Source organism: Lagopus leucura, unplaced genomic scaffold (assembly GCF_019238085.1).
Source record: "Lagopus leucura isolate 7727_CA_CO unplaced genomic scaffold, USGS_WTPT01 Super-Scaffold_100004, whole genome shotgun sequence".
Taxonomy (NCBI): Eukaryota; Metazoa; Chordata; class Aves; order Galliformes; family Phasianidae; genus Lagopus; species Lagopus leucura.
Genome location: NW_024962264.1, coordinates 37,487,483 through 37,559,571, shown reverse-complemented (window position 1 = coordinate 37,559,571; position 72,089 = coordinate 37,487,483). Strand labels below are relative to the sequence as shown.

The 72,089-nt window shown below is 39.6% G+C and overlaps 1 protein-coding gene across 1 annotated transcript; it reads left to right on the top strand.

The window, feature by feature from the left end:
- The first annotated feature begins 30,452 nt into the window (after positions 1–30,452).
- Positions 30,453–62,724, top strand: LOC122179984 (glutamyl aminopeptidase). Its single transcript, XM_042871345.1, has 20 exons — positions 30,453–31,325; positions 36,020–36,161; positions 38,685–38,816; positions 41,179–41,299; positions 43,522–43,676; positions 44,303–44,416; positions 46,182–46,316; positions 49,619–49,684; positions 51,576–51,641; positions 52,747–52,898; positions 55,912–55,991; positions 56,348–56,475; positions 56,608–56,663; positions 57,471–57,621; positions 58,385–58,458; positions 58,555–58,656; positions 58,751–58,921; positions 60,364–60,504; positions 61,482–61,560; positions 61,806–62,724. Exons 1-20 carry the CDS (start codon positions 30,709–30,711, stop codon positions 61,941–61,943), a joined length of 2,820 nt encoding a protein of 939 aa, XP_042727279.1. The 5' UTR covers positions 30,453–30,708; the 3' UTR covers positions 61,944–62,724.
- The last annotated feature ends 9,365 nt before the right edge of the window (positions 62,725–72,089 follow it).

The following is a 72,089-nucleotide window of genomic DNA, read 5'->3' as shown; positions in this document are numbered from 1 at the left end:
ATAAACTCTGAAGCACACAGTGCCTACAAACTCTTCCTGAATGGGAAGTCCATGCAGCACGCTGTGCTTGGAGCACAACTTTGTCTGATTCTGCATCATCTCAGTAGTCTCAGTGTCAGAAGGGACCCAAGATTTTACAACTTTCTGTCATCTTTTGTGCTGAAGCAGCACCTCCTGGGGCAAAGCAACATACAGGCATGACTGATATCCTAACTCTTTTCTCCTAAACAAGTGTTTCCAGGGTAATACCAGCAGCAAAGCTAATTAGTGCTATTTAGCAGAAACAAGGACAGGATAATTTGACACTGCAGCCTGAAAAACAGCTGAGTATCCAAACTGTTTTCTTTCCTTATGTCATGTGTCAATCTGCCTCTTTGAAAATACCGTCATGTAGCTGATAACCCCCATGCATTTGGTCAGCTGAAGTAACTGGGTGAAGCACGCAGGCATATCACCACTCACTGCAGTTGAGTTCAGCAGCAAAGCACTCATGGAGTCAGACTGCAGGCTGCAGCTGAGAGCTGACCTCTTCTGAAATATATCCCATTGTGTTCGTAGAATCATAGAATCACTCAGGTTGGAAAAAACCTTAAGAATCATCGAGTCCAACCATGACCTAACCAAACTACCCCATCAACCCTCTACTAAATCATGTCCCTGAGCACCACATCCAAACGCTTTTTAAACACATCCAGGGATGGTGAGTCAATCACCTCACTGGGGAGCCTATTTCAGTGCTTTCTATACCCTTTCTATAAAAAAGTTTTTCCTGATATCCAACCTGAACTTATCCTCGTGCAACTTGAGGCCATTTCTTCTCATCCTGTCACCTGTCACCAGTGAGAAGAGACCAACCCCGCTCTCGCTGTAAGCACCTTTCAGGTATTGGAAGAGAACAACAAGGTCTCACCTCAGCCTCCTTTTTCCCGGACTAAACAGCCCCAGTTCCTTCAGTCTCTCCTTGTAGGACATATTCTCCAAGCCTTTCACAAGCCTTGTTGCCCTTCTTTGCATCTGCCCCAACACCTCAATGTCCTTTCTTTACTGAGGTGCCCAAAACCAAACACATTACTCAAGGTGAGGCCAGGGGCAGGATTACTTCCTAGTCCTGCTCACCACACAATTCCTGATACAAGCCAGGATGACATTGGCCTTCTTGGCCACCTAAGCACACTTCTGGCTCATATTCAGCCGACTGTCCATCAGCACACCAAGGTCCCTTTCCATCAGGCAGCTTTCCAGACACTCCTCCCCAAGCCTGTAGGGTTGCCTGGAGTTGTTGTGAACAAAACGCAGGACCTGACACTTGGCCCTATTGAAACTCATGCAGTTTGCCTTGGCCCATCAATCCAGTCTATCCAGGTTCCTTTGTAGTGCCCTTCTCCCCTCAAGCAGATCAACACTCCCTCCCAGCTTGGTGTCATCTGCAAACTTACTGAGGGTACCCAATCCCTCATCAAGATTGTTAATAAAGATATTAAATAGAAGCAGCCCCAGTACCGAGCCCTGGGGGACACCGCCCATGACTGGCCACCAACAGGATTTAACTCTATTGACCACAATTCTTTTGGCCTGGCCATCCAGCCAGTGTTTCACCCAGAGGAGCATACGCCCATCCAAACCACGGGCAGTCAGCTTCTCCACAAGAATGTTGTCCGGGGCAATGTCAGTAGTGATACAGAAATGCAAGCATGGGCTGTGCCTGTTTAGGAGCACAGACAGGATCCTCTGTATTTGTTTACATTGTCACTTGCAGGGTGAGGAAGTGATGGTTCTAAGTTCATGAAAAGAAAGCAAAAGTCAGAGAAAAATACGTCAGCGCACACAGACCTGACAGCAGGTATGTGCATACAGTACACTGGACTGGAATCTGTTTCATCTATTCCTGGCTATAAAAACTGGCCAAACAGCAAACACTTTTCCTTTTTTTTTATTGTCCTTCCATATTTGTATGTCAGAACATACAGCTTTTTAAAGGCAGGAGATCCATGAGCTCTAAAGCCTTTAAAGCAGGCTTTTCCACTTCCCATGTTAAACACAGCACTTCATTCCTGCCTCAAAAACTTGCTAGCACAGCTGAGAAAAAATGTTTGATAGAAAGGCATAAGCTCTAAAGATGGGATCAGCACAAAGCATATGGGACAGAATTAAGAAAAAAAAAGCTTCTAAAAATATTTAAGGGAGACTCTTTTTCACTTTTCTATAAATGCCAGTTACGAGCCTTCTTTTTTTTCTTGTTTATTTTGTTTGCATTGCTTTCATTAATTACATCTTTCCATCATTTAAATGGCTGCTATGTTCCACATTATTTGAGCACCTTTTCCTCTTTCTATCCACCTAATTTTTCTTATTTCATTTCCACAGTGTCCTTGCATTTTCAGATGTCCTTAAGACTCCTTAGGACTGCTCACACCCTGAAATGTGCCTGCCAGCCTCCTGCCCTGGAGGAATGGGGGGCGGAGGAGGGGGGATGGATTTCCTTCTCTCCTCCCAGCTTCCCAACAGATGCAGACAGTGGTGGGTGAATCCTTCCTCATTTCCTTCTCCCCATTATTTGGTCATTGCTCACATGCCATTTACTGGTAAAAGCACCCTCACTTTGGCACTGACAGTATGGACACTTCCACTCACAGATGGTGAGAGAAAAAAGCCAAGCCACAGAGGGATTAGAAGTACTGTTTCTTACATAATTATTTTGAGATTTGAGCAGTTGGTGCAGCAAGAAATCAGCCACATGACCCCTTGCCTGTTGTTTTCCAAAGGGGCTTCTGCCTGGGTGCTGAGCACAACAACCTTATCTTCAAGCAGGAGCCTGGATTGTCAAGTTTCAGTGGGAAAAAATAAATATCTACCTTCTGTGTCCTTGACTGTAAAATAACAGTGTTTTGCAGGGCTAGGTGCAGAAACAGGCAGCCACTGAGTGGCTCTGTTTGTGGGACAACAGACAGCTTTTCCAGACACTCAGACCCTCTCAGCACATGCAGAAATACTTATAGGCTAGCATCACTCTCAGTGACATACAGCAAATGCCTTTACACAGCAAGTGTTGAACAGCGTGTTATGCAATGTGACATCGGGCACATGCCTGGTAGAAGGGGTGAAAGCAAAAACAATGTTGCAGCTGGGGCTTGTTTCAGCTGAAGTGGCAGAGAAGTGTGATTGGCAGTTCTCCCTGATGTGGCTGGGCAGGGACTGCTTGTCATTCTTACAGCTGGTGAGATGAACTCCTGTGACACCTCTTACTGAGGGACAGGTACCACACCTCAAGTAACATGCAGCTCTCCCTCTGATCAGATATTGTTATCATATTATGTAGATATGGATGTATCAGGCTGGACCAGGCTCTGAGCAACCTAATCTAGCTGGGAGGGAGGGAGTTGGACTAGATGATCTTCAAATGTCCCTTCCAGTTCAAACAGGGTTGGTTGATTCTCAGCTGAACATGAGCCAGTAGAGTTCCCAGGTGGCTAAGAAGGCCAATGGCATCCGAGCTTGTATCAGAAATAGTGCAGTCAGCAGGACTATGCAGATGGTTGTCCTTCTGTATGCAGCACTGGTGAGGCCACACCTTGAGTACTGTGTTCAGTTTTGCACCCTTCTCTACAAGAAAGACATTGAGGCCCTGGAGTGTTCAGGGTTCTGAGATTTTTCAGTCTGTAGAAGAGGAGGCCCAGAGGGAACCTTATCACTCTCTACCATGACCTGAAGAGAGGTGGTAGAGAGGTGGGTTCAGCATCTTCTCCCAGGTAGCAGTGATAGGACAAGAGGGAACATCCTCAAGTTGTGAGAACTTCAAGGGGAGGTTCAGCTTGGATTTTTGAAAGAATTTATTCTCAAAAAGAGTGGTGAGGTACTGGAACAGGCTGTCCACAGATGTTGTGGAATCTCCATTCCTGGAAGCATTTAAGAAAAAGAATGGGTTTAGTACTTAGGGACATGGTTTAGCAGGCAATACTGATGGTAGGTGGACAGCTGGACTAGAGGAATCTTAGAGGTCTCTTTCAACCGTAATGATTCTATGGTTCTCACCCATCTTTCCGTCAGCTTAATTTCCCCACTGGTATCACCTGGGGACTTCTTCCTCACAGAGGCATATATCTTAGATCTGGAAGAAGTCTTAAAGTTAAAATTTTGTTATGTATGCACTGTAGAGGTGGGGTTGAAATAAAAGTAGTCAGCCCAGAAGTCCTACATGCTATCTTAACCCACACTTTCCAGTTAGTAGGAAGCAGCACTGTACATTATTGTAACAGTAAAAGGATAGGAAAACTTCAGAGTGGAAGAAAAGCTCAGGAAACAGGCCAGCAAACAGATTCTTCTTTTAAAGTTGTTCCGAGGTGTGCATACTGGGCTATATAATATTTGGTATAGCATCATGCAATGGGGTGTGCACTGAACTCCTTCCAGGCTGTGCTAGCACTCCATTACTAGCAGGTTTTACATGTTGATAAAGACAAATATACCCTACAGTGATGACCTCTTGAACTAAGCAGTGTTCAGTGTGCAGGACTGCGTTGGCACAAGGCAATTGTCAAAATGTTTCTCTGTCCTCAGCTGTCTAATTGCACTCAGGGAACTGACAAAAAGAACAACTCTCATCAGCTGCTTTCTACCTAGCACAGAGCAGGCCTTCTCTCACCTGATAATTCTTGGTCTGTCTGGGGAAAATTAATTACATGAAATAATTACAATTCTACAAATCTCACCATTCAGAGTTGTCTCTGCTGCGCTAGAACTCTAGAGTACCAGGCTTTGGGCAAATGCTGCACAGGAGAGGAACTGTCATCATGCCAAGCGAAGAATGTGCTTTATACCATCTCCAAAACTGAGAGTCATAAAACCAGCAGGAGACAAAGACTCACAGTGTTAAAATTATGGCATTTACACATGCTTTGAAGTTCAGATGCACATTTGAAAAACTTAAGAACCCCTAAGTTCATCAGTTCCTTCTTCATCCTTAATTCCTATTACATATGGAATATTGTTTGGCTTTTTTTTTTGAAAGCTCTCTACTTTGTAAACACAGATAAATCCGAAGTTACCCCACAGAAACTCCATTAGCATCCAAACACTTTTGAATCTCAGAAATTTCCAGTTGTACCACTTCATCTTTGTCTCTACAACTCATTAAAACCTGTCTTTATTTTCCTGAGAGTCAGGTTGATTTCCTTTCTCCTGTGAGTTACATACCAACAACCAGATTTGAGAGAAAGACTGAATTGTGGTCAGAATCTGCCTGGGACTCTGGAAATCAGCATTTCTGTTCTGCTTTACTAAAGGTGAGCTTTGTGATGTTGGGCAGATCATTTACTATTTCTCTGACCCATTTTCCTTCTCAAACCTGATGAAAATAATATTTCCATGCTTCACAGAAGAGTTATAAGCATAAATTAATTCATATTTATGAGGTACTAAAGGAATTCTGATGAGTACCATAAAAACGCTGACTTACAAATAAAGACCTCTCTGTGTTCTGGCTGTCCACTGATATAGCTGTTTTTCTCCACTTCTTAAAGTAAGGACTTCTTTTCCCAGAGTAATATTTTTCACTTGTGACACTTCTTGATTTTACCTCAGAACAATGAGTACTTGTACACTGCAGTTGCAGTGATTATTTTTATGCATGATGTGCTATATATGAAGTTTCGGTGTCCTTTATAGCCAAATAGAACAGAAGAGTTTCTTTTTAAGATTTATTTTTAAAGCCTGTGAAAAAGCAGCAGACTTACAGCTGACAAGGGCGAAGCATGGCACCTTAATACAAAAAAGCAGAGGGAGGATGGGAAACAGAAAAGAGCACTGCTTATGATTGCCATTCAATCCTAGGGAGACTCCCATGATCCAGGATGTATAAAGTGCCCCTTCTTACTGTATCTGGAAGGCAGGTCTTTAGTGGGCTTCTATAGTCCTTTACCAACTTTGTTGGTGACAACAACAAATAAATAAACCAGAGTGAGGAAGCAGAGAAAAGCAGTCTTACATTCTTTCCCTTTCATAGATGAACTTGAACCCCGTTGTTGGCACACAAGGTAGGAAATCTTTAGCAGAATCTACAGTGCATACATTGCACCGTAGTGCTTCCAGTAATTGGTGCAGTCCTACCTGAAGAAGGGCTGTTCCTATGGGGAATGAGCAGCAGTGCTGTCACAGCCTCCTCAAACCTGTGCAGTGCTTGGATCAATCTCTTTTTCCATGCCTTGCCACAGGGCAAAGAGCAACGTCTGCTTATTGCTATGAAATCTGACTAAGGCCTATTGCAGTCGTGTCGAGTCAACAGAAAGGCTTGGGAAGGCTTACAGTAATGCAAAAAGTTTATCTTTCACTCTCTCAAAAAACAGAACAAAATAACAGTTTTATCATCAGCTTTCCAAAGGATATCACATATGCAAATTAAGATTTTTGTTGCTTGAATGCACTTATTTCTCAGTGTATATTTATGTTAACATTCAAGTACTGTATAGCTATACCATGCTATTTTGAAGTCTGCATGGCTAAAAGGAAGTCAGTATATGCGGGGAAGGAAGTTTCCCATTGTGCAAAGCAGCTTTAAAATGTCTTGAAAAAAGAAAGTGATTGAAAATCCTTCTTCCTATGCTTGAGCAGCATTAGGAATAATAGGAAGCTGTGGGGCATCATTCAGAAAAGAAGACTGTTGTGTAAGTAAGACCCTGGTAACAGGATTCAGGCAGCCCTTTGAGTATTCTTGCCTTTGAATGTCCTCAAGCTGGACGAGAGGAAGAAGACAGCATTTTAAGCCATATACTGCCACTTGCAGGTCAAACTAAGTTCACGTCAGTTACACATGGCACAGATAGAAGCCCATAAATGCATATACATGTAGTTCAGGCTTTCAGAGAGGGATTTGACAGATGCACTAGAATTTGACATCCTCTCCAGACAGTAAATTTGAATGAAGCTTGCTTTTGCACCTGTGAGGAAGCCTTTAGCGGCAAACATCTCAGTAAGTTGGATTGCATGCATGAGTTACTGGCGGAGAAGCAGAATCCCTAGATTTTCACAACACTGACATTAATGCATGTTGAGAAAATGCTCTTGAACAGCCAAACCAATTGATATTATTACATGCAGCCAGTTCAGGACTGCATCAGTGTGAGTCCTGGTCTGGGGAAAAGCACTCGTGCTTTCACACCATCTCTGCCTCACGTCAGAGCACTTCTTGCACTTGGTGCACACCCATGCTGCCATTGGAAAGCTCTGCACTGCTCCAAGCAGCTACTTTTCTGAAAGAAACAACTGTGAGGCTACCTGTGCCAAGGGCTTGGCCAGAGGAGATGCAGCAGTTCAGGCTGTGGGCATTATCCAGGCACTGTTCATGTAGCAAGCACTGGATAGTGAGCAATCAGAGGGGAAGGAGGGCAGCAGACCTGTCACTCCCAGAGTATCATGCTGCTAAGAGATTTCAAAGCTGGCAGAAGGACCCAGGACAGAGCCAGAGTGACCCTAGTTCAGTATGTCCCAGTTGGCACGGACCCCAGGCTGAGGTTCAGAAGTGTCACCTCGAACGGCACTTTAAAGCCACTGGCTGAATTTGAAGGATGGAGGATTGGTGCTCTTCAAGGCCTAAGAAACAAAACACAGCAATGCTTGCCTCAAAGTCTTCAAGCCAATGTACATTTGAAGAGAATTCAAAGAGTTGGACCTAAGTGATCTTTGAGGTCCCTTCCAAACAAAGCCATCCTATGATTCTAAGGTTTTCGAGGGAGTCACAGAGAAAATTAGGTTCAATGCAATGTATGTAAGAGGTGGCCCCCATCTCGGAGTAGAGGTGCATTCCTGTTGGTATTTTAAATTTGTAATTCATCAGCAGAGCCTAAATTACCCTGTAAAGATCATATTACCGCATAGCCATATTATGCCCGCATGACTTCATCACAATAACATCCCAGTCATAATTTGGGCTGCTGTAAAAAGTAAAAAAGTGTGAGATTATGAAAACATTAATTGCTTTTCAGGCAGCAGAGTGACCAAGCTCTGCACTCTTGACAATATGGGATCTGTTCTCTTGTTAGTGCACTGCTGTACTCTTACATGCTCCAACAGTTGGGAAAGAATTCTGTTAACCTGTGAAAGGGTGACTGAACCTGCTCATCTTTGGATTTGGAGTACACAGACAGCTTATATAGGGAAGAAATAGATATGTCTGCTGTTCCCACTAAGCAGTTTGAACAGCTGAAAAGCAAGGAAGCTTAAATAGCTGCACTCAGCAAATTAAGCGGCAGTGAGAAAACTGCTCTGGAATTAATTGGTTGTGGTAACTGAACATGCTCCTTGATGTAAAACTTAATTGCTCCACTTTCAATAGATTATATGCATTTCACTGGACTTAAACTCAAAGTCATTACTCCTTTCTTTCAGATCATTTCATTCTTGCATTTTTGTAATTAGGGATTTTGTCTGAAGCATCTTAAAGTAGTTAAAACTTGTTTACATTTGTATAGGCTGCTCCCTGACAAGTTTTAGTAAAAGGTTTTGCTAATTTGTACCACAGGTTAGGGGGAAAAAAAAAGCATCTGTTTTTCCTAGGAAAAAGACAAAAACAAAACAACATAGAAAAAAACTCATCTGTGAAAGTATATGAATAGAAGTGTGTTATATGCATACAAATACGTAGGTCACTCTGAAAGTTATGCCTCATTTATTTCCATGTAAAATGCAACAGATACAAAGAGCACAATAACACTATTGGATGGTGTAAATTCTCAGCTACAAAACACTGTTTTTTAAGCCTCTGCCCTTAGCTATGCATTTTTGCCAGCAATGAAGGAGAGCCTCTATGTCACACATGTAAAAATCTGCACCAGCAGAGGTGAACCATCGTTGCTGTCATCACTGCTGAACCCTCCCCCCCCCCCCACCTCACTGTGCTCACACCCAGTGTTTTGTGTGAGCATTCGGCAAGCTTTGATGAATGTCAGTGGGCACCATTTCGTCAGCATGAGGAATTTGGTAACACAATTCCACATCAGACATTAATCTGTCAGACTGCCCCTCTGCTGCCATCTGTCGCACAGTAACAATATGCAACGAAACAGTGTTGGGAAGGTTCAACTGCTGCTGCTGGACCAACAACATCCACCTCTGATGTCTTGGGCCAACATAATAAAGCAAGGGGCATTAGTTTCTCAGCAGCTCTCATACATTTTATTCATTTAATGTGATTGTAGTATAGTATTCATATTTCTAAGTGTTTTGGCAAACTTATATTAGCAGAAGAATTAGCAGAATTAGCATTACAGCATCTAAACCTAAATAGTAGCATTAGTAACCTAAGCTTGGGTTCTTGATTTTCTACATTTAGTTCTTCTACAAATATATATATATATATCCTTGGAATCTAGTGGGGCAAATGTATTAAGCTGTTTAAAAAAATGAACAAACAAAAAACCCACAACATTTTAAGAGCACAGGAAAAGGATATTTGAATTTAAAAGCTTATGTATTTTTAATCTAGACCTTACAGTCTATTTATTCCTTCAAGTCTGTCAGCCCCTCAAAGGTTGAAACATCTGTAACTCAATCAACTAAGGGAAAGACTGGAGCATCCTCATTGTAACTCATTGTAACAAAAAGTGCTGTATGCAGTATCTCTGATTAAGAGGGACACAAATTATGTAACCATAGTTGCTCAGCACACCACAAAGTTCCATTAGTGAGCTTTGGTTGCTTTTAGGAATCTCAGATCATGTCTGGTTTGATGTCACAGGTAGTGGAACAGAGTCTGATTTCCATGACCAAAGGAAAATGACAACAGGGTTAATTAAACCAAATCTTGCTCTGTAACCTGAGGATAAGTTTGCTTCCTGGTGCATGACTGAAGAATTTATTTCTCTAGAACCTGAAATTTCTGAAACTGTTTTTTACTTTTCTCCTCTTAAAACTTATTTTTTCTCAATCTGTTATTTCAGAGTCTAATACTGGGTGGCATTAATGAAGCAAAAGGAAAAATTTGTAAGACAGAAACTGAAGGATTTTGAATCTTACAGTGATATGCGATTGAGGAAGTTTTAGGATCATATGAGGAGCCCTGAACACCTGGAAATCTTCTTTAATGTCCTTTGGTTGCTTATATAAATCAGGCATAACCAATCAGAAGAGGTTTATTTCTAAGGTTCCAGTAGAACAGACTCATTTTTGAAAGATACACTGTGTGCACCTCAGTCTGTCACCTACCATATTTCATCTGACCTCAGGTCCTGTTCAGCTCCCCACCCTTAGCACAGAGTCAACTGTTAACCTTCAAGGACACATCAGAGTTTGCAAGAACTCATAATTACAAGCTTCGGTTTTTGTGCCATTCATTCTCTCATCTCTAGCTTCAGACACTGCACAGAAAATACTCTACCTCAGTAGCCCTGTAACCTTGGAGCCATATATTTCTGTGAAGTTAAATTTCACAGGATTTTTGTGCCATGGAAGGAGGGGCTGCCACTGACTAGAGAATCTGTAGCACTTGCACGCAGGACAAAATAACGTGTTGAACAGATTTTTGACAGAGGCTTTCCCTCAAAACAGACAGACAGACAAACAAACAAACAAAGGAACACCCAGGTATATGCTCCCATTTGTTACATAGATAAGTAAAATACAACACTTTTTTATAAAGTGGAAGAAATGCAGAGATTTAACATCAGAGTTCCCATTTGAACTACAGAGGCCACAAATCAAAACACTGGATTCACCCTTAAAATTTTCTTAAATTCAGACCAAGATTATAAATATCAATCTGATCTAACATGCTCAAATTACATAAATGAAGGCTAGTGCCAAATAAAGATGCAAATAGGACATGCATTAAGAAAAAAATGTTTCTGAAGGAAAGTTTTAAAATTTCAATAAAATAGGCTACTTGGGTGAATATGCCCACAAAGGAGAAATGTCTTAGCCTCAGGAAAATGTTTCAGAGGCAATTCTTATGGATAATACATAATTTCATGGGCACTGTTTAAAAGTAATTTAAAAAAACTGCGTAGCATGCAAGTGACATGAGAACTTAAAACCCTGGTTACCTGAGACTAGGAAAAACTATGGAACTCTTCCTAGATAGGTTAGGAGAAATATAATTCGTTCCTGTACAGAAAAGATCTAATGATTCCCTCTAGTTTTCAGTGGCTATAATAAGGTATCTGCATTTGTTGAAGGGAAGAGCCACAAAAGGTAGGAACATGTTTGGGTCAAGGAACAGTTTCATCCTTCTCTGCTCAATACAAAGACATTCTCACAGTTTGGTTACTCATTTCTTGGACATTTTAAGTTAGTTGTTTTACATCAGTTGTTACTTTGAAGACCAGTGTTCGGAACAATTAAAGAATTCTGTTTTTCACAAGCAGTTCAATGGCAAAGAAGCATTCACAGATGATACCTATCACACCTCCTGTGTTAGTAGGGCAAGGCTTTTTGATAAATATCTTCGACTTTCCAGTCAAAAATTTCATTAGTGTATCAAGACAAAAGAGTAGAAAAAGTATTCCAGGACTGAGCAGGGTCATCAGTTGTTATGCATGCGGTGCTGGTCTTACTTCAAGGCTCACAAATGTGCTAGTGTACCAGCTCTTGCTAACAGGAATGTCAAGTTCAGTTGTAGTTTTTCTTGTTCAAGGGACATGTCTGGAATTTCATGTGCATACAGAAGTGTCTAAAGATGAAGAGAACATATCTTAAAATACTCAACTTTTTTGTGCAGTTTGGAACCTGACCCCTGGTATTTGAATGTTTTATTCTTCTGGATAATTTATGTAATTCATCTTCCTTGTAAGATTCTTCTGCAATGTTCAGAGGGCTTCCTGTACCCAGCAGAACAACAAAGCTGAGTTCAGGCAACATCTACTTGGAGAAGGGAAGAGCCAACTCCTCTGGATTCTCCTCTTTTCAGTGAACATAAACACAGAGCAAAGACAAAGATATCTAATCACTCTGCACACTGAACCACGCTGAACCCAGCTGGATCTGTGTTGGCTTCTGAAGAGCCCATTAGGTACAACTCCACCACATCACTCTGGGTTTGCAATTACAGTCTCTAAGTCTGCTTTGGACCAATGTATCTTCATTCAGTAGCTGATAAGGATCAACTAGTTCCAACCTCTGCCTGGGCAAGATTGTCAGCCACCAGATGAGGCTACCTAGGATCCCATCCAACCTGGCCTTGAATGCCACCAGGGATGGGACAGACACAACCTCTCTAGGCAGCCTTTTCCAGCATCTCACTACCCTCTGTGTAAAAAAATTTCTTCCTAACATCTAACCTAAACCTCTCCTCTTTTAGTTTAAACCCATTACTCCTTGTCCTACCACTATCAGATCATGTAAAAAGTCACCCCCCCTATTGCCTGTAAGCTCCTTTCAAGTACTAGAAGGCAGCAATGAGGTTTCCCTGGAGTCTTCTCTAAGTTGAACAAGTCCAGTTCTTTCAACTTTTCTTCATAGGAGAGGTGCTCCAGCCCTTTGATTACCTTTGTGGCCTCCTCTGGACCCACTTCAACAGCTCCAGATCGTCCCTGTATGGGCAGCCCCAGACTTGGACAAAGTACTCCAGATGGGATCTCAGAAGAGTAGACTAGAGGGGGGCAATCACCTTCTTCTCCCTGCTGCCACCCCTCTTTTGGTGCATCCCAGGATACTGTTGGTCTTCCAGGAAACATTTCCCAATAACACGTTCTCACAGTTAACTGAAATTCCAGGGGTAAAAGGAGTGTATCCACATATTAATGACATATAGGAAATGCCACCTCTGCCTCTGACAAATATCCTTTAGCCGGATGTATAATTTTTCTCATTAGCAAACTGAGAAAGTATGTTTTTCTGTTACAAATGCAAATGTAACATTTGCGTGGATCAGTAAATATTTTTCCACTGCAATGTACACAGACCTGACAGTTTGAATCTGACAGGAATTGCAGTGATAATTATGCAAATGCCATACAATACCAAAGGAAAGTAGTTTCTTAAATACTAATGTGGGAATTTTTATGTTACAATTATTATAGCAAGATGCATAAGATTAGAAGTGTACTGACCATAAAATGTCTCTGACCAATCTATTCTGCATGTGTGGTAAGGAAAAACTCAGCACCTTCTTTTGTAATTATGGCCACAGTATTTATTATAAATTATTCTTATTAATCTGCCTCCAGGTATACAGCTATGCAGTCCATCCATGAGAGCTCCCACGGTTCTGTAATGCCCTGCAGACTGCAAATTGCCAGGATACATCACTCTCGTCTGCCACTATCACTGCACACCACACAGGGTTACTTGAGGCCGTTCTCGCTGTCAGTCTGAAGGAAAACATGTTATCTATAACAAGAGCACTGTGGTTTTTCTGTGCCATTTAAAGTGCTCAGGAAAATTTTTTATCACATTTGTATGGCTGCAGATTAAAAAGGCTTCAAGTGCATTTCGTATCTAACAGTCAGTTCACCATAGAGTACAATGAACTCCACACCACGAATGTTAAAAACATAACAGTTCTATTATTGCAATAATAGACCATTTAGAAACTGATCTCTTGCGTGGCTGTCAGCTGCAGCTTGGTGCTGAGCACAGCATTAACTGCTTCTTCCTCAGTTCCATTAGAAACTCAGTTTCTTGTCTGCTCCTCAATGTTTAGAAGACCTGGCAAGTCACAGCAGTGCTTGTTTCAACATTCATTACATCCGGGATACCTACTGAAGACGTGCAAACTGAGCATCCATTAATAATCCCTTTGAAGATAAAGTGAACGTTTTTTACTGAGGACCCTAGAAACACAAACAAGAATGTTTACTCATGATTTGTTCTCTGACCCTATCATGCTACTATGATTAGGTTTCCAGCATTTTAGACCACAACTGACAGTAAGAGTTGTCACACTGTCAGGCCATTGCAGTGTGGAAGGCATCATATACTACACCATAAGTGGTGTGAAAGGTGCAAACGTGAGTTCTGCCTCAGGCTGTAAAACTCAGAGACAAGGATGAGAGCAGATTGACAAAGAAACTGACCCATGCTTCAACACTTCATGTAATCTTGCTGTTATCTAAATTGTCCTTCATCAAGGAAAACTGGCTAAAGGTTGTCATGACAAAGGAACAATAAAATAAATAAATCAATCATGTAGATGTTATTATCTTTACTGCATTCATTCTGTTAATAATTATCTCCCTGCCAGTTGATGTCAGCAGCAAGTTACAGAACATGGGCAGATTTTTCATCTAAATCCTACTATTCTATTTATATTTCTTGATCACTCTTCCTGAACCATCCTACAAGCAAGATTTTATGGTTATCTTTAAGTTTTTAAGGCTAACCTGCACTGGCAATAAAAGTGATCCTTAATACAAAAGTATCTACGAGGGAGCAGGACATACTCTAAATTAAACTTTATAGCTTCCTTTAAATCTACACTACAGTTCTTAGAAGTACGAGACAATTTAATAGAACTTTCTGGTAAAAGTTCATACAGTATGAATATTACCTGGGTTATACAGTACAGAAAAATTGATTTGACAAGTAAGATCATCCTTCTTTGCATCATGTAGGAAATATCTTCTGGCATGTTCAAGGTGAAAGTTTTCTTTCACCTTTTACAAAGGAGTGTGCTAGCCCTCAGCAATTTTCAGCAGGGAGTATACAGCCTGTGCACGACTCTGGCATTCACCTCTGCTCAGCTGTCTTCCTCCCCTTTGGATATCAATCCCCTACAGCAACGTCTGCTGTAGCCCCACAAGCAAATGGCACCCAGCGCTCATCACCTGTCCAAAGCACAAGTTTCCTGTGCTGCAGCTGGAAATTATCATCCCATCATTATTATGTCCTACTCCAGCCAGAGGAAAGCTGAATGGAGAGAGACGATATTTGCCAGTTCTCTTTGCAAGCCAGGACACAATATGGCACTTCAGAAGTGAGAGAAGGAAGATACTGCAGTTAAGTGATCTACTAGAAATGTATAATATAAAGAACAACACATGAAAATAGGTACTGTAAATACCCAGATATCTACTTAGGTACTTCCCATCTCAAAATCCAATAAAATGCAGTAGCCTCACTTATTTGCTGTCAAAAGGAGTACAGAATCATAGAATCACCCAGGTTTGGAAAAGACCTACTTGTCATCCAGTCCAGCCACCCAGCTAGCAAAAATAGTTGTCACTAAATCAAGTCCCTCAACACATCTAAATGTTTCCTGAACACATCCAGGGTTGGTGACTCCGCCGCCTCCCTGGGCAGCCCATTGCAGCATCTGACCACTCTTTCAGAAAAGTAGTATTTCCTAACATCCAGTCTGAATCTGCTCAGGCACAGCTTGAGGCTGTTGCCTCTAGTCCTATAACTGGTTACATGAGAGAAGAGGCCAAAGATGCAATAATAAGTGATAGCCTGCCATATTAGCCTGATTACTGCTATTTAAGAAACACATCTACGATAAAGAAAAGGATCACATTACTTATGTTAATAAAGGGAGGTACTTGCCTAGTTTCTCAATGTGTGTTAGTCTGACAGATTTCTATGTAAACATTACATGTTGCTGAAATCCTGAAAATTGATGTTTTCTGCAATTTTTTCAAGCTCAAATGGGATCTGCAACTGAGCAGCTCATAACTGAGACATTTTTCTGAGTTCACTTATCTCTTTAACTTTGAGACTGGACAATGATTTTCCATCTGATTTTCCCAGTCACTTGAGTTCAACAGTAAAAGAAAGCAATTAAATGTTAAGCTGTGTAGGGACCTTGAGGTCATGAAGGTATTGTCATTCATTGAATAGAGATAGAATAATGTTGTTTGAATACAGGTGTGCCTAATAGAGCGGTGCTGTAACAAATTCTTCACTGCAGCATCAAAGCAAGATAGCAGTCATGAGATTTGTCTGATTATGTAACTCCTTTTCAGAACACCCGAACTGACAAACGTGCTCCCAGGCACCTTGGAGCAAACTCAGCAATATTAGCATACAAGAACTGTTGCCTCCACACAGCCAATAACAAATAAACATTTCTATTGCTTTTAACAACTTGCAGACAGGTGAAGATCCCATTGATTCACAGCATTAAATCATACCAGTTTCTGTGAAGAACCTACATCTCTTTTTTTGAATAGAAAATTGATTCTAGCTTTTTACTCCTTGACAGAACTGCACTTCAACAGGAACTTTATGTTTATTGTTCGATGTTCTTGGCGTCTCAAGTGATGCAACTTGTGACAGCACCTGACCTGCTTTTATCGCAACCATGAGGCAAAAAATGCTCTTTGAGACATCATCTGCACTTCATTCAGGTGCCTTTTGATCGAAAGAATCTGAATTGTTAGATTTTATGGTATATGATGAATTTTTTTAGTGCTGCTGTACTTTAGAAGAATGGGAATTACTCTTAGGGATGATTGTTAAAATCTTGAAATAAACTAATTAAGTAGAAGAAAACATATGCAAGGTCAGAACAAAACATAGAAGGTAGAAGATGAGAGCTTCTGTTTACGCTGTAAGAAAAGTAATTTGTCACCAGAAATAGATGGCAGGCGTCTCCTGATGCCAGATCTTTCAGAATACCAAATCCTGCTCTTGCTGATAAGAACCCCACTGTTTAGATATTTTTGCTCAGAAACCGTGGAACCAAACCAAGGCATCAGCATTTGACCTTCCAGTGCATCTCTGCCCCTTCAGTAGTGAAGGTACAGATACTGAAACATTTGCAAACTCAGCAAAACTAGGCTTGAATTTTCCAGCTCATAAAATAATTCTGACTAGGAAAGAAAAAAAGCAGGAAATACGTGAGAATGAACAACAGTAACTTTAATAGAAGGGAATTTGTTTGCACAGATTGAGTATAACCCAAAACACACTTCAGAGGCTTGGAGTCCAGAACTGGAACAAGGGAAATTTTAGTGACAGAAATAATAAAACAGGATGCTAGAGCCTGAAGAATAGTAAAACTCAAGGAAGTCTGCTGTCTTTGGAAACTATTGCATTTAGTTCATTTCTAGTGGTGGGAAAGAGCAAGGTAAGTAGTTAGACTCTTTTGGAAAAGCTAGCCAACAATGGAAAATATATCCAACCTTCTTGTTAAGGCTAAAGCTGGTCTAACTTTTATTCACACTCACTATAATCTCTAGTTACAATACTTTATGTCTATTAAGTAGTTGGCTGGTAATAAAGGCCAAGCTACTCCCACCTGCCACGTGAATGAGCAAGTGAGGATTAGGACAAGTCTTCCATTCTGTGCTACTTCTATTTAAGTAGTCCCAACACTGAACTCTAAGAAGAGACAGCCCTACAGATAAGATGGACATGAAGCAAGCACCTAATTGACCTCTTCAAATCCACATTAAAAAAAAAAAAGTGCCTCACTGCTCTATCAGAAATATCTCTTTTAAGGGGAAAGACTTTCCTCCAAGGGACGCTGAGATTTTGGTGCTATTCAAGAGGACTGTGGACTCATTTCTTTTTCAGGAAAGACAGCTCTTCCTTACATCAAAAGCAAGCTACTCCTGAGTTCAAAATGAAAACAAATAAAATAATTGGTGTCTGAAGAAAGTGCTACTTCTGAAACTGTAACTATTTTGTGGCTGAGCACAATTTTGTAATCCTTCTATTGGAGATGAAAGGCAAAGAGAATTTCAGTCTTAAATCTAAGATGTCTCCAAGTTGAAAAAACGTTTTCAACAATGACTACCTGAAATCAAACTCCAAGGCTATGCTCTTATAATTCATTTTATTGTACAATAAAACATTTTATTATTTTAATTCAGTTAACGCTAAACCTAGAGGTGTTGGTTTGTTTTTAAATACCTTGCATAAAAATGTCTCATCTCAGCAGAATCCTGGTGAACTGCAGGCCACCAGCAATAAGTGCTACATCTCATGAAGCTGCTGCAAATGTTGTGGAAAGAAGTATTAATTTGAAAGTCATGTCTTTGTACCAATTTTACAAGGGACTCAGAGAATACTCACTCCTCCTTTTATGATGTTAATGGGAGTGAGCTCTGGTTTGCTTCTCTGCAACAAGAAATTTGGCAGTGAAGGGGTTGGACAGAAGTTAAATACCATTCCAGAAACTTCCTGGCCATGGAAATTGAAGAATTGAAGTCTTGCATCGTGTCTTGAACCCAAACATTGTAATGACAGAAGAATATTTTGGAAGCACTGGATTTGATTTTTAAGAGTAACATCTTAACCTGTATTCACGTCTCCTGAATTGTCAGTATTCTCTTAATCAATATTCTCACAATAAGCTGATTTCTTCTCTTTGTACTAAAGCCAGTACATTTCAAAATGTACTGATGAGTTCTGAGCAAACAGTTAACCTCTTGCTACCATAGCACAGAAAGAACAAGTTTCCATTTAAGCAACAGCTGTGGCTCAAAATGTTGTAGATCTATTAACAGTAAAGAAACTGGACAGTGCCTTGACACCATCTGTGTGATCAGGCATATTCACTCAGGTTCCTGCACTGCCACCTTAACACAGATGCAACAACAACAACAACAAAATCCCACCACATCTGTTTTATACTTATGAGCGCTAGGGAGAATAGGAGTATTGAATCCAGATGTTCTCGGGGCAGCATGGGAGGAGCATGCCCACTCCAGGTCTTCCACTCCAACCTGAGTGGCTGGGCAGCAGGGAAGTGGATTATTCTCACAGAGAAGCTAGTGAAAGGGAAGTGAAACAACATTAAATCAGGAGGAAATAATTTCACTCTCCACACCTGTTCTTCATTTTTGTGAGTGAAACATCTATTCCTGCTTATGAATGAGCAATGAGATTGCCACAGAATGAGACAATGGAAGCCTGTAGTCCTGAGAAACTTTTCTGAGATAGGTAGCAGAGGGAAGCTGCATGGGTTTCTACTTGCTGGAACTGGGAAGTAAATCAAACTCTGATAATAAAAAAACATCGCTCAAACCCACATTTCCATTGCTTTTTGGTCCCTTAGATTAAGTCTGTTGAAATTCAATTCCAAAAGCATAGAAATAACCCCAGATCTTTGGGAGCCAGCATAAACACAGGCCTGGTCCTGGCTGCTCTTAGACTGATGGGAGATGGACAGGAGGTACTGCGCGTGTAATGCCAGAATCAGGGAAGAAAACCTGAAGCGTTACACATCTGTCATTGAGTTACAAGATAATAAACTAGCCTCACTGACTGTCTGTTCAGGGTAGATTTCTCCATATGTGTATCAATCCCTGACAGCAACTATACAGAAATCTCACTGGATCATGAGGCTGCATGTCAGAAAGCAAGCTCCTTTCACCACCACTTCCTTTGGCCACTCTCTTGCAGCCTGCTTTAATGCAGAGCACGTGAGGCAGTTTCCTCTGCTTCCTGGTCATTGCCTGGCTTCACCCCTCACTTTCTGGGTGAGTCCAGTAAATCCCAGCAGATCAGGGGATTTGGAGTTGCATTTAAGAGACCAGTTCATCAAGTCCCTGGAGGGAAGGCAGCTTTAGTGATTTGTTGCATAAAAGCACTTTCTTTCCCCTGTGACAGTAATTTCTGACACTCCTAAAGCTGCAAACATGTTCTGGTATTCATTCAAGTAACTGATTTTTAGAATTTTCCACTGGAAAAGGCATCAACGGGTAGGGATCTTTACCAAGCACAGAAGAACTCAAAAAGTTTGAGGAGATGTATTTTGCACTGCAGAAATGAATCAGGTACAGTAGAAGCGATGTTCTGCCTGAATGGAGCTAACTCATGGCTGGCAGGCTGTTAGGACACTGTCCCACTTGACTGCTCAAAGAGACTATGATTCAGGGCTGGACTCAGGACACTTACAGCACAGGGGAATCACTCTGATCCCCTTGCCAGGAGGCCTGCCCTGGGCTAGGCTGCAGGCTGAGCACCGCACTTACAGTCAGATATGAAGCACCAGCAGGTCATAGAAAGAATTTGCTGGGACATAAGTGTTTGTCACATACATCACCTGAAGCAACATAGAAGCTTTCCTCTCTGCAGCACTGCTTTAGTGTACTGCAGAAGACGAAGTCTTGATTGCTGCTGTACTTCAGGGCACGGCTAACATGATGTGAGCACAGACACCCAGCTCAGTGTGGAAATGGCAATAATCCAAGTGATCAGACAAGCATAACCAGAACTCATCTCTTTATTAAGATGAGGCTGTATTTTTGTCTGCAAGTACAGGTATAGTATAGATAAATTATAACTCTTTAGTAGGTCCCCAAAAGCCCAGAGTTGTACCATGTACATATAAGCCTTCACCTTGGAAAGCAGATACTGAAAATGTTCTACTTAACTTTAAAAAAAACCTGTTCTTCTTCACAAAGCTATTAAGTTTAAATTTATTTTTTTTCCCAAAGACTCAGAGCTAGATTAAGTGTTTAAGTTCACAAGCAAGCACTTGTAAAACTGGGCCACTTGCTGAAATGCTTCATGTGAATCTGAGAATCTCAGCTGAGTGTATGCCAAAACATTGCCACAGAACAATAGGGAACAGCCTGTGCAGCATGTTAAACTGTAGCAAGTCTTCTGGAAAGCAAGACTGTGAACATTCTCTCCAGCACTAAACGTACAGTTATTCCCTGTAGGAAGATATGACTTAGGAACACAATACTCCATCTCAGTAAAGCAGAAAAAGCTACTTCTATTGCTGCATCAAGAATATTTTGGTTTTCACTTGGTATTGTTAAGACAACACTATTGAAATGTTCCACATAGCATTCTAGACAAAAAAAGCCCAGAATGTCAACAATTTGGGTTGTCGGTCCTGGTCCAGGATTATGGCCAACTAGAATAAGCAGAAATAACTGGTGGATGGAAATAGGTTTTGGCATCTCTGTGTTGACAAGCAGCTATAGTGACAATACTGATATGAGTCTCTCTGATTTGAGATCATCTTTCACACCTTCTCCATTTTTTCCTTTCCTGCAGGCCATGTCTGAATATTTGAACATCTGTGTCAATAGCAGATATATTACAGACCAAGCTAGATGGAAGGAGGCTGCATAGCTTATGAAAAACACATACTGAATCTCCAACTGTAGTGAGGTGACTCAGACTTCAGAACTTGTGCAGAGATACCCTTCCATGATAGTTAATTTGATATACAATTTTTATATAAACTTAACTAAGTAATATATCAGAGTTTTTTTTATTCCTGTGCATCACTATAGCAGTGTATCTTCCTTAAAAAAATGTTATTCCCATTCAAAAAAGTGATATGGGGCTTAAAGTTGCAGAAGAAAATTAAACAGATTGAACTTTACCTTATTGCTTTATTCATATACGTAATAAACAACTGGTTTTTTTTGAAAAAAATTAGGTAAGGTCACTGTAAAACTATGCCAAGCAACTTGCCCTTTGTTGTTTTTGATCTTGGGACTGACTCTGCAGATATAAAGAATGCTGTTGATTGCACCATAGGTATGAGTTCTGATTATTCAACTGGATATTGCTCTGAGAGTTCAGTATGTGCTCTTCTCAGATAAGAAGATATTTCAATAGAGTTATTTTAACTCTTTTTTAAGTGTCATTTGAAGGTTTCTCACCAACAGAATAAAAGCCTGCTATGCAATAAGAATTGCATATTATATGAGCTATGTGTTAGATTACAACCAACTAAGAAAAATAGTGCGTATCTATCTGCCTATACAGCTATGCTGATACAACTGTTCTATCACATCAAAGCATTCTCCCTTTTCATTTGTTAGTGCCCTACTTTTTTGTCATGTGTAATACCAACAAATTTACTCTCTCAGTAAGGACCAAATTTCTATCCTAAAACCATTAGGCTGCTTTTGAATGCAAGTATATAAATAGAAAAACATTCTGTAGGAAGAAGTGTCAATCACCCTGTGTCTAAATCTTCCCTTAAGACTTGGCAATAAACATAAGCCTGAAATGTCTTAGTTCTTGGTCTCTCTGAAGAGAATGGAAACATTATTGACTTCAGAAGTAGGCTGAAAACAGCATATACGAATATTACTATGTGTTCCTAAAAGACATAGTTCCTAAAGGACATAGGCTGAGAAGTTGTCTTTAATATCCATTTTCTTCTATCATGCTTGTTGGTATTTTTGTGGCTTATATTGTCAGAACTTCTAGGATAGGAAAACTCCTTCTAGAGGTAAAACAAACAAACAAAAGAAAAACTGCAAAACCCACACCCCAATGTCAGAGGGGAAGAGTGAATTAAAATGAGAAAGGAAAAAAAGGCTTTGCAGGAAATACTTGGCTGTACAACAATATTCCATCCTATAAAACACTGATAGTTCAGCTCCTCCAGGAAAAGTGGAGACAGAAATCTTATAGATTTAAAAGTGAACTGGTACATAAAACCTAAACTCACCCAAGCTCTGATGATCAGCTCTGATTATCAGTGGAGAAGATTCTGGACAAGGGACTAAAATCTTACACTGGATTCAGATAGAGAAAGACATTATTTGGTTATTTCCAAGTCTAAGCCTCTATATTCAACACCAAATGGAGCCAAAAAGTATGCAGCTCCTTAACTGGTTTTAGAAGACAAAGTATTTTGATCATCTGTGAGATATGGAATTCCTGGATTTCATCACTTTTGGTGTTGTTGGTTTTTTTTCTGTGCAATCTTTACCAAGTGCTAAATTTTGCCTGTCTGTTATTCTATGCTCTTGGCAAGCTGTACTGCTACATACGAGCTCAAATGTTATATGTCTGAAGAATCTAGCTGTCTTTATCCCTGTGTAGAGACTTTGATTACTTTGGTTGCTGTTGCTTATAATAAAAGGATCAAATTAGATGTGAGAAGTTAGCTGTCGGACAGTGAAATTTTACTCCCAGGTTAGCCTGGGTTTGCTAAAATAGGATTATTTTAGAACATTTCTGCGTGAAAAAATCTGGCTAGTAATTGCTTTGAAGGACATGACTCTCAAATAATACCAAGATAAAAATAAGTATTACTCATGTCAAATTCCTCCTCCTAACATGACACCCCCTTTCAGGCAAGCTTGCTAACTAGTCCTTTAGTGCATACACTTCATCATCCCTCACCAGTTTGTGAAGCTGAATAATTTTGGAAATTCCTTGGGAATCAGTCAATCTACTCTACTCCTAGTTATGAAGCCATCTGCTCTTCCAGGATTGGGCTGAGGAATTAATGCCCATAGCTTAGGGTTCCCAGCCTCTGGAATATTTTAACTTCAGAGGTGGATGGAATTACTAGGTTTTAGAGATCAAAATACTAAATAATTATATGACTAGGCATGTGTACCTACATACACCTGTTACTTTAATATATCTTCTTACTCTGGTACAATGTCTTCAGGCTCTTCTAAGCCAACATTTATTTTGGAATTCCCCCCTCTGCTCTGTGATATCCCTTTACTCTAAAGGTCCCCCCTTTACTCCTTGACCTGCAGTTTACAAACAGAGTTTGCACCTTCCAGAATGTCAAGCACTTCACAAGCTCTCAAGGAGCTTTGTTTTCACAATCCCAAAAGACAAATATCTTTTGATGTTGGTAATTCTATTACTTCACTGCATAAACAGATTGTAAGGATCCCACCCATACAAGTGACACCAACAATGAGTGACAGTCTTGATGATGGATTCTTGATAGTTCTGCATGCCATGATCATCCAGAATTAAATGAGGTGGATGATCAGTTAGAAGTCTCATTTAATAAAGAAAACTCATTTAACTGTAGAGATTTAAGTCTTTCAGAGAGAAAGGTTTCCTACATAAATACCTACATAAATATTCTCTATCTCTTCTTATATCTACTTCAAACAAAATTCATTGATTAATATCTTGCTTTTTACTTTTGCACCCTTACCCCATCATTTTAGGATGCTCCCAATACTCCACCCATGTGACATAAGGGGTGAATCTCTATCTCATGCTCTACTCAACCTCTGTAGTGGCAGGGAGGTGAGGACTGATAAAAATTAAGCTAGTTCTTGAGAGAAAGATTCCATGCAGAGCAATACAGATTGAGTAAATGTGATTGAAGCTGCAAAGATGCAGCTTTTTCTATTTCTATTTTGCAGACAAATAGATTTGTTTCAAGGGGAACAAGGGAAGGTAAATATATATTTAATTGTTGACTTTCTTTCATCCTCTAATCTCAATTCATTTTCAAATACCTTAATATAAACACAATCCCTACAAAGGAGAAAAAGGATTATTACTTTTTAATATGATAGCCAAATGAAAGTTCATGCCATTGCAATTGTTTTCTTTTATCAGTTTCATTGCTCTGGCCGAGAAAATGAAACCAAGGACAAATGCAGATGTAACAGACTTGCAAGCAACCTAAATACACAGACAGAATTCCACTGACATTATAACTCCAACTGAATAAAAATTTTAATAGTTGTCTCTACTGCTAACTTGTTTCCTTTTACAACAATCCTTTTGCACCAGAAATCACGCCAGCAATTTTTCTGTGACTTGGCACAATTTCTGATATCTCATCAGCAGCAAAGGGCCCCATGAATCTATGCAGCAGAAGAGATCGGGCCTTCTCAGTTCACTGTTATGTGTACAGTGGCTTGCACGAGGGGGTTCAGGAACGGCATCTGTGACCCCTCACTATGAATGCCACAGGTGTGATGCAAAATTACTAAGAAAGATTTTCTTCTAATCTGCGTCAAACCCCTGCCTTTGAAAGTTGTATAAATCTCCTAGATAGTATGGAATAGTCAAATTATCTTAATCTAAGACATCTACTATTTTTACAATTATCATATCCTATTGTTCTTTTAGCAAACTTTCAAGCACTGGCCCTGAGAGTGCACAAAGCTGTTAAGAGCACAATTCCATGTTTTAATCTCTTCTAGTGATTAGAAGGATGGTTGATCTTTCTAGTCTGTCTTGCCAGTTAGCTTAATGCGCTTTTTAAGGTCCCCTCCAACCTAAGACATCTTACAACTTCTTTCATTTCCATGTTGTTGTTTTTTTCAGTAAAATGAGAAACCCGTAATTTGCTATATGTTAAAATACATCATCATCTGATAACATATTTGCCACAGTAGACTCCATCACCTGCTCAGTGAAGCTAGTATGTTACTTGGGTTTAGAACTGTCATTGCATGCTGAGCAGACATCCTTACAGGCCTGGTTAATACTTTCCTATTTATTTGGCCTCCAGACTCCCACTGCTTCTAGAAGAGGGAGACACATAAATGAGCCTGTCTTAAAGGTTAACATTTTCAAGCTGTGGCTAGTTGAGGTAGGAAGGAAATTTATTCCTCTGCTCCATTAAAAGTGCTTTTCTTCTTATGCCCTGCTACCTAGACATACCAGCAGATCAATATAGCTGTGTTAGATGACACAGCAATGTTCAAGGGCAAAGGTGGCATCTCAGGGAACTGCAACTCTTATGAAATAGATTACAAGTATTTCCCTGAACTGCATGCAGGGGGAGAAGGTCTAAGGTATCATCCTCACTCATAAAGAAAAGAAAGCAAAAGGAAGCAAATTCCTAATGCTAGGTAGATAAAATGACTGCACAAGTTCATCTGTGGATTTCCTACTGAAAGTTTCACGTTTTCATGTGGGCCTTTCAGTCTCCCAGCATATTCTACCAGTTAAGTAAACACTGTAAATTCCCCTTTCCTATCTCTTTTCTTTTTTTTCTTATTAGGAATTTGTTAAAAAGCTGTACTAAATGGCAGGAAGATGTCTTATTGAGACAGTTTGAGACAAATGTCCATATAAGTTTATTTGTATTTTGTTGATCAGTAGAACTCGCCTCAGGCCATTTTTAAAAAGGAAACTTCACATTGGAAGCTAGCCTTCCAATTGCTGAGCCATAACCTGTAACTTATTTAATAGCCAGTGTTGATAAGAAATACAGTTGTAAGGGGTAACTATAATAAAACACTCTGGACCAAGTAAGGATTAATCATATTTATCAGAATCCCACATTATATTATGGCTTTGTATTAGATTAATGATTTGACTGAAAGAACCCAAGCAAGCTCACCTTGTTAGAAAGGCAGTAGATGATTGAATAACAGTTCAGAGCAAAGCAAATTGAGTCTCAGCTGCCTTCTGAACACAAAGTATATAGGATGATGTTCATGTTTCAGGACAAAGAATCCAAATCCAGAAATTTGAAACAGAAAGGAGGGGGGGGGGAAAAGCAATTCACAGTTGCATTCACTTCCTTGTGAAAAGGCATTGAGATAAACCCTTTCAGCCTTGATACAAATGAGAAGTAATACATCCATCACGAGCCTGCAAGGGGAAACAAGCAGAAGGGATGGTGAGACTGAAAGCTGCAGGGGGTAACACCCTCCTTCTGAGGTTCCACAGCTGTCAATATGGCACAACTAAGGCCAGCTGTCAAAGGTTTTACTGGGGGAAACAGTTGTAACTGTACAGCCAAATGTACCTCTCAAACCAGCTTGAAACATTTGTATTTCCACACAACACAAACCTGAGAGTTAAAAATTGTCAACGAAAAAGCTGAGTGAAGCAAGGATCACTCTAAGCCAGCAGTTACTAAGATCTTTCTGGGGGATTCATAATTGCTAGATGATATTCAGAGCTGAATATGGAGACAAGATTAATCATTACAGGCATAAGAAAATAAAGCATAAGGGAATTACTTCTGGTACAATTCACTTCTGACCTGGGGGAACGTCACAGTTTCACATCTCTCATGTTTTGAATGTTCTTGGGGGTAAGGAGCCACAGAGGAGAAGTCTACAAGTGCAGTTCTGACAGAAAGCAGTCACTAAAGGAGATTGCTTCATGCTTTCTTTTTTCTGCAACCATGGATTTAATTAAGAGTGTTGGTTTAGTGTAAAGAGAGCCAAATTGCTCCTGATGGAGGCAGAGAGGCTCCATTTATTACAACAACCCATAATTTCATAGCTGGGGCAGCTCAGGGACAGGCAGGAAATCAGAGGTTCTTTGATTCTGCTGCCCTCATATCGTCTTAATGTCTCTGGACACAGGGAGCGAAGATATCCTTGGCATAGGCCCAATAAGTACTTTGTGTTATTCCAAGGATGGACTTGGCTAGGGGGAGTTTCATTTGTTGTGATTTGTTGCAGAATTTGATTTTTATTATTATTTTTAATATACTTTGTTTATTTCCATGTCTTTGACACTTTCCAGAGCAGCTCTTTGCTCATTGTTGGTTTAAATCAAGGATTTCCTGGGTCTGTGTCACTTCTCCCTGAAAGCCTTCAGCAGGCCCATGCTAACGCTGCTCTTGGCAGTCACCTGTGGAAATCTTATTCCATTTTCTAATCTTAAAATTGGAAATGCTCTTGGAAAAGAGAAGCTTACCATTTGGAGAATAAAATTTAGGATGCATTTACATTCCTGGCAGTTGTCTGAAAAGATGTTTGGATGTTGCTCCTGTAGTGATGTACATGTCCCCACCAGCAATGTCAAGACAGAGCAGGGTGACATTATACTCTTCTTTTTCAGGTAGCCAAAGGGGCTGGGCTAAATTTGTGCAGTAATTCCAGTTCAGATGGAGAACTAAATCCTAACTCAAGGTGAAACTGCTTCAATTAAAAATCACAGGATCACAGAATCACAAAAAATCAGCATGAAAGAAACGTCTAGTATTGTCCAGGTGACTAATAATATTGTTTTAAACTCTTTCCAGCTCTCTAGAAATTAAACTAAGCCAATTTGTAGCCCTCCAGCGTTAGACAGCACTTGCTAATTTTGAACTAGACATGCTAGTAGTTTATGCAGAAGTGGCTTGGGGTGAGCTTTCTTGTCACTTTCTGTATTCATCATCTTATACAAGCAAAAATATCTTCAGCGTTTTGATGAGGGGCCATGGTGCTCATCTACATGATATCCTCTCTGAAGAGGCAGATGATCTAGATAGGGTAAACCAAGGCTGGAACACTGGCACTTCCTTTGAGCACTCTGTCCTTCTTTATTGCTGCTGTGGAACTAACAGTTCAAGCCTCATCCATCCTTGGAAATGCGTATTGGGTCATTGCTACCTAGATGTCTTGGCATCTACACAGCTTAGCACAGCTGCTTGCTGTTTCTTTTCTCACTGCACCAGAGTGCCAGCTAGGAACAAAGCATATTTCCAATGCAGAAGAGATCAGCCTACACTTAAACTATCACTATCAGAAACACATTACACTTGTTTCTGGCTACAACTAGGCTTGAATCTCAGTTTTTGTAAAGAGATCAATACTGAGTGTGTGTATAACTGCTACTGCTCTCAGTTGGCAGAAGACACCAATAATCTCTATTACTTGTCGAGCTAATACATTTGTCACTCCTCATTAGCTTGTAATAGCTTTTACTGCTACTGGTTTTTTTAAGGCCTAGGATGGAAAATACATATATTTTTACTACTTAGGAACAACTCATCTAGACATGTTTCCTAGCTCTTCCTGGAGGAGGTAATTTTTAACAGTGGAGAAAAATGCAAGACTCTTCGTAATTAAAATAAATAGCTTGTTCTGCAAACCATAGGCTTAGATAGCATTTTTAATCTTCAAATTAAAAATGTAACAAAAAACCTCTTCACTATGGAGGACGAAAATCAGACTGATGTAAAAAGTATGCTTGAAATCAAGACACATTTAATATCTCATCATTTATGGTCTGTTTTGGCTTAAGATGTCTTATTTAAAATCTATTCTCTTTCTGTTTCCATGTCATCTTCAATCAGAACAAAACAAAGGCAGAAATGGTTTTAAATGTTAAGATCATGATCTTCAGTGCTGGCTTTGTTGCTAGAAGTTAAACTCTTACCCAATCCATTAAAGGGCATCGGTTTCCCTTGTCATATCTAGTTTTGATCATGAGAAAGAAATGGGAAACAATAAAACCAGATATAATAAGAAACAGATTTTCAGCTTTCAGCTTGTTTTTTTTTATTATTATTATTCTATTGGTTTTTCACTTTTGAAAATATTTGAGTAAGAGTTAACTTGATGGTCTGAAAAAAAGAAAAAAAAAGACCTTTTCTCAATTCATGATGGAAAACTTTGCCTTTAAAACAATAAGCTATATAAATAGTAGTGTGCTGTAAGAATGCTGATGTGGATGAGGTGGCATAAGATCCTGGTGGCAGCTGGCAATATTTCAAAGGGAGACTTACAAAGTTTGCAAGCAGATTCATTTCTAAAAAGACAGTACAGACTGTATCTAGCCTGGATAGGCTCCTTTCCTGAGCTAGTTTGTCTCACTGAGAATGTACGTTCACTGAGTCCAGGTCCTGAATTTCCCTGCGCTTGTGAAAATTTATCTGTCTTGAAAGAAAAAAGAAGGAAGGAAAGGAAGGAAAGGAAAGAAAGGAAGGAAAAAGGAAGGAGAGGAAGGAGAGGAAGGAGAGGAAGGAGAGGAAGGAGAGGAAGGAGAGGAAGGAGAGGAAGGAGAGGAAGGAGAGGAAGGAAGGAAGGAAGGAAGGAAGGAAGGAAGGAAGGAAGGAAGACAAAAAGAAACAAAAAAGTGTCTAAATAGTCAGAGAATTGTAACTGATATGAAGAGCAGTGTTATCTGTCCCCTTACAAACTAGGATAGGAGACATGGATAGGAGACATGAAGCCAAAAAAGATGTGCCTGGTTTAAAATCTTCTGAAATGGGTTCTGTAAGTGGAGGAAAAGGGTTAAGAAAACTGAAGTTTCCATTCTACTTTGTTCTCCTTCTGTTCAGTGTCAAACAAGGTCAAGACCTGTGCAGATTGGTGTTGCATTAGCAACACCTAGCTTGCAGGCTTAGCAAAGCATTCCTTACAACATGGTTTTCCAGACAGAACTGGACTCTATTCAATTAGTTTGTTTCAACAAAGTACTACGCTATGATGGCATGCAGTAAATGCTGAATTAGATCTTCAGTGAATAAATCACATAAGTGCATATTTAGAAGTATCTCCCTCAGCAAGCATTCACAGGCAGCACCACAATTGCACTGAACAGGCATATCCCAGGCTGCCTGAGTGTGCGCACAGTAATGAGCAATCTCCTGGAAAACTGGCCCTATGAGACAAGGAGAAAAATTGGACATATTTTAAAGTTTAAAGTTGGTGATCAAGATTGACCATCCCATTGTGCATTCTTCTGTCCATGACTGCCTCAAATTCCTCAACAAAGGTAAATGAGCCTAGAAAGAAGGAGAATGGTTGAAACTGCCTTGAAAGATGTATGTGATTTTGCTGGATTTTTGAGACTTTGGAGATGTCATTTCACAAACTATTAAGGGGAAGTTCGAGGAAATCTTTGCTAGTAAAGAAAAAAAAAAAAAAACCTAATCATAAAAATCCAAACAACACATAGCTCAGAAGACAAAAAAAAAAAAAAAAAGGTAGTGGCAAAGGTTGAGACTTTGGAGCAGTTACACCTCTAGCTGTGAACCCCTTCAGAAAGCTGCTGACAGAGCTTTGGCATCTGATCATCTCCTAACTGCTGATTAACATAGCACTGTTTTATATTTAACTCAGGCCAGTGCAGGAGGGGCTGGGGGTGGGGTTGTGTTGCTTAAAAGGGGAGTGCAGTAGGAACAATGTTCTTCTGTGTTGGTTCCCTCGGTCTCTCTGCCCCGCTGCATGCCTTTTGATCATTCATGTTTCCTCTAAATGCATGTTTCCTCTAAATGCATGTTATCTTTAATTAATTGAGTGCCTTGTGGAAACCAAGGTGGGGGAGACAGACAGAGAACAGCTACAGCTACACAATTAATGTGCAACCCAAGTCTGCTAGTTTACTGAAAGTAAGTGCTGAAGTGACTTAAAAGCTTTAAATGATTCATGTTTTGCTCTGAGAACAGACCTGGGAGCTGAGATGGAAGGCATGGATTTTGAGGATAAGAAGTCCAAGAAGTACTGCATCAAGACAAAGCACGTGGCTATCATCTGTGGCGTTGTTGTTGTTGTAGGTCTTGCTGTGGGTCTTGGTGTGGGATTGAGCAAATCCCAGCAATCTCCAGAGTATACAGACCAGCCGGATCAGCAAGCAACTTCTCCTCCCACTGTGGATGCAGGTCCCTGTCCTACTAGAAGTGATGATTCTGGAGACTGGATAAATTTCAGGCTACCAACCTATGTGAAGCCTATCCACTATGACCTGGAAATGAAGCCTGAGATGGAGACAGACATTTACACTGGGACAGTCAATATTTCTATTGCTTTGGGAGAGTCTACCAGCCACCTGTGGCTCCACCTGAGGGACACCAAGATTACAGAAATGCCTACACTCAGAAAATCCTCAGGACAGCAAATTGCTCTGACTGACTGTTTTGAGTATGAGACACAAGAATACATAGTGATGAAGGCAGAAGCGGAACTTACTGTCACTGATGAAAGTGATCCCTATATACTCACCCTGAAGTTTCAAGGCTGGCTGAATGGTTCCCTGGTTGGCTTTTATAGGACCACCTACACTGAGAACGGAGAGACTAAGTAAAGCAGATTTTATTTTATTTATTAAACTTTATTCTCTATTCCTGCTTTCTAAGACCTGCTCTTTTTCTGTGTCAGCTTTGCAAACTTGTCTCTCACCAACTTGCTGACATTTCTGAGCTATTCTTTCTCATTCCCCTAAGGAAGATGTTGTATTTAAACCTTTTGGCTGTTGACAAGAGTGGGCAAGAGAGCTGGGAGCTTTATTTATTATTTTCAAACTACCAGTCCAAGGTTGTGCTTGAGATTTGCAGAAGGCTCCCTCAGAGAGACAGAGGCACTGAGGCCTGTTTTTTATCTCTGTAGTCCAATAAATAGAATATGGCTCTCACCACTCTCTCCTGTCATTCCCCAACGTAATAGTTTTGGTGTGAAACACTCTTGTGATAGTTTTCCTGACATCATGCTTCCTTGATGTTGCAAGCTTGAGGAATGTCTAAATTCTGTCACTCCTGCAGCTGGTTTAAATTATGAGTTAGGGAGATCCAAACTATGATGATTATACTTGACTTGGAGTTTCTGTGCTCCATATCCCCCTGCTTTTTTTTTTAGGAGCATTTAAACCTCATTTCACTTCCCAGATTTGAAATGCTTCAGGGGGATCCTGAAAAAGCTATCGTTCATGTTGAGGCAGTCCTTCTCAGTATATAGAGAGGACACAATGCCACCCATTTTACAATACTTACATTTCTGACATGATTTATTCCAGCCTTTACATTCAGAAGATAAACTTGGCTAGACTCTCCTAGGGCCCTCTAGCAAGCCAAAAAACCATAGTCTGTTTTCCAGACACTTGTTTGCCCTCCTGGGACAATGGTGTCATGTGTGAGAGTTGCATCAGTTCCATACAGCTGCTGGCAGGCAACACTGGAAGCAGCAGCAGCGATTGGCACCAGTAGCAGCAAATCCAAGAGGCAGAGGAAAAAGCAAGCACTCATTTTTTATATGTAAACATGGGTTATCAGATCTGGGAAGCAATCATGTGGAGAACAGTATGAAACCCCACCAATTCTTCTCTTGCTCCTCCAACTACTACCTCAGTGTTATTCTGATTAAAAGTTGCCTTGATTTTATACAGTGAGCAACTAACACCTTCACAGCGGTTTTAAAGTGTAACCTGTTAGAATTTTTATAAACTAGGGTATGCTTCTTCCATCTTGTTGAAGAAAACCTTGATATTGGGTGAATTATCCCATGTTTGTCACAACAACAGAACAGCAGGACCAGAATGCAGGTCTCCTGAGTCACAGAGCAGTAAGGCGATTGTCCATTCCTCAGACAGTGTAGAAAGACAAGGACCAAGCATCTAAGGGTAGAAAGAAAGGAGATCTTAATAATCTAAAAAAAATCTTACAAAGTGAGTATACTTCATTGAGTTCCTACTCCTTGACCTTAGCAAGAAGTCTGAAAATGCTCAAGACAAAAAGGAAGGTGTGTGAGGTTGTTTCTTAAGCTTGACAAGGACTCTAATAGGAATGTGTGAATGCTGATTTCTGAGATGCTTTCAACATGGTTAAGTTTAAGTAGACTGTCTCTGAGGCAGAAGAGACCATGTACATGCTAGTGGTAAGTACAGCTTTGAAATGAGAGCAACCACCAGCCAGATTTCAAGCTGCTACTATTTGGCAGCAGGGTCGGACTTGAAGATCTTAGAAGTCTCTTCCTGCCTACATGATTTTATGACAGGTTAAGGAAGGATGGTGAGGAAAATGTTTTCTTACTTATTAAAAATGTGTTTTGCCTTGGCTTTCTACTCAAACCCAGTGATGACTAGCATTAAATTTTTCTTGACATTTGCCTGAAGCAGATAATTACCCTTGAAAAATTTCAACCCAAATGGGTACAAATTGGATCAGGTGATAGCAAATTTCAAGGAAATCCACTAACAGTGGATGCAAGAGAGAAGAGAGCTGAGGTGAAAATCAGAGCCAATTGTAATTAACCTATGCCCCCAGCCTTTCTGGGACAGTATTAGAAGCAGTGGGACCTTTTGAGAAAATTAGTGGTCCTGGAAGTCAGCTTCCAGGATAGAGCTATTTGTAAGGACAAAGGTTTGCCAAAGCATTACTGTAATGCCTTTTGTTTACAAAGTGGGCAGAAGTCCGGACTCTTCTGTTGCTTAGATTCAAATCTCCCATCACGTTTTGTGGAAAACATGTAGGTCTGTGATGAATGTTCCTGCAAGCCTAGGAACCTTGAAGTGGATTTGCAGATACCTTGGAAACACAGCTGCTTAAATTGACATGGAAAAGCAGGTAGGGAACAGGAGAGCAGAAACTTTGAGAATGAAGGTTTTAGGCATAGACCTGCCTAGATTCTCCTGAGCGTGCCTGAATCCAGTTGTAAGCACTAAAGTCTTTTCCTAAAACTACTCCTTTGTCTCTGGGCACTTCATTCCTCACTGATGAAAGGGGAATGTCTTCACCTATTAAAAATAATGTAGTAAGTATAAATATATGACAACTGTGTTGTTTTCAGATATTGGGGAAAAGCACGAGAGTTTTTTGTATTATTGATTCTTTTAACTCACCAGCTTCTGTCAGTGAATGTGCTAAAATCTGTTATTTTTTCATAGATATTACAGAAATAGAAACATGTCAAGACATCTGATTTTGATTTGACATTGCTATTTGTGGCAGTTTATGGTTTCCTTTTCATATGAATTCTATCTGTCCTTCATAAGAGTGGAACAAGAAGCTCGTAAATGAATACTCAGTAGGGCACATCTCTAACATATAAGAGGATCTGCATTTAGAACTTTATTGATTAGAGAAAGGCAATGTTTTGTTGTTGTTGTCGTAAGGAAGTGACACTCCTGCTTCTGGCTCAGAAGCAATATTTTCTCGAAAGAAGCAATGAATATGAACTTAAGGAAAGGCTGGTAGAAAAAATAAACAAAAACAACACACCTCATTTAGCTCAAGGGGGGAGCTTTATATACTAAAACCTTGTGTTTTGGAATAATAATTAAAAAAAAAAAAAAGAAAAAAGGATATTAATCATAGTTCTAAGTGCAGCACTGTTCTATTTTGGGAACAACAGCTGGATGCAATCTCAGATCTTCATTCCTTATTACTACTGTATTTACAACTGCTACCTCCAGTTCATATTTAAAGTTCTGAATATCAAAATCAAGTAGAAGGGTGGAAGCCACCATGCAGAGAAAAAAAAAAAAATCTTATCTAAGATCTACATAACACAGCTTGAAAGGAAATTGCATCATCACATGTTTTTAGTGCTACTTCTGTGCAGACCATATCCTGGATTTCTCATATAGAAACGGCAGCGCTGAGATTTTGCAATGCTGATATCTGTTTGTCTCCACAAATATATGAGGACAGATAATCACCTTCTAGATCAAAAAAGCTATCATAGTGTCATCAATCTTTAGGAACAAGATATAAATGTGCCAAGATATATAGCCAAATTTTTAAGCAATAGATGTGAAGCGTTGCCCTGAGGACTTGGCAGTTAATTTCATTGTGAAATAGCTTTCTAATCCAACCAAAAATAAAGAGTGAGATCAAACAGTTTACCAAGCAAGTGAAATTCTACTGAGACTGAAGTTAAGGTGAATGTTCATTATGCTTTCTGACCATTAACTTTAGTTACTATTCCAGTGAGCATAAATGGTGAAAATGCAGATCTTATCTCCAACAGGCTTGTAAATGAACCTTGTTGCTTTAAGTTCCTAATGACCAGTTTAGTATTTAAGCAACACAGAGAAAAGCCAAAGGCAACAGAAAAATTGAAAGCTTGGTTGTAAAGTGAGCCTGTAGTCTAACTGCAGATCTGTAATTTACAATGTACACTTTTAATTACTTTTTGGAAAGAAAAACTACCTTAACATATTCAGAGCAGCTGTAGAATTGCTGTCAGAAAATGCCCAACATTCCAGATTAATTGAAGAAGCATCTGCATTCTCTTTCACCATTAATCACTGGAGAACACACTCTGCCACTGAACAGTTCATTAATGGGGGAGTCTGATGCCACTGTGAGAAGCAAGCATACAATACGAACTTTCATAACCTTCACCTTATTTTTTTCCATGGCTCCTTATTTCCTCCAGCAGTTTTTGCAAAAGTGAGATTTCTTTCTAAACTCACCCTACCACAGTGAACACAGCGTAAGTTCTGTGCTAGGATGTTTACCTAGACTTTCCATGCTTTCCCCAGCATTTTTCTCATTGGAGTCAGGCAAATGTAACAGCAGCAGGAGATAAATTTATTTGGTAACTATAGAGAAAGAAACACATAGGCAGGGTGAGATTTCAAGGGCACTTAGGAAGGTGTCTTCCTGGAGATGTTCAACACTCCAATCCCAAGATTGGTGCAGAAAGCAGTGGGAATGCTCAACAGAAAGGTGAGCAAATTTTTTACCACCTGGAAGGGGTCATTTGTCTCTTATTTCTGGCTCCTAAAAATATTCCTTGAAGAGTAATTGTCTTTAATTTTTGCTTTAAACCTAGAGGATGTTGATGACAGATTTTGTGGTACACATGTTCCACTAGCCTATATGGTGTTAACTTGTGCATTTGTGATATCACTTATTTTTATGAATGGGCAAGTACACAAAAATATTTGTATTTGGTTTTAGTTCATGAAGTTGCTAAATACTTATGCATTGCAGATAAGATTCAGAAAGTATGCAGCAAAGGCTTAGAACAATCTGCCAATCTGTTGTTTGTTTAAGGAGCATTGCAGCTACTGATCATGAGCCAACAGATGCACGGAAATCATTTCCTTGCTTTGACGAGCCCAACAAAAAAGCAACTTACAATATATCTATCATCCATGAAGACACATATGGAGCACTTTCAAACATGCCAGTACAGGTATGTATTTCCCAACTCTACTGCCTACAGGGAATCATTCTGTAAAGCCAGGGGATCACGAAGCCCTTGTATGTTTACAGACTCTACCACCTAAACACAGTAAAACAAATGGTTAATAAATATTCCATAAAATACAAGTGGTTGTTTGGTTAGAAATCCCAGCAGCCAGTCAGCACACTACATAACACTATAGAGCCACATTCAAAGCAGATACGACATATATCTTGTCTTTAGCTAGCTGGCCCTTTCCTCAGATAGTCTAGATGAGTAACCCCTACTAAGCATATGCAGGTAGTGACAGGTTCTTCAGTCAAACCAGGTGGACTCTGAGAAGAAATACTCAGGAATACAGCGGCTTCCTTTGTGGGGAGTCCCATAATAATCACTAACTATATAATGTTACAAAGCAAAGACTTGCTGATCACAACCACGTGGCAAAGGAAACCATTAGCAGGATAGTCTAGTACTGTTACGCTTAATATCACAGAATCTAAAAATCCCTCTCAGCTCAGGGCTATGGACACTTGTCAGTCCACCCCAACAGTAATTTTCTAAATAATCTATTTCTGGAACTGCTGCATCAAATTCCAAACTTGGAATGAAATTCAGTGGCATCTATATCTGGGCACTCTAGAAGAAGACTGAATGGCTTTCAGCAGAGACAGCTTCAAATGAATAGCTTAACTGAATGCGTAGTCCAGTGTGCAATTTCTAATGAATGTATTCTGAAGTGGGAGATAAAGTGCCAAGTACAAACAGAAAAGAAGAAAAAAAAAAAAAAAACACAAAAAAACCACCCACCAGCTTCCAGCCTTGGAGCTGTTGACATTTGCATCTTTCCAACCGCTCCCCATCCAAAATACAAAGGTCTGCTTTGCTGTGTACTGTTTTACTTAAAGAGTTGCCCATATCTTAACTATGCACTTGCAGTGCAGCTGAGAGAACTATAACCAGTCTGACACAGCAGAGACTCACAGACCTCCAACCTATTTAAATCTCCAACCTATTGTTATTAAAAATATTTTTAAGATACCTAAAAATAAGAAACAGGTGCTTTGGTAAGCAGCACATGTGAAAGGAGAGCATTTATGGTAGCTTTCCTTAAAGACCTCAGATAAGTGAGGGCACCAGCAAGGGATGTAAGGGCGTAAAACCAGATGTTTTCAAGATTTAGTAGCTTTTGAGATTTACTTTAAATCTTAAAGTCCCTAATACAAACATTAAGCTTTCAAAGGGCTAGGTACCACTTGTTAATTAATTTGCTATAATCCAAATACAGGCAGGGAAACATGATGCTGCGCTCATCCTAGGGTTTGACTAAAAGACAACAGCAGGACCATTTTTCACTTGGTGAGATTAGAAGGTCAGTTGCTCAGGGATGAGGGATCTCTGGAGAATCAGTTCAATAGACATAGACACAGGTGTCACATAGACACATAGTGCACAGGACACATTGTACATTATGTATTCATAACAGCTTCGGTTGTATAGAGCTTTATAATCCATGTGGCAACGTCAATTCAGCAAAGTCAGGACCATGTACAGTTCATTTTTATTTCTCACCGGAGTGAATTTTGTTTAACTTTTTTTCAGTGAGACCCTGACTTTGTTGAAGGCAGAAAATACAGTAAATCGGAGTCCAATAGTGAAAAGTAGATTGTGAATATATCTGTGAAAAAAAAAAATTTACTCATGAAATCACATTAGTGGTAACATCCAGTTTGTATGCTTCATTTCCATTGCATTTATAACAAATGAACCTTATAAAGTACTGAATCTCCAATAGACTAGTGCCTTTTATATATTTTGCCTTTCTCCTATTTTAGTCATCCAGAGGATCCAGAGGATGACTTTTAGTCATGCAGAGGCTCAAAAAATTATCAGACTGTTCATAGTAGATAATGGATAGCAGAAATTAGTATTCAGAAAATGAATCGCATAAAAAACATTAATGAATTTGTTCATGTAGTTCAGCTGAGAAAACCTAGAGTGCTTTTTAATTAATATACAAAATAAAAGCTACTATCATGTCTTAAACAACCCACCAATTATCAGTGCTAACAAGTTCAAGATTTATTAGTGCAGACTTTAACCTAACTAACATCTCTGCACTCCCTGATGCCTACATGTTGCACAGATTTAAAAGAGGACAGAATCCAGCATTTCCTCTGACCTGTCCATAGGGATATTATTTTATGCAACTATTTCAAGATGCATAAACTTTCAATAACACAACATATTGAAATACAGTGTAAAACTCATGCTGGCAAAATTCCTATGCATGTGAATGATTTCAAATCATTGTTGCAAAATTAGAATCAGGTAAACTTATGTAACAGAGAAAAACAGTTTATTTTTGTGTATTTTGTCTGTTCTCATGCCATCAGAAATGGGATGCCAAAAAGAGGTAAATTTGCAGAGCTGATTTATCGTATCTATGTAGTCTTATCCCTCATAAAAACATTATACTCTCTTTTGCCTATGTTTGCAATTTCAGACTCAATTCTTTTTTCATTTCTGCAGGAAACTGTATCACTGGGTAATGGCTGGAATCGGACAACTTTTCAGAAGTCAGTTCCCATGAGCACTTACTTGGTATGCTTTGCAGTGCACCAGTTTGAGTGGGTAGAGAGAAGATCTAATAGCGGAATACCTGTAAGTTCTATTACAGAGCAAACAACAATTCAGATGACAGATATACTGTAATTTGCACTTTTATTTTTAATGAATCAGCTCTTTTTATAACATAAGCAGGATTTCTTCCTTTCCTATAGTGTATTTTACATGGTAGATCAAACTAAGTGTTCACAGTGGTCCCTCCAGTCTTCTTTGGCCCCAATGGATTCCTCTAGAGTTTAGCTATTTCAAAAACAAGAATTTTACAGCTGTAGATCCATAGCATTATTTGGATTGGAAGAGGCCCCCGAGATCAAACTGAACACCAGTTCCCATCACTAAAGGATGCCCTTACTGCCACATTTACATGGTTCCTCAATATTCCAAGGATGAGGCCTCCACATCTTCCCTGGGCAGTTCATCCAACACTTGACCACACTCTCCCTGAAGAAATTCTTCATAATGCCCAATATAAACTGTCCCTGGTGCAACTTGAGACACTTTCCTTATGTCCTATCCTTCGTCACCTGAAAGAAAACTGAAGAGAACTTCTGTAGAAAGTTTTAGAAGTTGTTCAGTGTTGTAGAAAAAATTGCAAAAAAGAATTGCTAAAGACAAATGCTGAATAAGGCAGAAAACTTTGCTTTCTAGATATAAAAATTCACTTACTAAGTGCTCATCCATGCCACGCTCCAGATTATGGAAGAGTATGGATTTGCTTAGCTGAGCAATGAGATATTCAGATCTGTTGACTGTTGGGAAGAACATTCCATAGCTTGCTATGTAAACTGTTAGCAACAAATCATCTAATGGAAAGTATCCACAATCCATATATTTCTGTCATAAACAATAGCATGTAACTCACGATACGTTATTTAAAAACTCTGCCATCAGCCCTGAAAATCATTTCCCTAGCAAAGACCTCAACAGGATCCATGGTGGAAAACATGCCCACAGCTGGAAACAACTCTCCTGATCTAATTATCTGTCAGGTACCAAATATCTGCTTTGGAAATAACAGAAGAGATTACAAGAAGAGATTTGAAACTCAAAATCAGTTCTACTGCACACTGAAGGTTTGGAACCCATTAATATGAATCAGTTAGTGGACTGAAGACTGCTAAATTGGGTAAAGAGCTTACTGAAGTAGAAATTACAGATTGTAATTGCGAACTGACCCTGAGGGAAATCCCTTGGCTGGGATGGATTCCCAATTGAATTTCATAAGCTTTTTTTGGTTTCTATTTATTTATTTATTCCTTTCCTATTTCTGATCACTTTCTCATCCTTCCATTGGAGGAAGTGTAATTTCATGGTATTGAGACCAATGTGTTGTCAGGCTCAAAGAAGGCTCCTAGTGTAGGGCAGCTCCTTTGCTCAGTTGGGATCCTAAATGTCTGGCTGTTAGACAGGACCGAGGAGAAAATAAGCCACACAAACACAGCCAGAAGAATGTGGCCCATTTATCAGAGACAAAGAGCCTACAAAAAGATGTACCAGCTATCCCAAAGCCAGAAAATTCACTCAACACTACAGACATTCAGGGACAGGAAAGAGGACAGCCCACAGTTCCTGCAAGCACAGCACTGCAGTTCAGCTCTGGGGTTATATACCTAGGAGTACTTGGACAAAGAAATTTAGAGGGGGAAAAATAAATGGCTCTTCTTGAGTTCTGAAGGGAAACTTTGTCTTTCCAGCATGAAGATAATGTCTCAAAAAGCCTTTTCACACTGTAGGACTACTCATCATGGTTATGGATACCGTAAAGACTCCTGGGCTCAAGGTTTCCTATTATTTGACAGTGACAGCCAAAGCAGCCCCAAAGCAGCACACCAAATCCAAGGGTGGGAAAGCCAGCACTCAAGACATTATTTTTTGCCTCCATCAAAGTTCAGATATGCAAAAGGAGCATGGAAATGATCCCCCCCACACAGAGATAAAAGATGTGCCTTCTCAAAGGGATTTCCAAATTAATGAACAGATCAGATCAAGAGGATTTCCTTCAGGATACTTGTGCAGGTATCCTTCTTGAGAAAACAAGGCCTTAAAGAAGGAGAGGCTGGTAAAGCACTCAGGCCCTCACCCAAGCTTTGGAGTGGGAAGATGGCCTTTGCCAGCTGCTGGAAAGAGGTCTTACTAGTTTTGCAGCATGCTCAGATAACATTGACTTTGTCTCTCTTACGTATGAGATTTGAAAAAAGTATATATCATTTGACATTTAAAACAAAATGACATTTAACTTTTTTTGAACGTCAGGAGATAGAATTCAGCATTCAGAGAGCAGTCTCTTAGAGAAAAAAATGCAGTGCTATGTGTGTGCATGTTAAGTTATTTTTCAATGCTTGCTACCTTCTGGTTCCTCTTAACTGAAGACTATTCTAACTGTCTCTCTATTTTACAGCTGAGAGTTTACGCACAGCCACAGCAACTACACACGGCAGAATATGCAGCAAATGTAACAAAAATTGTGTTTGACTTCTTTGAAGAGTACTTTGATTTGAGCTACTCTCTTCCAAAACTAGGTGATTATTAGTACTTACATTTTTCTTTTTGCTAATTCACTGTCATTATCTTTCTCCTTCTATTCCCTGTGCTTTGGTGGAAAACAGAGCATGAAAGTGTTTGGTTACTACCTGCTAATATTCTTTCAGAATGTAAAATTGTACCCATGTAGTTCTTCAATATCATGGAAAGAGAGTCAGTGTCAGTAACAGTTCAGTTAGTTCTCACAGATGAACTGATCCTGGCACAGTTACTTTAGAGTGACTTGTGGAAAATTAGAGGAATCACTGTGACATCAGCAGAGGAACATGATGAGCTAAAATAAAGCCAGATTAACTTTGAGAAAAACATGTATCACTTTCACGAGGATGTCTGGAAAAAAGTCAGCCATGAGATAAGTAAAAATATAAACTGCCAGAGTGTATGTCATACTATTTACTAATCTCAAAGTGGGTGTGTAACCACATCTTAGAAAGACGAATGTAGCCCAGTGTATAATTCAAGTTGCTACTGCTGGACTGACAAAAGACAGAGCAAAACAAAAGCAGGTAAAATATCAGATGATTCCCATGGTTACAAAATAAGCCAAAAAATAAAGTACCATTGGGCATCCTTTAGCTTGGGCTATATGGACTGTGGACTTGATTTATGTAGCTTGAAGTAATAAGGTCAGGAATGTAATCTGAGCTGTGAAAATGCATTGGAAACATCCCCTCCTAAAACCTCCAAAGAGGTTCATAAACTTCAACGTTTTTTTCCCCCTAGCCTCTTAACTACAAATAAACACATCTAACATTACTTTAATGATAGATACTTACCTCCTTTCAAAATATTGGAGGAGTTTACTGGTTTACAATCAATGATTATACAGATGCTATAGTATATACAGGAGTTCAGCTGATGTAATTACTGTACTAGAGTAGGAAAAAAAAGGACACTCATCCCATCCTAGGTTCGTGTGGTAAACTCCAGTGGAGTGGATCTCCAGAAGAGATCCTTCCCCCTTGGTAGTCAGCTGTTAAATGGGTCTAGGACTCTTGCATTGCTCGCCTCAGGTGATTAATCAGATTAATCAGGCTGTGATTCAGCAACTCCATACAACTGGAAATATCAGTATGCTGTCATTTTACACACTGGTCCCTATTAATAGTCGGGACTATATCTCATGCTGCATAACCAAGCTTCCATTTCCATAAATGCCTGATGATTTTGCACATGATTAGAGATCTGTTTGCATTCCAGGGCTAGAAACACTAGGTAAGCAGTATCAGAGGGAAGATGCTTTTGTGATTTTTCACAGAATGTCTACTTGTTGTACCACTATTTTTGATTTAATTTGATTACTGCATTGTTCCCTCAGTATTAAAAGTCATCTAGATCAAACCTGATGAGATCAAATTTGGTTCTGCAAAGCGTTTGAGATATTTCTACCTGAGTTACAGCTTCTGTAATTGCCATTCTCCTTGCAATCCTCACTTTAACACTCTGTGAAGCCCCTGCCAGACTATTGCCTTTGATTCTATTATCATATTGTTTAAATTAAAATTACTAATTTCTGTTTTCTATTAGGGTGGAGTGATGGCTGTTTGTTCTATTTAGTTTTAAATCCATCTGTACTTTTTCCACTCACTTGAATAGAAAGGTAGTGGTCATTATTTGTAGAAGAAAATACCAGTCCAATTTAATTCACAATTCTCATTTAAACCTGTATTGATTACTGACCATGAAGGAGTGACCCTCACAAATTGTCAGGAGTAGAAGCAGATGTTGTTCACTGCATGGGGGATTTACTTCAGTTAACGCATCAATAAATATCTTTAATACAACAGAGTGACAAACAATGACATGCCTCAGTATGCCACAGTTAGTTTCAGGTGGTTTACTGCCCACATCCCCAGATAATACCATTAATTTCTGGAGCCAAAATTAAGTAAGGTATGATATGCATGTTCTCAGGAGATGGCATAGCATCCTGTCTCAGGGCAGATTCTCAGCTAGTGTAACTGATTGTAGCTCTGTTAATCCCAGAAGAGCTTAGGCTCTTGCTTTCAGCTTCTATAGGCCAGTTCTGTGCTTCTTAAGCAAAGATTATGGACTCAGTCCATAGCAGTAAGCCAGAACCATACATGCAAAACATGCATAGCATTTCAGAGCAAAACAGGCTATGAAAAAAGCAGAAAGAGGGTAATTCAGCTGACTTAAAAGACACAGTAGTAATCATGTTCTCTTTCTTTCCATGCAGATAAAATAGCTATTCCAGATTTTGGAACAGGTGCTATGGAGAACTGGGGACTGATCACATACAGAGAGACAAACTTACTTTATGATCCCAATGAGTCTGCCAGTTCCAATCAACAGAGAGTGGCAGCTGTGATAGCCCATGAGCTCGTTCATCAGGTATGTTTTAGGACACAGTTCATTTTTTAAAACGTTTTAAATGTGCAGTAGCATTTTTTTAATTGGGAAAGTTGTATTAATTAATCACATCTCAGGATACTCTTCGTGTGCTCACACTTTGATTGCAAACATCATATTAAAACCACTCCGTGTTAGAACTTCACACTACCAGAACTACTATAACTGCCCTTGAATTTTTCTCAGGAAATTAAATGCTTGGGTCCATACGGTGAACCAGCTTATGAAAATCTGTCTGAAATGTCTTAAATGAACTAATTTGCATGTGCAGATGTCTCTTTTGGGCAAGCAAACAGGAACAACTACACACTCTGGAGGCTGTCTGAAAACGTATCTGTACAAGCACAAATCATCAAATCAAGAGGAAGTAACTAAAAATATTCTCATGGCATATGAATCATTAGCAATCTCCCCAGTAATATGTAATTTTATAATAAAAAGTAAGTTTTTAACATCAGGCAAGACTGAATTCCAACTTAAACCCCAGAATTAGGATAATTTTCATCTGGCAACAGCAAGAAACGTAAACAAATATGCTACGTGAAGATGTGAAATACAGAAATGTACATTTAATACTCAGCTACTTCTTTCAATGTTTATAATTACAGTGGTTTGGAAATATTGTGACAATGGACTGGTGGGATGACTTGTGGTTAAATGAGGGATTTGCCAGCTACTTTGAGTTCCTGGGAGTAAATGTTGCAGAACCAGAATGGCAAATGGTAACTATTTCTGTCTAGTAGAGGGATATCAGGGGTGGGGGAGCATTTCGGAAGAGTGCGTGTACTGCTATAACGCGATGGAAAGCACAGCAATGATAGCAAAGTAGCAAAGTCATAGGCTAAAAGAAGTGAGGATATGCTCAAATGCAGCAGACACAAAAAAAATAATCTGTTTACCATTGGAAGGCCTTTGATAGGCAGAGATCTCCAGCAGAACACCCTTCCCTCCACTGCCAGCACTTAAATGAGATCTGAGGAGTAGATCCTGGCTCCATCCCTTCCAGTTACTCAGGAGCATTGCTTGCACCTGAGCTTCCCTGAGGCTGGCCCTGCCTTCTCACCAGGTGCTCAGTCACTGGTTCAAGCCATAACTTAGCATTTCCACTACAGCATAAAAATAAGGTAACAATGATGACAACTTAAAATATATTGATTAAAAAAAAAAAAAAAACACAACAGCAGTGTGGTACTGTGCAATATAAAGAAAAAGTTGGATCAAACATTTCTATCTCCCTATGTTATAGTCTGAAACTAATCAAAATAAACTTTGTAAAATTTTAGTCCACTGAGAACAGTTATTCCTTCTAACAAGTGAAGTGTTTAGTTATTATTTTGGCAGACAATACCTACGTGGTTTCTGTGCAGAGCCTTAGAGCTGTTGAAAGGTTGTTCAAATATCCAGCACTGGAAGATAGATAATCTCATTTATTTAGCTTGTTTGGCTGTAGTAACTCTTTACAACTTGAAGTGCCTCTAATCTGCACAATGTAAAGTTAGGCAGTGACAGTGAATGGCCTGTGGTGCTAGCTGTAGCAAAAACAACAGTTGCTTCCAAGACTTCCAGAAAAAAAGAGTAGCTTTAAATAATCATTACACTGTGAGGAATGATAGCAGTGTGCAAGGAAAGTGAGGTTTCTGCCAAACAAATGTGATGGCACATGGCGTTCATATTTCCCTTAGTCATCCAGGAGTAATGACATTATATATACTAGAAAATGTACAACACATACCCTGGAAGGAAGTGGGTAGGTGCTGTAAAGATTAACCCCATCATCAAGACTAGTGATGTCTGGAGCGGGCAGCACCTACCTGCTACTTAAAAAATATCTGAGGACAAAAATCATTCTTGCACTTCTTTTGGACTTTGAAGTAGGAGATCTGTTGTGCTGCTTCCATAAGAAATAACAATTTTCATTATTGAGCCTAGAATTTAAAAGTCCTTTTCATATGTAAATGTCATATTCATTTCAAGACTGAGCACCATTTCAGCATTTTCATCCTATGGAGCATTAGTAGAGAAAAACTAAATTGAAATTTAGTCTTGTACCAATATTGATTAAGAAGTAAGGGGATTTTGCTTACAGGTTATTTTATCCTTTAAAAAATGATAATTACCAGTACAATGGAGAAACCCCCTTCCCTCTCTCCCAGCTCCATTTTAGCAAGAGGAACCCCTAATGCTTTGAGATACTGTCACACTGCTCAAATCTATAACAAAGACTTCTTTTATGCCTACTGGGGGCTATACTGTGATATGATACACATGGGAAATGGGATTTGCAAAAGGTGATTTATCATAGTTAAGGAAAAATTGTATCCCTGCCATCTCAGAGGTAAAGTATGAATTTGCAAGTCCTCTTTATAGGATATGACATTTCATTCCATTTCCAAATGCCTCCCACTAGAGAAGCTGCAGCTCAAGCTACTTATTTTGTGAAGTATACAGTCCTGCTTTGTTAATCTTCTAACACTTTCTCTTTGTCAGCTTGAACAGGTTTTAATTGATGATGTTCTTCCAGTAATGGAGGATGACTCGTTGCTTTCTTCCCATCCAATTGTGGTTGATGTATCAACCCCAGCTGAAATCACCTCTGTGTTTGATGGGATATCCTACAGTAAGGTAAGACATCCTCCTGCAGTGACTTCACCTGAAAAGAAAGTGGAGGCTTAGGAGAGGAGATAAAAGTCAGAGGAGTTCATAGCCACAGTTCCTAAGCCAGCAGGGGCTGTGTTTGCACAGAGCTTTTCTCTGGGATGTTCCCTGTTATCACTGATGATTCAATCAAAAGTGATGGTGAGAGTAGTCACTGATACCAGCAGGATCTGCTACTAGTAATACTAGAGTTTGAATTAAATTAAGCCAGTCACTGAACAGCTCCCTCTCCCACCACCTTATGTGTTGATGCAGCCCAGTTAAATCAAGACGCAGTCTAATACAAGGGCAGATGTCCATATGTCCACTCTCTGTCTTCCCTGGGGCAACTCTGGGACACCATAACTTCTATTTTTAGGAAGCAAGGCAGGGAATCAAGCAGTGAAAATAGGAAAATAATTTTTCATCCTGTATTGATCAAAGGATCCCAGGCACTCTAGAAGTCTGAACAAATATGGCCTATCTCCAGACTCTACAAGCACTGTCCCTAAACAGGAAGATGTTAAATACACAGTTCATTGAGCGCTGCGGAGCTCAAGCAGTCATCTCCCATACCATATTGCTTATGATGCTGATAAACATGGTTGTATTGACAGCTTCCTTATGATTATCTGTGGTTTCTATCTGATGTTTTCACTGAACATGCAAAATCCCCCATTGTTAAGTTCCACTTGTTCCTCTCCAAGTTCTCATTCCAACTAGAGAAAAAATATGTATTTCATTGATTTTAGCTTACTCGTGCTTCAGCTAAAATCTATAGCCATAGGTATTACTTTTATTAGCTAGACTTGATCCATCCATTTCCATCACTTTTCTGTTCTCAACTGTGAAATCCTCTATCCAACAATACAATCAGTATTTATTGCATCATAAATTCCTCACACACAAATCATAAACCATACTAAAACCTATGTTGTATAACACTGACGTTCTTAAATCAAGCTAATGAAAATCAAGAAAATGTCCAGAGTTAAATCAAATACACAGGACCAAAATGTATTTTATTGCCTAAGCAAGAGGCACATCTTTGCGCAGTCTAAAAAAAAAATAATAATAATAATTGAGAAAAAAAATCATAGCTTTAACTCATCTTTTGTGCCTAGATAATTGCCACATGATTTTTTTTATTTTTTTTTTTAAGCAAAAACACTTGAAGACTCTTGCATTGTTTGGGAACATTCTGCTTGGGATATAATTTGGCTTAGGATATAATTTGGCTTGAATGAGAAAGTCTTCACGTAGATTTAGCTCAAATTACTGTTGGTATTTATATATAAATGCATGACAAAATTAACTTGTTTTTCTGTTTGGTCTTATTTTGGCTTCTCTTTAGCATTTTTCTTAGAAAAACAATCTCCTCATGATAATATCCATCAATAAACAAACAAAGCATAATTTGGAATGTTCTGTTAGTTTTACCATAGCAATTACAAGGCTTATATGATCCTAGAAGTCTAATGAAATGCCTCAGGATCTGTGGAGCCATTGTAGTGTGTTCTGTAAATGAACCTCTAGCTTCTGCATGATCAGGATGGCATTATGCACTAGAAAAACCACACTGGAACAGAGATGGGTGAATGCAGAATTGATATAAATAATTGTGTTCCAGTTTAATCATCCCTCTTAATGCAGAAAGTCTTGTTAAAATAATAATGATTTTTTAAAAAAATCTTTGTAATTCAAGCATTGATTACCTTTCTAGTAAACAAACATTTAAGAGTTCTGCTGGAAATTCTCTCTTGGGAGCCTCACAGTTTCAGAACCTCCCAGCCAAAGAAGCTTAGGATTAAAAGTTCCACATTTCCACTACACGCAGTCCAATCATATGCTTGATAATCACTCTAACTCAATCAAAGAAGTAGAGATACCATCAGATGTCAGCTACTCAAGTTAAGGTTGTTTTCTTGCATCTTCCCAAATATTTGAAATATAGAGAAGAAAACACTGGGGTTCCTATAACTAGTAATTTTGTTAGCATGGGTTTTTCCTCGTATACGCTCTGTTATTAACTTCAAAGGATGGACATGAGAAAAAACCGAAAAGCAACTGTATTAAGATACATCAACTAACTATGCATTGCAATTTAAAGGAAAATAAAACTTCACGGGCCTCAAATGCTTGCACAAGTGCTTAATTCTCCTCTGACTTTTATTATAAATGGGAGGGGATGGTCTGTGAGAGGTTATATCACATAAGAAGTGGCTCATAGATAAAGCTGAGATACCCTACTGCACACACACAGCCTTATAATCACTGTTAATCATCAGTAGCCTTATGAAAGAACAGATATTCATTAGTGGCTAAGTTTCATTCAACCATTTACTGAACATACTTTGTGTCAAATAGATTTGTTACTATATCAGAAAAAGTATCATCTACTAATCACCTTGACTTCACAACAACAGTTGGTTCTGAGGCATACCTCTTCAGTTACTTTCCTTAGATGAGTGCAGCCAAGTTTTTATTCTCAGACACATAAATAAAGGAGACAGGATTTACCAAGAACTCATATATAACATTTATGTTTTCACGGGACAACTGGATTTTTAAACCATTCATAGTATTAGGCTTTCAGCTGCCATTTGATTTAGTTGGAAAAATGAAAACACAGTAATCCCCAAATCATATTTTGCATTTTAGATTTGTGTTGCATTGCTTTTCACTTTCCTCATTTTTTGCCTACATTGTTCTTTGACCTGCACTGTTCTTTGCTTCTTTCATCTGCATTCCCTCTATGTCTTTCTTCTTTCGAGGTCCTAATTATTTCTGTGACACCAAAGTCAGTCTCTTCTCTGATTCTTGTTCTACCCTGCTTCAGAAACTAAAGCTTTTGCATCAGTAATCAGCAAAATTCATTCTGAATATGGAGTTGACATCCCCACTGTGTGATGCCCCCAGAATTGCAGTTAGTGTTAGTTCCCTATCTGCTGAGCATACAGTAGAACCTGCTTCCTTATTCAAGCTGTGGCTGGATGGGACTGGCTCCTATTTGAAGTGCAACAGGGAGCCCTACTTGTACTAATAGGCAGAGTGGTGGCATAGTCACCCCCAGCAGCAGGCATCTGATCACTGCTAAAGACCAACTCTCACATGCAGAATCAGTTTTTTGTGCAGGCAGTGCTGCAAAGGAATGAGATAAAACACATCCTTTGTTAGACGGATAGTTTCTACTTTTGCTTTATAAAATATTCATTCATATGTTGCTTTTCAGGTGAATGTAAATGCGATGTTAAAGCAGTGTGGAATGACCTTCTTCCCTTTCCCCTCAGGGTGCATCAATTCTCAGGATGCTTCAAGACTGGATTACACCAGAACTCTTCCAGAAAGGGTGTCAGGTATGAATGGCACCAAAACATGCCAGGAAAGCAGCCCTTCCTCATGGAGCAGTAGCAAAGTCGTTATTCAAAAAGCGAATATGAGAAATTCTGCTATTAGTGGGAGAAACATTCAGCTTATTTCAGTGCTGAGTGGACAATGTCAAAGTAAAGCTCCACTCTCCCACAAAATAGGAACACAAACTGCAGGAAGATTTGATAGTCTGCCAATGAGAACCAAAATTTATGACAGCTCACAGCAGAGGAACTTCTTAAACTGTTGGGTTGATCCTGTTGTCAGCTAGAATTCCTGCATTCAGCTGTAAAGCATATCTGCAGCTTCATGAGACTAGCCAACCCCAGCCAGCTTTGTAGGAAAATTCTTACAGATGTAAACTGCTCCATGTCCTGAGACCTGATGCTGGAGCACCCAGCCCAATGGAGCAGAGGCAATTGGGAGTAGAAAAGGGAGACGTTGTCCAGTTCATAGTTATCTCTCTTGGAGAAAAAAATAAATAAATAAATAAATAAATAAAAATTAAAAAAAAAAAAATGGTGCTACTAAACTACAGAAATTGAAAATAGCATAGAGAAGACCATCCAGAAATAAGGTTATCTGCTCTTTCCATTGAATTAACATCTGATGTCTCTGGAAAGTTACAATGCAGATTTACCAAATATGCTTTTAATTCCTTCCCTTCTGGAAAGCACATCTACGGTCAACTACAGGAAAGTTGTATTTCCCTTGGTTTTTCCTTTCATACATTCAGTCAGGACAGTCCTATGATATAGGCAAACAACTCTGTCCACAAAAGATAACAGCTTCTTCTTTTCCCAGCTTTCCAAACACAAAAATGAGTAGCTGCAGCTAACAATGAGACAAACAGCACCATCTACTGACTAAATCTCACGAAGTCCACTTAACAGGGTAGGAAAGAACGCATTAAACTGACAGAAAGGGCACAGGATAGGAACAATGTTTAAAGCTGGCAGATACAACATTATTTCTTATAATGCTATTTTTTTCAATTCCATTTTGACCACAGCTTAGAGGTGACCAGACTTCTCTGCTTCCACAGCTAGAGAAATCTCCTGAAATAGCTTCCCCATTAGAACAACCTCTTTTGTTCTACAGAAAATTGCAGCAGAGCGTGCTGCTATCCATTCAAATGAAATACAAAGAACACACAAAAAGTGCTGACTTTCAGCATTATGGGATACATAAAAAGGAAGTGTATCAGATAAATATGAATCCATTTAATCATGTGGTAATACGAGATGGATGCATCAAGGGGCTTTACGCTCTGACAGAAACATCTCTTCAATGAACAACTTTATCTTCCCTAATGTTATTTTTGACTTTGCTGGTTTTCTTCTTGAGATGGATATACTTAACAAAATTGATCATAAGATGTGAAGTTCTCGTCTGGAAAATATGTGTAGATACATATGTAGGAGTGTGTATATCGATAAATAAATCATAATATATTATGAGTGATTTCAAGTATTTCAATACTTTCCCACCTACAACATTATCACTAGAAAATGCTTCTTTTTATTTAACAGACCTTTTCAGTATTTCTGAGGAACTTTTCCATACTTTCACCTTAGGCAAAGCTAGAAGCATCGCTTAAAGCAACTGTTTGCTTCCTGTACTCATGAAATTAAGGCAACAGATCTCCTTTTTTAGGACAGCCTAAAACATTCCAGGGGTATTGTGCAGGAGCTTTGTTGTGGCCTGTAAAGATGGAGAAATAAACCAGTGTACAAACAGCTTAAGGTCTCTCCAGGTTCAGTAAAATGTCACCCACAGATACTCCATGCAACTGATCCTATTTGAATACATGCACTGTTTTCATAGGAGACAAAGAAAGAACTGATAGTATTTTCACAGTCTTCTACCTCCCCCTAGGAATATTTGAAGAACTACCATTTCCAGAATGCCAAGACACAAGATTTCTGGGAAGCTCTAGAAAACGTATGTATCCAAACTCTCACTTATACAAATTCCTCTACTGATTTCAATTTCCTAAACATTCTATATTCTATGGCTCTTCTGTCAATGAGAGATCATAAGCTAGGCAGCCTCCCAGCATATTACAGCATAACTTATTTCTAGGAACTTTACATTATTTCTTTATCTTTGGCACAAGAGTTTGGGGAGTGGAATAAGAAAAAAGAAAAGAGAACTTGTTAACAAACAGCCTGCTTCTGAAACTTCCCTTCTGCATTTCACACTCATTTGATGGGTGAAAACATTCCTCATTCACCACAAACTTACACACCACATCCTCAGTCATCTCTAACCAGATTCACGTGTTTGGAAGCTCTCAATATTATAAATCACCAACTAATTTTGGTGCTTGTCTCCATCTCTATTTTCCAATTCTCAGCGTGCTTGTTTTGTGCCACAGCACTTTCTGATCTTTCCCTTTCTGTATTGCTGACCTGTTTCTTTCTGTCTCATTATCCTTTAGAAGTCTACCTAAGAACCAGGTTCTTCCCTAATGCTATTTCCTTTCCCTCCCTTCACTCAGGGTGGACACTCACCCAACCCAAGTTGCACCTGTGTCCCCTTTCTAGTTCCCTTTTTCTTCTTGATCTCATGCTTCTTCCTACTCAACTACAAGCTCTCTCTGATTTTCTGCATCTTCACATCACCAAGCAACTTTCTCCAGCTCCAGCCTTTTGAACAGAAGTTCTTGGTCCACAGAACAGACCAATCTTACATTAGTTTAGCTGCTGGTGATAACAGCGGCTCCCCATTCACACTTGAAACAAAGCATGCTGCAATGCAACTTCTAGCTTTAGGAAGTCTTTTTATGTCCTTCCTATCCTGTTCTATTACTTTAAAAAAAAAAAAGAGAGAGAGATCTTGCAGCTTGCAAGAGGCCTCCTTCAAAGAGCCCTCGGTATTTCTTGCCCACGTTACCAGCCAGTCTCCTTCCCACATACTTCTCATTTCCTCTGTCTGAGTTCAAGTTTCTAGATAATTCTTTCTGCTAGAGATTGTTTTTCGTTGTTTTTTTTTCTCTTTGGCCTGAGTTTGCTTTTGCCCTGCAACCTTCTCCCATCATTCACAGGCAAGTAATAAACCTGTGAGTGAAGTCATGGACACATGGACAAGGCAGATGGGCTACCCTGTTTTGGAGATGGGAAGTAATTCAGTACTCATACAGAAACGTTTTCTCTTGGATCCCAGTGCAGATGCATCATATCCTCCTTCTGATCTTGGGTAAGACCCTGCTGTAAATACCTGTCCAAAATATACATCCTCTTACTGACATACAAATAGGCAGCACTGTGCTCCTTCTTGGTAAACTTAGAGCTTGTTTTTTGTTTTTTGTTTTTTAATAGCAGGAATTTAGATGAAATATTACAAATTTAGGACAGCCTCAGCCCTTTGAATCAGGGCTTCATCATCAACCACCATAGAATGAAATTGGACAGGGTCTCTCACAAGACCTCATTTCCATATGCAAACATCTCAGATGTTTGCAAGATACCTGCTGAATTACTGCAAATTACAGTCTGTTAGAATAAAGAAAACTGCCACAAAATTGTCTCTACCCAGAAATCAGATGTCATGATCCAGGTATTTTATACTGTACAAACTTATTCCTTTTCCTACATGATATAGGATGTATAACGTAACACAATACAGGATCTTCTCTACATCTTTTAAAAGCACAAATTACTGTGAAATAGTTAGTCATTAATAAATAATACTGAGTCTTACCCAGAGCTGTTTTCTTTCTATTTAGCTCAGGCTAACATTGTTAAACTTAGCCTTACTGCACTAAGATCTGGGATAGCAGACTCAGGAATCCTTTTGCCTGAATTCAAGACTTGGAGTGCCTTGCCACTTGTTATTTCTTGAGTAGAAATCCCAGCATGGTTCCTGCTTTAGCCTGTTGGGAAGCTGAGCTTTATACTGTTATACCATTCCTAAAGTGAGGACGGAATCTGATTTTGACTGTGTAATGTTTATAAATTACTTGAAAATAAACTGCAATAATACATATATCCTAATGCTGATATTATCTATCCTGGGACAGACCCAACCTCTTGCCTAAAAGCTGATCTACTGAAAGTCAGTACCTCCCACTTACAGCCTCACAGATGAGGATGAGGAAGGTCCTGAAGAGATTCTACACCAAAATGGGACAGGCCACTTAATGTCTGGATGCAGGGTTTTGATTTAACCAGTGAAAACTATTAAGTCTTGTATATGCTTTATCCTTGCAAGAGGCCTCCCTCAAAGAGCCTCCCTCAGTATTTCTTGCCCATGTTACCAGCCAGTCTCCTTCCCACATACTTCTCATTTCCTCTGTCTGAGTTCAAGTTTCTAGATAATTCTTTCTGCTAGAGATCGTTTGTTGAAAATTTCAGGTGTGGTATCCTGGTCTGCCTGTTTGTTTCAAGCTTGTTTGGCTTGAAAGTGACCTCCCCTAAATGCTGACACTCAAGAGAAAAAGAAGTTTGAAATCTTGTGCTTTTAAAATAGTGCTACTGGGCAAATACGTAACTGCACCATAGCACATCAGGAATGTGACCTCAATATGCACAGCTGGGAGAACACAGCTATTATATCTGATGCTCGGAAAAAGCATGTCCATGTGCAATCCCAAGACCATATAATGAAAACTAAATAAAATCCCTGCCCTATTAAATGCATTTGCAAGCCATTTTAAAAAAACAATCTTTTACATGCTTTCTCTTGAGGAAACTCAATACTGAGGCTTCTGGCCAAAAAATAACCTCTCTAAATTCTATTGCAATAAGCTACATAAGAGGACTCATAAAAACTCAACGAGTATAAGTCCCTTTAAACATATATATATTTTTTAGAAGATACAAAACAATAGCTGATGTTTCTTCATGGAGACAACAGGGCATACAATCATCTTCATTTTGGTATTTCCTGAAAATTAACAATTAATCATTTAATACACAGTTGTAAACAAGTTTTCCTATTATCGCACTTGTCACAAAGGTGTTTATATAGAAGAGAATTCTCCCTGGGTTGGACTGTAATATGCTAAAATGGATGCTAACAGCAGGTGACTACCCAAAAAGGCTTAATAATTTTACCAGCACTATGTAGGCAGTTGTGCAAGCATGCTCTCAGCATGCTCTGCCATCCTCTTCCACTGACTGCCCCTTCACAGTCTTGGTCAGGCTGTGCTGTGGCTCTCTTACAGCCCTAGTGTCTAACCTTCAAACTATTCTCAACACATTTGGATATAGGGCACAGCCCAGACTGAGAAGCCTGCATCTAGCCACTGTGACTACTCACAGATGTGAAGAGTGAGAAGTAAGGTCACATTTGGTATTTCAGTTTTCTCATCTGTAAAAAAGGTTTAATAACACTTAACCACTTGTTAATAACACTTAGCCACTTATTTCAAGTGAGCACTGTGAAGATTAACTAGTATCTGCACAGAGCCCTGGACATATTAACACTGACATGAGTCATCCACGTACAATCATCTTTTACTAAATTAATTGCTGTGCTCCTTGTTATTATCTGATGTGACATGAAGATGCTACTTAAAAGAGCTGAACGTTCCAGTGTTATGGTAATAAGCTACACAGCACAGCACACCAGAAATTCATCTGCACAATCTCTGATTATGGGTAATTACCCTCTCCAGCACAGTTACCAAGAGGGGGAGGCTGTATTCAGAAAGATATGGCCCTAACACTTACACTGATACCCTTAGGAAAAAAAAAAAAAGGATTCTCTGTAGGCACATGATCAACAAAGCACTGCAGTAACTTAGACTAACACATCAACATTGGATTCTGGACAAAACCATATTCTACTCCCTTTCTCAGTCCACCAGATGCTTTTGAGAACTTTCTATAAATAGGAAGTATAAGAGAAGCTATTTTTATTCTCCATCTCTAGAACATGAACACGCTCAGACATTTCACGCTTTTTACTTTACTTTTCAGGGAATATAACTGCCCCAATCATACCACAGCAATGTCTGACATTTTGTTCTCTGAATAGAGTATCACAGTACAGAAATGTCTTTGTAACATAGACAACAGCTATTGGTAAAAAGCTAGGGAGGGTGAATTATGAGGGATATTTGGTAGACGAATATATGCACAAACACACAGTTGCTTCATAAAATGTGATGTACACATTTAGCCCAATAAAAGCATATGCTGGAGTCTTATTTTTAGTATTTGATTTCAAATATAATTTGATTCTCTTTCCCTTTAAATAATTTCAGTTACAAATGGAATATACCAGTGAAATGGGGACTGGGGAATTCAACAAATTACACATTCTACAACGTCTCTGATTCTGCAGGTAATCTTCCTCGGCTCTTTTATGAGTAATAAATAGACAAAGATTTTCATTATCCTTCTTCAGTCTAATCGCAGAGGTGTCCATTTTAAATTTAACAAACCAGCTGCCCCAGTGTAACTCACCATTTTAACACAGGTGTTGATATCCAGTTCATAATGCCCATATTAACTAATCTTTACTCAAAGCCATTAAAAAACAAAAACAAACAAAAAAAAACCCCCAAAAAACTAAGTTGAGGCTTAGCTCTTATTTTGATATTCATTAAAACCAAATATTACTTTTGGAATCAAGGTATCTCCAGTGAGTTCTGTGTTATTTAAGATGCACTGACTAATCACTGTTTGTTTGTTTTTCAGGAATTACAATAACATCACCTGATAGTGCCTTTCTGAACATTAATCCAGACCACATTGGATTCTATCGTGTCAATTATGATAGTCAAAACTGGAACGAATTGACGAATCTTCTGGTCAGCAACCATGAAGTGAGTGCCACAATATTAATCTATCTGGTTGGTCTCTAACAGAGGTTTATAAAGGCAGGTTGTTTGTTTGTTTGTTTGTTTCCTGCAAATAATCCATGTATTCTTAATTACTCTCATCCTCTTTTTGTATAGACTTTTTCAGTTGCTGACCGTGCAGGGATTTTGGATGATGCCTTTTCCTTAGCAAGGTAAACTAATTCCCTGCAGAGTTCAACAGAAGTTTTTCACTTTCCATTTTCTATTAACTAGAATCCAGTGGCCAAAAGATAATTTCTGAATTTGTCTTGTTTTTCACCTTACGTTGCCCTTTAGAAGGAGCAAATAAGAATATGTATTGGTAACTAGCAGTATCAACATAGTCAAGAGAAATGCTCCCTCTCTACTTGGTGGAGGAAAAAAACCTCTTTAATTGCAGAGGTTTCAGAAAGGAGTACTTTTATCACATAGAAAACGATGATAGAAGCACTTCAGAAGAAGTTATGCATTCTGAAAATCAGAGGTAATGCCTACAATGCACAGCATGGCATTAGGAAGTTACTACCACCTCAGATATCTTTCTTAGAAATGTGCTTGGAAACTCCTAGCTCTTGTACCCAGACTCACTGATATAAACTTTGTATATATAAGCTCTGTAACAACCTCTAAGTCTGAAGCTCCTCAGTGCTTCAGTATTTATACAGAACTAATGATTTCTTTTGTATGACTGGACTTAGTGTAGTCAGTTAGGGGCTACTCACTTCTGGGAGCTCTGGGTCCCTGCATAATATGGGCAACTTCCTCATTACAGCAAGAGCTCCTGCAATTAGGCATTGACCAAAAGTGATTCTCGGTGGTGTCTTTGAAAAACACCTTCCAGATTCCATTCCAGACTATTTTTCTCCTCCTAAAATTTATTATTTCAGACCTTCTAAAGTGAGTAGTATTCCGGCATCTTTAAAGAAGTAAGTTCTCCAAATCCATCAAAATAACACAAGTTCTGTTTTCTCCCTTCTCAGAGCTGGACTTGTGAATTACTCTGTTCCCCTGGAGCTCACAAAATACCTAGTAAATGAAACAGATTATTTACCTTGGCACAGAGCTATATCAGCTGTGACTTACATCGCAGACATGCTTGAAGACGATACAGATCTCTACCTCCAGTTTCAGGTGATGAAGCAAAAATATATTCCTGCATGGGATCAATGGATCTGACAGTTGAGAATCCGTAATGGCAATAATATTGAAGTTTGATTGATTTTCAGTGTTGCTGAGCTATCAGTAATTAGTTTTTGTTACTCTACTCTTAAAGAAATGCTGAAAACTGCTTAGCACTGATTTCTGAATTACCTGAACTGCCAGCTCAGGTCTATGCATTTGGAGGAAATAAATTATGCCTGCTTATTCTTATAATCAATCACCATAAGTCACAGTACAGAGACTTGTTTGTCAAGGCTGTCCTGCATACAACAAATAAGAATGTACAGGGCAGCAAGAGCTCTGGCACCTGTCCTCAGCACAAAGGATGACTGTATCTCAACGTGGCAGTCAGAAGATTTGACAGTTGACCTGAAGCTGAACATGATTTAATGGTCACTAAAATAACTATGTCCTCAAGTCAAGATTACCCTTGCGAAAAAGTTATGGCAGTGTGCCATTGCTATGCCCTGGCTTTCATTCTGGGGCAAAGACAAAGCTGGAGAGAAGCAGGGTGACTTTTGTTCTACTTGCATATCAGTGTTGCAAGAAAGAATGCATAAACGTGTTCAGATTTGACATGTCATGGTGAGCTGGAAAGATCATCTGCATGTGTGTTTGTATCCCTTTTCATTTAAGATATGGTAGTTCTTGGAAAATGAAAGGGAATAAATTATAAATATACTACTATTTAATGAAACCTATACAAATAACCATCTCTCTTTTTCTACCTCAGCAATATTTTCAAGCTCTGGTAAAACCCATTGTGAATAAACTGAGCTGGACTGATTCTGGAAGCCATTTGGACAGGTTGAACAATATTTTTACTATTTTTTATCATATTATTGATGGATTCAAGGAGTGCTAAGGGAAATCTTTCCTTTTCTTTTCCTCTCTCTTTTAAAGGCTTCTTCGTGCAGCAGTTCTAGGCTTTGCATGCCGTATGAATGATGCAGAATCTCTTAACAGTGCTTCTCAGCGGTTTGAGCAATGGCTACAAGGACAAACGTGAGTTCTCATGGGTCCTGGCAAAGTGACTTGGTCACAAATCTCCAGCAGAAAAAGAAGGAAGAATATTAAAATGCTTTTTTTGTTATTCTAGCATTGATGTAAATCTCAGACTCCTGGTATACCGCTATGGGATGCAGAATTCAGGCAATGAGTCATCATGGAATTACATGTTCAAGACATACCAGGAAACTTCGTTAGCACAAGAAAAAGAAAAACTCCTGTATGGCCTGGCATCGGTGACTAACATCACCCTTTTGGACAGGTGATTTCAATGCACAGGGATCATTCTTTCCCTAGAGCTGCAACTATTCACTGTTTACTCTTTCATTTCTCCTCTTTCTTGTGCATTTTTGTCATATTACAGCATGCAGAACGCAACACATTTTCAAGCATCGTTATTTAACACCCACCTCTGAGACTGCATTATAGTAGAAAAAAAGCCTTGATACGTTAGTGAACAGATATTGAACACATGGTAGCTTCTGCAAAAGATCAACAGCCCTCAGCTTTTCCAACAATGCCCTGTGTAACTTCAGCTGCCTAATAGTGAGGCATCAGGAGAAGATTCTTTTTCTACATTTCCTCTATAATTAGAAAAGAAAGACATGACTTCCAGAGCACTGTTCATCTCAGACCAGGAACAGGAACCCATCAATGGGAAAAATTGCATTCAGCAATAGGGAATCTGGATACTGTACTGTTCTGTGCAGCTGTCAGACCAGGTGAGCATCTCCCCAGGCTGCCACTCTGGGATGCACACCTTGGTTTGTAGCTGTACCATACAGCAGAGTTTCTGGCAAATGCCCTCACTGGAGCCATTTACCTCTTTGTAGGAGCCTTGTTTAAATACCACAAAATGGAGCGGTCTGCTTGAAAGAGTTCCAAGTTCAGACAAGATGGAATAAGGAAAGAGTAAATATAAAAGATAGTTAGATTAGTGGTAGTAGGCAACTCTATTCATAATTTTTGTAGCCATAACAGCCATAACCTAAAGCCATTTGATAACTAATCACTGTCAGGATGAGGACATAAATTAATAATCTAGATCAACCTAAATTTGCAGAAAATAAAAAATTACTCTTAAATTAGGGAGAATGTATCTATTTACTATTAAAACAATAAAGGAGGGAAAAAGAGCAAACAGGTTGAGAAAATTGTTCCTGTCACTAGCATATAGGAAAGAAAGAAAGAGCCTTAATCCCAGCACATGACAGCCAAAGGGTGGTCTTCTACAGCTGCTGCTATGAAGCTAAGACCATGCTCCTCATCGCCCTGCACATGTGCATGATAAGGGTCCCCTCCTCTGTCAGTCAAAATCATTTCTGATGTGAGTGGGAGAATAACTGCAGCACATGCAGACATGCTGTGCCCAAATTAATTCATTTGAGTGAATAAGGATTTCAGAAACAAAGCAACAGCCCAGCTTTCAGCATGAGCATGTGTCCTCATGGTTCCTATAAGATCTTTATAGCCTGGACCACTACTTTCTGATGTTTGGACGGGTTGCTGACTGCTCCAACTTTGTTTTCACTGCATGATTAAAATACAGAAATACTACTGTCTTTTAGGTATTTTGAAGAAGCTAGAGATGCATAAGCTCTGCTTCTTTTCTCAGGAGATGTCTAATTATTCAGGTTTCTTTCAGTATTCTATTATCTCTTGATACAGTTTTCAACAGATAGATTCTTACGGGATTTCTCTTAGGTATCTGAAATACGTCTTCAACTCCAGCCTCATCAAAAGCCAAGATGTGTTCACAGTTGTGAGATACATATCCTATAACACCTATGGAAAAACAATGGCCTGGGACTGGATTCGTCTTAATTGGGAATACTTAGTTGACAGGTATGCTAAGGAACTCGTTTGGAATTTTAGATCTACATCCACCTGTGTATCTTCTCATATGCCAGGTCCTACATTTTCACTATAGCTATAATCATTGCCTTTTTTTTTTCTTCTTGAAAGGTAGAGTTTGTGATCATTCTATAGTTTCTCTAAAAGCAAGAGGTTCTTATAGTCAGCTTCTTTGTATTATGGAAAAAAAAGCATATTCAATACACTCATGACCACCTGCAATGAAAAAATATTTTGCCACTAACTTAAAAAACATTCTTTCCCTAAATGACCACTACCAAGAAACTGTGATTTAAAAAGTATAAAAAGTTCTACCAACGTGTAGAAATCTTGTAATTGGATGGAAATACTCTGCAATAGTTGTGTCTCCACTCTGATGTAGAGTTTTCTTTTTATAGATTTCATGACAATAAATTGGTGCACAGAGAGGTAATATTACAATTCCTTCTGCTGGTGATAGCAACCAGCATAGGTGAAGATGAGCAGCTGAATTAAGAGTACACCATTTAGTTTTACTCTTCTCTATCCTTCCTTTTAAACAACGTGTGAAGGCACAGAAGCCAAACACACCTGATAGTCTAGAGCTGTGAACCAGACTGCATTTCTGTTCCTCAGCAGTTTGGTTCCAAAACAGCAGGACGTCCTGGGAGGAAAAAAATGTCTTTAAACACACTATTTCCAATATCAAACAATAAGCTATTGGCTGTAAAATGAAAAAGCAAAGCAAAATAAAACAAACAGAAAAGATCATTCCATTAGTAGATGTATTTTAGAAGTAGACGTATTTTAGAACAGTATAGATATTCTGTAGGAGGACTATTTTTCAAGTATTTCCAAAAACACCAAAATCTGGCTGCATGTTCTGTTGTACTGCATTTAGAAGTTTAAGCTTCAGATAACTGACTGTGCCCTTTATTTTGAACAGTTTTACATCAAATGTTGCTTGATGTTTTGTTTTGTTTTCCTAGATTCACTATCAATGATAGAACCCTTGGTCGCATAGTAACTATCACCCAAAACTTCAACACTGACCTCCAGCTTTGGCAGGTACTGTGCCAGCATCTCTCTTGGTTTTATGTCAGCATATTTTGTAATCTACTGGTTGGAAAGCTTGTTTTTTTATTCACCAAGTGTGTATAGCAGCATGGATTACTGTAAAACTATTCCAGTACTACTAGTCAGAACTTTAACGTTTCACTTAGCCAAAATTGCACTTATCTGGTCCCCGTAAAAACATACTTGCTCAACGCTAGTGTTATTTTTTTCATGTCAGTTCTTTCTTTCTTTTCCAGATGGAGTATTTCTTTGAGAAATATCCTAATGCTGGAGCAGGAGAATCGTCCAGGAGTCAGTCAATTGAGCAGGTGAAGAACAATATTCAGTGGCTGAAAGAAAACAAGGAGGAGATACGAGTGTGGCTAGAGGCATGAAGAGGCCCTTGAAGTCTTTGTTAAAAACATCAGGCATTCATTCTGGGCATGCAGATCCTCAGATATTTAGCAATGTGGATTTCGCAACTAGGCAACTTAGAGGACCAAGGTCTAACATTTTTTTCTACAGACATTCAGGAGACTAGTGCCAGAGCAATGTTTGTGTAGCTGCTTATCCTGGATCCTGCCAGTGAACATGAATAGCTTTATATTTTGAAATATTAATTTCCCTGAACAAATATTTCAAGTTATTCAAGGCAGAAGTGATGGCAGAATTGGGGTCCTTTGTGATCAAGCTAGTCTCAGATCTTCCATGAACCACTCTGAAAATCTACTTCTTGGTTCACACAGAAGTGTACCTACTACACTCAGGGATTCCTTTCCAAGTGCACCTTGTGGGACCTTTGGGTATTAAGCAAAAATATTAACTTTGTCTGAAAATCATCCCTTATATTTATATCCATAAAAATTTTACATTTGGAATTTAGCTCTGCGTTCTTATACTGCAAAAAGGCCAGTTAAGCTTCTTTCTGCACTGATTCTGGAAGTTTAACTACAGATACACAAGTGATCAATATTATCAGCTTCTTTTTCAATGTTATCAGTTGAGATTCTGTAGCTTAGGAAAGCAGTTGTCTCAGTTATTTTTGTCTTATTTCTAAGTCTTGTCAAAAGAAGAACTTATGGCAGCCGTTACTGCAAACAAGACAGATGGTACTTCATCTCTTTTCTTAAGGAAAAATAAAATTTAAAAATCTACCTGGAAAATTGCCTTTTTCTAATAAAGGGGAAAACATGCAGAAAAGCAGCTATTTCATAGCCCAGCTATATGATACATACATCTGTAGTGACTTCAAAGGGGGAAAAATTTTTTACTGTTTCTTAAGAACTACAAAAATACAGCAAAATGAGGTAGAGGGAGCAATGCAGTCCACTGCAGAAGCAGAGGAAGAAAATAAATGACTCTCCATTCCCAGTCCCTCTGTCACTGCTAGGCACTGAGGCATCTCTGCCTGCTTGCCCTTGGTTGTGCTCTGACACGGCACAGATAGCACACATCAGAATCAGCACCATCCTCATAACCTTCTTCCCTGCTCTTCTGAGTGGAAAGGAGCAGCAGGAGTGAGTCAGCTTGAGCCGGCTCCTGTCTGAGTGCCCTGGGAGCAGGACTGTAAGCATCTTCCCTTAAGTATATCTGAGAGAGGTGAGGCACAACTGTCTGGAAACTACAGAGGGATGGGATGATAGAAGCATGGAATAACACTTGTTTTTCCTTCATCCATTCCAAGGGATAGCATTGAAGAGATGGTTCTAATGCACAGAAATTCTGGGATACAAGAGAAGCATATATATGCCCAGGTGGAAAGACTTTACCCCATTCCTCCAGGAGATTTCAGGCTGGTAAAAATTTGGGCCTCTCCCAAGATACCCAAACGGTTTTGACAAGCCCAGACAGATCTGGTGACCAAGCCAGTCATTCCGTGAAAGGAAAATGTCAGCAGCCATTTACCTCATGTAAACAAAACACGACAGGGTGTTGACTAACAGTGGTAACAACTTAATGTAGATGCCAGCTTCTCTTCAAGGCAGAGTCAGCAAAGGGACAAGCAATTTCTTCCAGCTTTCCTTACCACTCACCCTGACACTCAGAGAATTGTAAGAGTGAAGCAGCTACCCAGATACAAACCACCAGCAGATCAGGATGTGGGGAGAGGTCTGGCCCTGTTCAGCTGCCTGCTCAGGAAGAGATATGGCAATCCACCTTCACTGTTTCCTTCTTTCAGGGAGTGAATTGAAAGAACAGAAGGCACCTGTCTTGGTTTCAAGGTCACAAACTGGTTTGGTTGCCCCACACTGTAATACTATCAGCATGTTGTAATGCTGTGACTCTATGTTCAGAAATTTCTTTTGTACTACCAGTGCTGTAAGCTCTGACTGAAGGTTTTTAACTCCACCCAAGCATGGCATGTAACAATACAGAACTGAGATGAAGATGCTCAAGCATGTAGATCAGTGGTTTCCCCTTTAAGAAAAGACAATGAAATTTGGCAGAAATGACTGATCCTACAGCCTTTCTTATGCTTCTGCCACAATTCACTATAGGAAGAAATGTATGAGACATTGTGAGAATTAGGTAAGATTAAATAGTTACTTCCAGAGATTTCTATCCTTTGTTATATGTAGATCCTACTACCACAGAGGGGGATCAAGCTTGCCAACCTTGTTAGCTACAGTAGGAAGCTGTCATCAGGGAAAGCAGTCAGGAAGATTTACTGCGGTGTTGGAAAGCTCTAGCAAAAGCAGCCTTCAAGCAAATCCCACAGACATACCACTGGGCACATATTGGCAGTATTATGTATCACTGTTGTAGAAAAAAAAGAAAGTCAATTGGAGAGAGAGACAGAAAAATACCACCAAGGTAAAGTGGGAGCAGGGAGCTGAGGACAAGCCTGAGCAAGTACTGAGCATGTGACCTTGCAGTGTTGAAAGGGAGAAGGGGATTTGAGGTAGCCAACTAAGCAATGGCCTCTCACCTTCAAAGTCCTTCTCTACTCAAGCAAACAGGAGGACCATGTGCAGTGTTTGTGTCTGACTGGTACTGGATCAGAGAGATGTTAGGCGAGTACTTGGGTGCTTTTGATGTTATAGAAAGGTTTGTTGGATGCCTGCATTGATCTTAAGTGGGTAGGTGAATGTGGAAGTAAATCCAAAAGCCCCAGAAGAAGGCTGCTTTTATAGCAGGATAAAGATCCTGTCAATTTTAAATAATGTTCTCTAGATTATGCAGTGCTCTTGCTACCTCTAAATGGTTCATGGAGAATGTTCTGTATGGCATGTGTCTCTTTCAGACTGTTTGTCCTAGATGGATAACAAATCTGGTACATGCTAAATCTTTCAGTCAGGAACTAGTGCATTTACAAATGGTCTGTGATAAGCTTAAGAACGCCAATTTGAAACTGAATCCAAAGAAATGTGAACTGTTTTAAAAAGAGATAATTTTCCCTTGGTCATTCGATCAGCAAGGAAGGAATTTCCACTGATAAAGTCAAGTGAGGGAGTGCAGAACTGGCTGGCCCCTTAGACCCACAAAGATTTTGGAGGCTCTGCTGCTCTTATTGTACCAGAGTGAAAACTATTGTACACAGAATAGAGAAATGCTTTGAGTAACCTAAGTGTGGTGTGGAGTTTAAGAGGGGCCACTGTTGTTGTGACTGTTCCAGTGTTGCCTTACCCCGGCCTTACAAATCTTTTTCATATCAGCCACAGCTGCGTATCCTATAAAGCCTGTGGCCTCAAGAGACCATAAACTTGATAGGCACATGAAAATGCTTTATCTTGATGATTCAGGTAAAGAAATAACTGAAACCCCACAGAATTATATTACCTCACAGAAGAAAACATAAAATGAATAGCAACGATGAAAATTCCACGAGGTCTACAACTCCTCAGCTGAGCCAGTTTCTAAAACAGCAGTTAAGATCTCTACTGTGTATTCAGACATAAAGAAATACCATATATCTATGTCTCACTGTTGAAATAGGTCATTATTAGGAAATATCCCTACAGTCATCCTACAGTGATCAGAGCTATTTCCTACCTACCCCCATTTTGGGTGATGTCGTCTTCCAGCAGCTTTGAGGATTTAAGATGAAAAAAAATCAGTTTGTGGTGTGTATAGGAGAGACCAGCCCAGCAGGGTCAGAAGGATGGGGTCTCACACCATTGCTATCAGGGGCAATACTATACTTCCAGGCTAAGACTTCATTTTGTGCTATGTGTGCCCACTGTGAAAGTTTGTCAAACATGGCTGTGCTCACTTCCCCTACTATTTAGCCAGAAGCCAGCTGACATGGAAGTATCCCAATTTCACACCCACATTTTCAGCAGCTGAAATGTACACTTGTGCACTTCCTGGTTCAGGAAGATCGAGCTAGATCAGACTAAGGAAATGTCCTCCAGCTCACAAGCTCATGTGGGTGCCCAAACGTCTGAACATTTCCAAGATGTGCTCTGGAAAAAAATACAAGTCTATTTACAAGAACACCTGAAATGCATTTGGTTCGGATAAATCTGAGAGGTTTTGTATTCCTGGAATATATTGTAAGTTGTGAGTGAGGAACAAATCCTGAAAAACAAAGCCATGACATACTATCTGAGAGATCCTACTCTTAAGTATTTGTTCTAGTAATCCCTCACACACAGAAAACCTTTCTATATCAACTCTCTCTTCTCCACACATTGATGTCCAGGGATTGCTCTCAGCTGACACCTGCCTACAAATGATTTAATGATGCTGAAGCAATGTCTACAGGTGGTCTCAAGAAGCAGGGAAAGGAAGAGATTCAGACAAGAGAGAAGACTGGAGCCTAACTCTGCAAGAGGAAGGCTGGGGGTACAGAATTTTTCTTCTTTTTAAGCCTCAACTTGAAATAGATGCTGCAGTTGTATACATGATATGCACTGTACAACTTTCACTCAAGCTTAGCCATCCATGCTAGCTTTGCTTTGGAGATGGGTAAAATGACCTCTAAACATACTTCCCAGTACCTCTGGATTTTTTCAACAGTTTACGGTGGGTAAGATACTGATCACTGATAACATTTTCTTCCAGGGAGTGCAAGGCCAAGTGCATTTGAGGTCCTGTCACAGCAACTTTCCCATTCTGTATTGCCTGCTGTTAGATGCACTCACAAACTGCTGTTTGGTTAGTAAGTCAATCCAATCAGGAACTACATATCCTAGAGCTACAGATCTTGTATCTGTAGCAGGTCTGCACCTTGAGCAGAATGATCTCCAGAAAGTAGACAGTGTAGCCATCAGCCAGAGCAAAAGTCTGACAACATCATGGTAGGAACTTGTTATGCCACTGGTCAAGTTCATATGAGCTGAAATAGTTGCTATGACTATCTAGGAAGCAAATTTTGCAGGTGTCTGGTGGGTAGCCAAGTAAAGATTTGATTCATTTATTTTAGTAAATAGTCTCTTTCATCAAGCTGAAATTAAGGCCACCCACATTTGTTAAGTAACTTCAGATGAAGAAAACACTGTGTGCTTAAAGGTACAAAATCACAGATGAAAAGTCATCAGCTGGAGCATTTACAATGAAAGCAAACAGGTCAAGGCTTCTTTGTCCTCCACGGAAATGCACATGAACTCTTCTACATAACAGTATACTGAACCTGGTCTTTCAAATTCCCACATGGTGCTTAAATAATAGTCAGGATTAAAAGCAAACAAATAGCTCTCTAGTTTGGTCTGTCACTGAGCATCTGAAAGCACAGGAGCACCAGACTCTTATTTTATCATTACTTTAAGAAAAGATGGATGTCGTTAACAGAGGTGCTAATAAGCTCAGATCTGCATCAGTAGGCCCTAAGCAATTAGGAATGTTGAGGAGCAAAATTCTATAGCACAGTGGTTTGAGCAATAGCCCGAAGGGGAAGGCATGTGGTTAAAAACTCTCTCCAACAGAAACAATAATTCACCACCTCCCACTCAAGGTCTCCAACCGCTGCATGTAGCGGGTGTTCCTCTGCTCTGGCACTCTGGTAAATGCAGCCCTTTTTTTACCTCACCACGTCAGGGACCTCAAGCCAAAAGACTCGGTCCTGTGGAAGGAAACATTTTTGTGTCAGGCTAGACAAGATCTCAGCCTTTCATTTCCTCAACACAAAACAAAGCTTCATTCAAGCTGCACAGACTTACTCCCCTCCTCCCTAGTTCAGGAGAAAAACAAACAAACAAAAATGTGCTCCCCCAGCGAGTGCCCCAAAATAGGCTTTGCGCACAGGCTGCTGAGCTTCTCAGCCAGACTGTGAGAGAGGAAAGACAACCTCCAGGCGGGAAAGTGAACCAGTGCAAACTGTACCCTCAGGTATTGCCCTAGCCACAAAGCAGAAGCATGCCATTGCACAATTTGAGAGAGGCTGATGCAAGTAGGGACTGGTTCTAATGAACTCTGAATCAGTCACTCCATTATTACAAATACGGAACAGCCAGCAGAGCCAACAACACACGATTAGCATTGAAACAACATAACCAACGGAAAGGTCAGCCATGGCAAAGATCAGATTGCAGGAGAAGGAAATCAGGTATGTGGCCAAATAGCATGTCATAGTTGGCACCAGAGCAGCTTGGCCAGAAAAGTCAGGGCCAGGATTAAGAATGTTGTTCACGTGAGCATGCTGCTATGCTGATGCAACAATGTGGCTTCCAAAACAGAGCATCCTGGACAGACCACTCCCCACAAACACTTCTTTAGAGGCATGGCTAAAAGAGAACAGAGCAGAGAACAGATGTTTGGCCATCTGTGTGTTTTGAAAGCCTGGAGAACACTTCCTTAGCCCAAAACAATCTGCTCATTCTGATCTAATGGATGAGCAGTTTCACTCAGGAAAAACAATCAAACAAACAAACAAACAACCCTTCTGGAGTACCAAATGAATGAGGAAGCAATGTGCAGGATAGGGTACCAGAAAGGCATATAAGTTGCCAAAGTAATTTGATGTACATGTCCGGATGACATACATATCCTACCCTGGGTATTGCCTATTTTAGATGTTAATAGATCCACATGAGTTATTTTAGAGCTCTCAGCAAAATACTGATATATTTTTCATATTATTTTAGTTGTGACTCCTTATGCAGGAGATGAATGCAGTTGATCAAAGACGAATCAGATGGGGAAGATTAAGGGTGGAAAACAGCAAGCATCGAAACACTAGAAAAATAATAGCATCCAGTTTATATTACAGGCAAGGTATTTCTCCCCCCACAATATATAAAAACATAACTACTATAATTAGAAGCTATTGCTCAAATACTTCTCAGTATGCAACTTAAAAATTACGATGGAAAAAAACAAATATTGATGATCAGGAATATGCAATTTATCTATGTTTTGCCTAATCTCATCAGAATGCAATATCTAGAATGATTTTATGGTTAAAAGTGTGGAAATAACTATGGAGAAGCATCATGAAAATATAAATGAACGTTTTGTTTCCTCGTGAAAGATAGAAAAATCAGTCTCCTGTGTTGGAGAGAAGGGAATGCACAGAAAAAAAGGTTTCCTAGTTTTGCTTCTCCACAATGTATTAAGAGCGTCCTCTAGTGACAGTTAGCAGTCATTGCATTAAATTATCGGAGCTTCAACACAGTGTACTTCATCGTTTGAAATACATCTTAATCGTTTGAAATATATCTAAGAAAAGAAATTTGTCTTAAGGGTCTTGGGAATAACACCGGTTACTGGACACGTGGACACTGATAAGGTGTCTGAATAAGACTCTTAACCTAAAATTAACAGCTATCATTTAGCTAAAATTTGTAAGCGTGTAAAAAAAAATACACACAAACAAAGCCATCAGGTCCTCTGTCACTTTTGAAAATTTTGTTTAGCCATATGAGTTCTTAGGAACTGCTAAAAATGCAAGTTATGTTTCAAAAAATGCTAGGCACTGCTATAAAGGATCAGGAAGTAAAACGCTCAGAACTGGAGGCAGCCATAAGACGCACACCTGTACTCAGCAGATACACTGTTATTCAGGAGTGATGGTTGTTTTACCTCAAGGAGTTGTTTGCAGCCAAAGAACGTTGGGTTTTTGTTTTTGTTTGTTTGTTTGTTTTTTCCAAAAACAGCCATATGTGATTTGCAACAGTCAGAAATGCACATGAACTCACACCATTCTGCACCATGTATTTGTAAGCTCTTTCCACTTATGCACCTGATTCCTTAAAAAGATATTACCTTCCTTGCAAACTTGAGTTTTTTATAAACATTCACACAAATGTGTTTCAAGGAGCTGTGGAAACAAGCAGTTTCCCTTGAGCTTACCAGATAGCCTCACTGAACTCAACAAAACACGATGGAGCTGCAGCAAGAGCTATGCTGCAGTCAGGATGGTCTGTGGAATGGCAGAGCCCAGGTTGAGGAGCCATGTCCTCCCCCAAAGGACATCTCTGTGCAGAATCATCCTGCTCACCTGACAACAGCCTGCAACAAAGCTCTTCAGTCTGGGATCAGTATTTCCAAGACAGGCTTGTGTTTATCTTCTTTAATCCACTGCTTTTAAGACTGATATATTCTTTCATTCTTCAATGAAAAGAAGTTAAGAAATATTTATTTAAGATAACTTGCCATCTGCCTTTAAGTTGTTACAGCATTTACAGAGGGTCCGCTATCTCAGTCTATGGCTGCTGTCCTCCCACAAGCACACACCTGCTTTGACCTCACTATCCAGGTGAGCTGAGCTTTGATTGTAGGACGTAGACTCAGGCTCAACACCACTTCTGCAGTCCCCAATGATCCCATGAGACCTTCACATTGTTCAAAAGGGGGGGACTGAGGAGCACGAGAGAGGCTGGCAGTCTGTGGCCCATGGGGGAGGGCATCCAGCTATCAGTCACCCATCCCAGCAGCACGGGGCAGTGGGGCTTTGTCACAACAATGCAGAGCCTTGAGGAGAAAGCCTTGTCCCTCTGTGTGGTGGCAAGGAGGCAAGGAGGGGTTTGGGGAATTATTTGTGCTGCATGACTCAGTAGAGGGGGGGGGGGGGGGGGGGGGTGAGTCTGCCCTGACAGGAACGGAAATATGAAGGACAATTCTGCTACGTATGGACATGTCACAACCCCTGGGCCTACTTCTGTGAGGCAGTCATCTCCTAGTCAAGAGTGGCTGCAGCTTCTTCCAAATTCTTGTCTTATTCCAGCTGCGCCACACAGAGACCATTTTTTTCTCTTTTAAAGAAAACGACTCTTCTGAGAGCACAACCAGGGTTTGGCCCTGCTGCCCATGACAGCCTGGCAGTGCCATGAGAACCTGTGTGTGCCAAGGCAGAAACGACCTCCTGTTGCTTACCATGTTGAGGAGAGCTCTCTGCCAGGGGCTGCCCAGCCCATGCCCAAACACAGAGACCTTCACGTCCCCACAGCAGAACAGTGAAGCCCTCTGCCAGGTCTGGGGCCTCTCAGGAGATACTAACAGCATCAAGCTGCCAGAGCAGCTCTAATAAATTAAAAAGAAAATGGGACCCACATGCTTATGAAATCCATATTCAGTGAACTCATGTAGCTCTCCAAAGGTCTGCTAGTTAACCAGTCTGCTGTTTAAGGGAAGGCTTTAACAATGTACGAGGCATAACCCTTTTTAAATAATATTGTTTTAAATGCAGAAGGGCTTATCAAGCACTCCTTATCCAGGAAAGGCTCCCTGAGAGCTCATCTGGAGCGAGCACCAATGCAGCCGTGGGCCGCAGGCTTGGTGGAGCTGCACAGAGCCACCACATCTGCCAGCATCAGTGCTGCAGCAGTCTCACTAGAGGGAGCAATTTATTTTGAAATATTAGTCAATATTAGCTCAGCGCTTAGCTGGGCCACCAGTGGGTCAGAACTAAGAAGGGTGTTCAGAAGCAAATGGGCATTTTAAGATAAGGAGACAAACTAGAGGAATGAAGAAAAGACAGCGCTAATTAAAAATCCTGACTTCAGAAACTAAAAGTTGTGAATGAGGAAAGGAATCTGTACAGCACATGATTTCTTTTATGTTGTTTTTCATGCTGAAACAACTACAGTAGAGTTTCTGTCCCTGTCTCTAGTAGAGTTCTTATTTTCAAGGGATTGCAGATCATTTTTATTGACACTTGATGTGAAATTTTTCTTTTACTTTAAAGCATGCTTAGAGTTATTCTCTTCTTTTATCATAGTCTGTAAAAGGAAATAAATTTCCAGATGCACTAGGATTCTCAGATGTATTGCTAGCACTCAGGCTCTCTCAACATTTGCACCTTAAATCATTATTTAATGTTGAGTCATAAAGACTTTTCTGTAAACATTTATTTAGTTCCTTACAAGGTCTCCCCTCCAAAGGGACTAAGTGAGGGGTGTTACTGCTCAAAAAAAAAAAAAAAAAAAAGAAGAAAAAAAAAGAAAAAGAAAAAGAAAAAATGAAAAAAAAAAAAAGGGGAAGGGAGAGGGGGAGTTTAAAGTATTTTTAACAATATATTTTACAGATATGTTCTAAATCTGTCACAGTTCTATGTTGCCCTTATTCAAAATCTGTATCTGGGTAAGTTTGTTCTGGACTTGTACAGTGCCAAGCATGGTGAGGTTCTCAGAGACCCGAGGCACTGCGGTGTAAGCAAACAA

Coding starts and splice junctions, on each gene's coding strand:
- LOC122179984 (XM_042871345.1), top strand. CDS start 30,709: ATGGAAGGCATGGATTTTGAGGATAAGAAGTCCAAGAAGTACTGCATC. Junction 56,476..56,607: donor TTCTGGTCAGCAACCATGAA/GTGAGTGCCACA, acceptor CTTTTTGTATAG/ACTTTTTCAGTTGCTGACCG. Junction 56,664..57,470: donor GATGCCTTTTCCTTAGCAAG/GTAAACTAATTC, acceptor CTCCCTTCTCAG/AGCTGGACTTGTGAATTACT.